The sequence below is a fragment of the Oreochromis niloticus genome, linkage group LG7 (assembly GCF_001858045.2).
Source record: "Oreochromis niloticus isolate F11D_XX linkage group LG7, O_niloticus_UMD_NMBU, whole genome shotgun sequence".
NCBI lineage: Eukaryota > Metazoa > Chordata > Actinopteri > Cichliformes > Cichlidae > Oreochromis > Oreochromis niloticus.
In genome coordinates, this window is record NC_031972.2 from 18,926,409 (window position 1) to 18,998,497 (window position 72,089).

Sequence of the window (72,089 nt, forward strand, 5' to 3'; positions counted from 1 at the left end):
TTGAGGCCTCGGTGAAGCACAAATATTCGCATACTCACAGTCACAGTGTGACATTCTGAAATGAAGGACATTTTAGTTCTGCTCTGCTGCAGTGGGCTAATGGTCAATAACACATTTATTTTCATCACAGTACGTGTGTGTGCGTGTGTGCGTGTGTCTGTGTGTCTGCGTCCCTCACTTCCTTCTCCGGCAGTTATTATGGACATTTGAAATTCTGTGCCAGCTTCTAGATTGAGCGGGGGGATTACTCATCTGCCTCAGATATTGTGCTCCTTGGTGGTGCTTGGCTTTGCCGCTGACTTAATGAGAGTGGAAGGCTTTGTTGTTGTGAATTTCTCTTTTCATCCAAAAAGAGGAGGAAAAGGTGCTCCGCCGAGGAGAAAAGGGGGGGAGAAAAATAAGGTAGCTACTCTCAGCTCCTTTTCCTGGTGAAAAGGAATGACAACTAATACCTGAGGGCACTTCCTTATCTGCACCCTGTCAACACAGACAGGCCGTATCATTCACCGGGAGCTTTACTCGGTGGGAGAAAGCCATCCACCAATGGGAATAAGCCCTTTCTTGAAAAACAGTGATGCTCTATCTCTTACTGTGACTCTGTAACCTTTATCATACAGTGTTTATGGAAGAATGGTTCCTCACTCTGCCAAATACTGAGACTTTCTTTCATTTCCTGATTTCAAAGCAAGCCTGAGATGTTCTCGGCTTAAAGGAAACAGGATGAGGTGAAGAGGCAGGAAGAGTATTGTGGGACAAAGATGAGATTATGGGGTGAGACGAGAAAATCGGGCTCAAAATCAAAAGATGTGCTGACCGCAGGTGGTGTTATTAAGGAGCGCGCGTGTGCATCTCTATTTGTGAGAAGGTTGCTCTGGCAGACATTTTTTTCTGAAGCCATCGCCGAAGAATCCTAGTTTGAATTGTGATGCAAAGGAAAGCACTGCTCTTCTTTGCTGGGACGCAGACAAAACAGGGCGTGAAAAATGCAAACTAGACTTCCCTAAGTAAAAGTTTTCATTTATCTATTAAAGTAGAAGTCAGAGTATTTGCATACCCAAGCCGTATCTGCAAACATGCCCACTGGCCTGAAATGCGCTCTGCCTTTTCCAAGCACTTGTACACCTGTCTGCCACCTGCACTATCACCTTTGAAAATTAAACAAATGTCTGCTAGAGCTACGTACAGCCATGTTTACACAGCCTGGGAAGGGGTGTAAAATGCAAACAAAAAACAAAAAGAGACCAGTGATTTGCAAATAATTTCAACGTCAAATATTAATATTTGACATTCTAATGCCAATTAAATTTAATTGGCATTAGAACACAATAAATCAAATACTGAAACCGATAAAGACAAAGAAAAGGGCATTTTAATATCTACACCCAGCAGCCACTTCATTAGTTACACCTTTCAGGGCTGGCACCCTTTTTGCCTTCAGACCTGCTTCAATTCTTTGTGATATAGATTCAAAAAGGTGCTGAAGACATTCCTCAGAGATTTTGATCCATATTGACATGACAGCATCGCACAGTTGCTGCAGATTCGTCAGCTGCACACCTATGATGTGAATCTCCCGTTCTACCACATCCCAAGGGTGCTCTATTGGATTGAGATCTGCTGACTATGGAAGCTATCTGAGTACAATGGGCTCACTGTCATGTTCAAAAAAACAGTGAGATGAACAGTGCATTATCCTGCTGGATCATAAAGGGTCAGCAACAACAGTCAGGTAGGCCTAATAAAGTGACCCATGAGTGTACTGTATACATGCAGCACCTGTCAGCATTTCTGAACACATCATACTTATTTGTATAGTGCTTCATATGTATCAAAATAATTTACTGAAGACATAATCTGACAACTGCATCAACAACAAGTACAGTAAACACATTAAACTGAAAAGGCTGTATAATATAGATGTTTCAGAGTAGCTTTGCTCACTCTTCATTCTGTCAAGCAGCTTGAGGTCATTCCCTGGAATGCTCTCCTTGAGGCAGTTCCCGGCACTTGTTGGCTGCTTTTCCTTCACTCTGCAGTATAAGTCATTCCAAACCATCTCAACTGGATATAGGTCTTTAGTGACTGCGGAGGCCAGGTTATCTGATGCAGCACTTCATTACTCTGCTTCTTGGTCATACAGCCCTTCCACAGCCCGGAGGTGTGTTTTAAATGGTGCTTCAAACCTCTTGAATTGCTAACAAAACTAGCTGGTTTACAGCCAAAATGCCAAAATCATAGCTCCATAATGTACCTCACAGCATATATATGAGTTCAGTCATGACCTTATTAATCCTCTCTCCACCAAGCAGTTGCAGAGAAGGTGAACAATACCAGATAAAACTTAAATTGCCTCATCATTAGCTAATTTAGAAAAGAAAATAACAACCAAATCATGATTTTCACTGGGGAAGGCATGCAAAGCTTTGCGTTTAGAGAAAGAAATCTGAAAGTCAAAAAGAAATTCTTTGCATTCTGTCCCTAAACACAGCCACCAAACCACATCCTGTAGGCACCCACAGAAACCATATCCGTTTAAGCAAAGTGTAGTAGTTCTTTACGTCTTGGGTATCCTCATACATAGAAAACACGCGCAAAATAGCAGCGTTATGTTGTCCACCTGTAAGAGAAAAAAACAAAAAACAGCACTGCACACTGCTGCACCCTGGCAATTTCCTGATGAAACTGTGTGCCCCCACCCCCACATAGATACACACATACACACTCACTCAAGAACTATTTCCCAAGAAGAAATCAATGACCTTCTGTGGGAGGTGGAGATATGCCACAATCCACTTCACAGCCCACTAAATAAGGAGCCACTGGCAGATGATGTTAAACGAGGTAGGGAGGAGATATAACATTTGCTCTGGTCCCACGATAATGCAGGAAATGTTTCAAAGACATGAGGTCAAGAGCCAAAGAAGTGTTTTTTCACTAGTAGACAGAACTATGTTCAAAATAAAAGGTGGATTAGTACAGCTGAACTGTCCTGTGGCAATGTGCAAAGTTATAAATCACAAGAAGACATGTCAAAATGCTGAAACAGACATGCAAATAGAATAAATAAATAGATCCATCACATTAAAAACAAATTCAATGGGATACATTGAATCTCCTAAATCTCAATAGGAAAAAAAGTCATGCAGCATATCTACTCTGATATGAACTGGGTAAATTCATATGCAATGAAAGGATGCCACGTCGTTTGATGGAAATGAAGATTATCAACCTAAGGAAGGCTGAATTCAAAGAGACCCTGAAAATCAAAGTGAAAAAATGATCTGGATGGTCCCAGCGGACCTCCTCCCAGATCTGGACCAAGGCATTACTGAGCACCTGGACAGTCTCAGGTGCAAGCTCTCAGATGGACTGAATCATCCCAGAGGATTCAGGTCAGGTGAGCGTGGAGGCCAGTCAATGCAGGAATTCCCTCCATACTCTCGCCACATGAGGCTGTACATAGTTGGATTATTGTGCACCAGGAACAACCCTGGACCCCCAACAGAGGGTCTGACAGTGGGTCCAAGGATTTAATCCCCAAACTTAATGTTGCCACAGCCTAGCGTGTAGAGGTCTGTACATCCCTCCATGGATATGCCTCCCCGTATCACCATATCATCCCTGACCTACCACCAAACCAGTCATGCTGAATGATGTTACAGACAGTATAACCTTTTCCACAACTTTTCCAGACCTTTTCACATCTGTCACATGTGCTCAGGGTGAACCTGCTTTCATCTGTGAAAAGCACAGGGTGCCAGTGGTGGACCTGACAAATCTGGTATGCCATGGGCTTCGTGGTGTCAGGCAATGAGCACAGACCCACTAGAGGATGTCAGGCCCTCAGGTCAGAGGCATTCACACCAGTGGTCTGCAGGAGGTCTTACTGTAGGACTCTGTCAGCGTTCATCCTGTTCCTCCTTACACAAAGGACAAGCAATCTGGCAGTGACACATATTGATGTGCCAACCTAGAGCAGTCGGACTACCGCTGCAACCTCTTTAGAGTCCAGGTATCGCCTCAGTATCCACCTCCTTCAGACCACTGACCCAGTTACACTGACCGTAGCCAAACACAAAACCAGTAAAAATAGTCAAAAAAGTTGAGCAGGGAAAATAATGCACATGTAAAACCATTCCTAATTTGGGGGGAGGTTGTCATATTGTTGCTCTTGTATTGCACCTGTTAACAAAGCACCTAAAACTGATTAACAACGCCTTCTGCTACTTAACTGACCAGACACTATACTCTGATTAAAAAGTGTTTCTTAATTTAATTTAACTTATTTTAATTTAATCAAATATTTTATTGTATTTCATTTTATTGTACTTTATTTTATTTTAGTCTTATTTTATTTTATTTTTTGAGCAGTGTAGTTGGCTGAAATTGCAGGATTAACCGGTCCTGAACAAACTGTCAACAGGATGCAGCATCCGCTGTGCTGTCAGTGTTCAAGGGGGCCACAGAGGATAGCAAAATAAGAAGAGTTTTGAAACCTTCGAGCAGGATGTCAGTCAGCCTCTTTGTTTGTCAGCTTCTTTTTTCTAATTTCCCTAAGCTATGTGACCCCAGCCAAGCAGCCAGAGCCTGATCTTCAACAGGTAGCAAAAATAGTCTCCATTTCTACCCTTCCTTTTTTCTGAAGTAGGATTCTTTTGGCAGTTGTTGTGAAGTGCTCCTTGGGCTGCGGGCTTTCTGTTAAACACTCAGAAGGAAGGCGTTGCGTGTGTCCTCATAAGGCTCTGTCTCAGTGTGTGGAATTGTAGCATAAATCATGGGACAGTCCACCTCAGCTTATGTGTAATACTTTCCTCTTTCTGAATAAAAACACCAGCAGTGATTTAGATATTATCTAATATTTGTCACAGATATTTCATTAAAAATAGTGTCACGAGTAACATAAATCAAGAGATGATCAAAACCAGTATGAGGCTTATAAGAGTAGATAAAAAATATCAATCCTTCCACACCAACACAGCTTCACTGCTATCATGATATAAAGGGAAAATGAAGAAATATTTGACTTTTCTTTCAGGTCTCATGGTGGATAATTAATGCAGCACTACAATGCAGGATCCACGTGACTGCTGATGATAGCATCAATATAATAATAATAATAATTCAAATGAAGACATGATGTGAAGAAACCCCTTTTTTTCTCCTCTAATACTTTAAGCGTCAGTTCTACCCAGTAACACCGAGTGTTGAAGTCTATGTCTGATAATGACAGTGATGATAAAGTATTAAAGGCCCACAGTCTCAAGAGTTCTGAATGGCTCACATCCACTTCCATCACTCTCTAATATGATTGGTCGCTGAGTTAATTGTGGAGGTCACAGATGGATGGGGAATTGAACTTCTTCCTTGGAGACCTCAAAAACTAGATCACTGAAAAGGAGACTGTATTGTCTGAAATAAAATATTGCTGTAATAATAAGGATTGATGGTGACCATGTCTTCGTCCTTTGTAGAAGATCATGTGGTGATTTGCAAATTGGGATTAAATGAATGAGTTCCATTATTGCAAATGTAAGAAGAGCAAGCAACTAACAGAGATGAGCAGTTATTCCTAGTATACATAATATACGGTTGTTACCTTACAATTGTAATTAACATGACAGCTGTAAAAAGGTCCAATATAATTACATCAGTTTGAATTAATTTAACCAAACAAAACTGAATTTTCTTTAAATGAGGCTTTTCAATTAAACTTATTTTTATCCTTTTCTAATTTGGAAATGTACAACTGTAATATTTACTTATATCTTATATCTGATTGTTTGAAATATGTATTTAATTATTGCGTATTGTGGGCTTGTCACCTGATCAGCAGTTTTTTCAACATTTTTGCAATATGGACCAGAAAATTAACGCACCCACATAGAAATGGAAGGAATTCTGTGTTCCCTCTCAAACGAATCTAGCGGGTGGGAAAGGGATCGCTTAAAAATTCCACAGTAACAAAATTATCAGATTCTATCAAGGCTTTATTTTTATAAAACCTCTACCCCAGTTGACAACAACATTTATTAAAAATAAAATTCCTGTCGTTTATATCTTTACAGTGATATTTTTTTTTATTTCATGTGACCTTTGAAGCACACCTTTCAATTAACATTTTATGCATCAGAATATAATTTAAAAAATTGTTAAATATTGTTATTTATTTAAGACCTCGCCAGGTCTTAAATAAATAACACATAACATATTGTGTTGCACTGTGTCGTTATTTATTTAGCAAAAACTGAGCCAAAATGCAGAAGAAGTGAAAATTTAGTGCACTCTTACTGTTTCCACAGGAATTATGAGTGTATGTAACAGCTAAGTGCTGGCAAGTCAATACAATTGATTATTCCTAATTGAACAATTGTGACCGTCTCTGTTAAAGTAGACGTTTTGGCAGTTTGCTGTCCAAGGGTGTTCAGCTGTGTGTTAACACAATGCCAAAGATGAAAGACATGAGCAGTGATCTTAAAAAAGCAAAACAAAAAAACGAAACGTTGCTGCCCATCAATCTGGGAAGCTTTAAATGGCCATTTCCAAACAATTTGTAGTCCATCTTTGTACAGTATTGCCAATCTTCCAAGGAGCGGATGTCCTAGCAAATTCACACCAAGGCCAGACCGTGCATTGCTCACAGAATCAGCAAAAACCCTCAGTTAACATGTATAACATATGAAAACACGTGACAGTCCAATTGCACAAAACCAGCCCAATCAGCACAAACACATCATACCAACTGTCAAACACAGTGGTGGAGGGATAATGATTTTGGACTTGTTTTGGAGCCAGGAGACCTGGCAACCTTGCAGTGATTAGGCTGACCATCAACTCCTCTGTAAACCAAAGCATACTGGATTCAAATGTGAGGCCATCTGTCTGGCAGCCAAACGTGGGCTTAACCAGCAGAATGGTGATAACAAAGAGTCAACGTGTTGCAATGACCCAGTCAAAGTCCGGACCAACAACCTTTAGAAAAATCCTTTTGTTTTTCTCTGCTTGTTTTCCCCATGATGGATTTCCAACATATGTGGATTAGAATTAACATTTAGGTTGAAATAAAGTTTCTATTCTCTTGTGTTTTATTATTATGTTCATCAGAGGTTGTATTTAAATCATTTTAAATAAAACCATAGAGTAAAAAAGGGTGTACTTCTTTTTCATTTTTCACAGCCAGTGGCATTTTGACTTTTAGTTGAACAGATCAGAATTTTATTTCTATAGCACCATTTCTTTTCAAGAACTCTTGTTTATTTTTCCCTACATAGGAAACTGAACTGAAGACGGATATATGCCTGCTACAACACTACATTAGACAACATATTTTATTTAATAAAATTCAGAATTATAAAAAGAAATAAACACAATTCTGACAGATAATTCTGATTGATAAAGCTGATTTAAAATTATATTTCACTAAAATGAAAGATGTCCATGTAAACTCATTCTGTCTTGTGAGATACTACTGGGTATGCTTTTTTCTTAAAGCGTGTAATCATCATCATTTTTACTTGATCTTATTCAGATCAAGTTGGTATTTACATGCATAAGCTGTCTGGCTCTATATTGATACTGGGGAGAGCAACAAAATGAAGTGACTCATGAGCAAAAATCTGTTCCCAAGATAGTCAGGATTAATGATTGAAAACAAGTGGGAGAAAGTGAGAAATATACCACTGGGAAATACACGACTATAAATACAGGAGCTTGGAAGAACTGAAATCACGCTGGAGTTTCTGCGCTCTAACATTACCACTCATCTTCTTTGAAGTTAAAAGAAAAGTGAAGGTTTTTTGTGCCGCTTTAAGAATATTAATGTAAGTCATCCTTGAGGTGAAATTAAAGGGTTACAGCACTTGACATTTGTCTAGGTAGTAACTTTTAATTCAAGGCACATCAGATATTTATTGAGTGCTTAATGACTTAAAAAGAAGCGCTGACCTCTATTCCTTTATGGGCATGGCAAGGAGACACTGCAGATCCATTTGGCAGTCACAACACTAGTTATAACTAGCAGTTCATCTTTTTTTGAAAAGGAAGCTCTTCTTCTTTAGACTTACAAAGACGTAGAATGGAGCAGTCACATTAAATTTAGTCTTTTCAGTATTTTCTGTTTATTTGGATGTAAAACTTTGTCCTGTTTCCACATCCAAGCACCTACTGCACTGACTGGGGCAATTGTCTTTTTAACCTGTTCTAATACTTCTCTCTTGTTTTATTTAATAAAAACAAGTGTTTCCTACAAGTTTCCCTCTAAAAATAAATAGTTTGATTACATTCTCACATTGTGTGAGTTTATTTGCTAAGGGGTGGGATCTTTTTGGACTTTCTCTTGAAGTTTGATCTGTTTTGAGATGGCGTTTGTCTTTTCCCATCATAGAGTCTCAACATGAACTTTTTAGGAACAATTTTGTTTTTATTCGATACCTTCCCTATGCTAATGTGTTTATATTAGACTAACCATAGCTCGATAGCTAGCCACCAGAGAGCAAACCATTATATGTCATCAATCCCAAATTTAGTAATGCTCCAAACATCATTGCTGTTCAGTTTTCTGTGGCAGCAGAGCTGTATATTTTAGTATTTTTGAAATAGTTAAGACAGAACTTGGTACATCAGCTTTAGTTGGAAGCTAGCACGATAAAGTTCCTTATAATACTGCTAAACATTGTAAATTCTCTTTTTTATGGATGCCTGGATGTTAAACTTCATTTTAATACCTGGGACACCTGGAAAGTATTAATAGTATCAGACTTAAGAAGCAGATTAAGATTCACAAAAGACAAGTACACTAAGTGTATGAGGATTTTATTTGGTAAAAAATAGGGGCCCAATCATTATTAGCATCTAGATGTTATCACCATTTTTTCCAAGCAATAAGAGTATAGGCCTTTGGTAGATTTCTCAAGAAGAAGAAGAAGAAGAAGCTGTCATACTATCTTTATTCTCGACAATCTTTATTAGTAAGCACAAGCCGCTCAAGAGAGTCTGTGGTGTTGATGCCACATAGGGGTCATATCTAGTACTAATGCAGCAGCTGCATGCTTGAGCAGCAAAGACATGTTGCTTATTAGCACCTTCTTATGCACTTTTCAATGAGACATAGCATGTGGGTGTAGTACTTTATCACAAGTTCATGAAACTAAGAGGTGTCAAAATAATTTTCTTATTAGCATCAGATGTGTGCACGTTGGTTGATGCTGCTGTTCTCAAAACTTCTTCCAGCCATAGAGGAACTCTCTTTAACATTATAAAACTAGGGCCACAAAATGTAACAAAAACTTCTCTTTCAGTGTCACCAGCCTGTTTTCATTCCAAAATACTAAAACAAATGACCCGAGAGAGGCATCTGGCCCTGAGCTGATTCATCTGTTTGCCAAAGTGTCGACAGAAATGGTCTCAGTGGAAGGGCGGCTGTCAAGAAGATATTCCTGAGGAAAAACAAACTGCGGGAAAAGGCCGAGATATACCAAACCACAGAAGATCTGAACTGAACATGAGTGGCAACAGGTCCTATGGAGTGATGAATCTTTATCAGTAAAAACAAGCCGTTCAGAGAGTGTGATGTCTTGATGCCACATTGGGCCCATATCTACTAGCTCTGGAGCTTAAGCATCCAGCAGCTGCAGACCAAAAGCCCTTTATGCAGGAAACACATGTGGCTTATTAGCACCTTATTATGCACTTTTCATCGTAACATAGCATGTTTTTGTGATGCCAAATACTACAAATTCCTTTTGTCAATGCTGTTGCTCAATGATTGAAAAAAACAGCAAAATTGCAAAAAAGGAAAAAGCCTCCATCTTCAGTAAAATGATAAAACTTTCAGAGGGAAAATATTTTAGTACAGATACAGACTGTTCTTCCTCTGAAGCACTTATGTTCTAACATGTTCTGTGAAAATGCTTGAAGAACAAAAAAAATTTAAAAAAGAAAGTTATCTTTGTTAATTCATACATAAAAGAATACTCCCACATCGTGCTGGGCTTTTTTTGTTGCTCCAGCCGTTCTCATGGTTGGACTTCTACATTCCTTTCCAGAGGCAGGTTGGTCTCGGTGCCAGCGTAAGCTGGAGTAACAGATGGTTGCTGGAGCAAGTCTGGCCTTTCCCCGTCTCTCTTGCTCTCTCTCTCTCTCTTTCACTTCCTCCTTCTCTCTCTCTCTTCACAATAACCCCACTGCTGTTCTCATGGTAACACTATCTGCCAAGTCTGAAGGATTGGATTTTTACAGGACACATGAGCTCAGCACTGTACCAATGGTGGACACTCTGCTCCCACTATTTCTCTCCTTTCCTCCTGCACCTTCATCTTTCTTTCTGCCTCTATTGAATGTTTCATTGCTTTCTCCTCGCTGGCCCAGGATCCCTTTGTCTCCTTTATCTGGCTCCTCCTCTCCTCAGCTCATCTGTCAGCACTGCTTGTTGAGTCAACAGTCCCTTCTCTTCCTCCGCCTAGTTTTGTTCTATCATCCGGAAATCCCAACCATGACTGGGTTTTATCAGTTAGCATGTATAAATCTAACTTCAATCTAATCTCCTGCATCTGCTGTTGTATTGTTCCTCTCTGCTCTGTTTCACTGTATCTTCACTGGCTGGCCTTTCTTCTATCATATTCTCAAGGCTGTGCTGATAGTCTTATCACATGACTTGCAGCTTCAACTGTGAATATGAACTTTCACCTTAAAAAAAAAGGTGACAGCCTGTTTGGGTGTAAGGCCACTCAGTGTGGCTGAGTTGGCCACTGGTGCTTTTTTCTGAGCACACACACACACGCACACAGGGACTCATACAAACACACTTATTAAGGATATTAGATTTAAAGAGGCACAGCATGGTGTAGGATAGAAAGCCAGCTGTTCTTTGGACCAACTTAGATTTCTGAAACTGTGACCATCTGCGGCACACCGATCGAGGGGGTGACCCATTCTGAATTCAAAACATTCATGAATCAAATGCAAGACCACACACACACACACTGCCACATTTGTCCAGCCCCTTCCCCATCAAAGAGGAAATTCAAATCGCGAGAGTTGAGTAGGGACACTGGCTGACTGTGTGTCTTGCCATCTTTCCATCCACAAGGTGAGCATGCCTATAGCCTTTCTACCTCCTCCTTCCCTCTTTCTTCCACTGACGGCATTGTAAATGGAATGAGTCTGGTTGCATTGCTGTATTACGGTGGGATAAAGTATCAGTCCTGGTAATCTTCCGTGGATTAATGGCTTCTTCTTTATCTGCTGCGGCTGCTCTGCTCAGATGTCTGGCCGGGCCAGGAGCCTCCTGCTGGAATACTAATGACAGACAGACAGACAGCTCCAGCTCTCCCTGTCCCCAGCCCCAACACAGCCCAGCCCACAGGAGATGTGTGCGTCCATGTGCGTGTGCTGGTGTGTGTGAAAGTGTAAGTGAAAGAAAAGGAGCTCATATGTGTGAAGTGCATATGCATGTAGACCTAGAGCGAGCAAAGTAGAGACAGAGAAGGAGAATGCACACGTTAGGAGTGTGCATGGGTGTGTATTTTTGCCCCCAAGACCCTGTCGCCTTCTTTGTGAGGTAGTCGCTGTCCTCCTTGTCCTGGTTGACACCTGCTTTGCATACAGGAGGGACCAAATGGTGAGCAGGGGAGGGGCAATGATGTTGAAATGAGGATCCCCCAGGATGTGAGAGAGGGGTTGAGGGAGAGAGAAGATGGGAAGGAGGGAGGAGGACTAACAGCAGATTAGAAGAAGAAAATAATACACAATGTTGAAGCAAAAGGAGAAACCAGAGAAATGTTTGGGGTTTGTTTTTTTTTAATATAAAGGAACAATGGGAGACATGAACATATCCCGTTATCCTTTTCTTGTGAGGTGACACTCTTATGGAGATCTGTGCTGCAGTAACAAAAACAAAAAACAAAAAACACTGCTCCAGGTTGTACTTGTCCAATGGTAACTCTAATTTCATTTTCTTAGCAAGGTCACGTTTACCCCACACAGACCCTGAGCTAAGAATATCTAGTAGGTCCTTTATGAAAGGGAAAATAACCAACAGTAAACGCCATCTGCTTCCTCGGTGAAAGAAGAAAAGAAGAGGAGGAGGTAAGACAGAGGAGGGGGAGTGACTGAAGCACACCATGTACCAACTACTGGCCGTGCTTATGTGAACAGAAATACAGAGGAGAACAAAAGAAGACTGTATACCCCGAGCTCACCTCGTTGCCAAACAGGAACAGGAACCAATATGGGAGCAAAGGCTCCAACAGAACAACCAAGTTGGAAATGAAATACCAGTCAGAGCAGGTACTTTAACTTCACATCAAACTGTCCTCCAGAACGTGGCCATACTACTTTATCACAAGTTCATTAAACAAAGTTGGCACAAGCCAAAATAATTTTCTCAGAAGCATCATATGTGTGCACATTGGTTGGGGCGGCTGTAAAAGTCCTACTTTTCTCAATACTTCTTCCAGCCATAGAGGAACTCTCTTTAACATTATAAAACTAGGGCCACAAAATGTAACAAAAACTTCTCTTTCAGTGTCACCAGCCTGTTTCCATTCCAAAATACTAAAACAAATGACCCAAGAGAAGCATCTGGCCCTGAGTTGATCCATCTGTTTGCCAAAGTGTCGACAGAAATGGTCTCAGTGGAAGGGCGGCTGTCAAGAAGATATTCCTGAGGAAAAAACAAGCAGGGAGAAAAGGCAGAGATATGACAACAGGTATGGAGCGATGAATGCTAATGATAATTTAAATCTTTTTGTTCAAAGTGCCATCAACATGTATGGAGGAAGTCAGGAGAGAGGCACAACAGTGAGTGTCTAGAGTCATGTGTAAAACACAGTGGAGACTGTCATGGTTTGGGTCTGCATGTCGGCCACTGGAGTTAAATGTCTTGTCAGACTTGAGTTAACTGTGAATGAAGAAAAGTAGAGTCAGATTTTGATCCATGATGCAATAGCATTTGGAAAGCATCTAACCGGCAATAGTTTCATTTTTCAGCGTGACAGTGATCCCAAACACACTGCCAATCCAGCACACCTGGACATAAAAACACACATTTAAACACTATCAGTCATGTACTTGCCTATCCAGAGCCCAGACCTTAATGTTATTTTAGCAGTGTTGGATTATCTTGACAAAGCAGCCAACATCCAAAGAAAAGCTTCTGAATATTTAAAGAAATTACAAGAAAGCTTGCCTCAGAGTTCAAACTGTGATGAAAAATAAAGGTGGTCACACCAAATATTACCAACTATACCAATTATATAAAGCACAAAATCTGGAGTCTTGAGAATATGCTTTGGACTATGCATCAATATTCTATAGAAAAAATGTTAATACTGTTCGTTGATGTTCGTTGGAATAAATTGAAATGCTAAAACAGAAGGGGGCAAATGAGGTTAGTGCAGCACAAATAGGATGTAAACTTTAAACTAAAATGCTAATCTCATCATTGCTTTCATCTTACTTATATACCAAAGATAAACGATCAGCTTAATAAAGTAACCCTGTCTCAGATATTTCTCTTTTTCACTGTGTTACACACAAACACACGCACAGAAAGAGAGAGAGGGAGACAGCATGCTAGTCACATTACAGTAGCTTCATTTTTTGGCATTCTCCTTGCAGCTGTTCTTTACAAGTCAGATCTTGAATAGCTGTAGACATAGGCCGTTTGGCGTTCATTGAGAGCGCCATGAAGAGACTTCTCTGTTTGCTTGTGAGTGTGTCCGTGTGAGAGAGGGAGACCAGAAAAAAAAAAGAGATCTCATGATGTGACGCCTCATTTCTATACAGTCCACACATCTTCCTCCTTCTTTACTTCAGCTATGTCCCTCTCTGTTCATTTTATTTATTTATTTCTTGCCTTCTGCCTTTCTCTTTCCTTCCCTAACTGAGTCTTTTCCTGTGTGGTCCCAAGCACTTCTCTCACTACTTTCATCTCATCTCATCTGAAGAGATAATGAGTTTGATTGCATCACCCGCCGAGTAATTTGTCTTTAAAACTTTGGTTTTAAGAACTCTGACTTTGATTGCTTAAGAAGGAAAATCCCAAGAGAAAGAAGATGTCAGTGAAAACTAATTAATGTCTTTGCTGCTATGAAGCACCTATATAAATGCACGAACACAATCATATCAGTACGAGACTGAGAGGCCAAACAATCTGCAGCGTGTAACAACAGATTAAGGCACCACTGAGTCGGAGCAGGTGCACAGCCATAAGCCAAAAGGCTGGCACAAGTTTAGCACTTTCACACCTATTTTCATGGAGTATAGAATGTGGTAGGGCACAATACCCATTAACTGCTATGTCAGCAAATCTAGAACACCTCTTAACCTATTAAATTGTTTAACTGTCAAATCACCCAATGACTTAAACCAAACAAACAAAAGAAAACCTCCAGTTCTGCAGAAGGAAATACTTGTTTGATGAGAGGAGTCACAGGAGAATGGCCGGCGCTAACAGCTAACAGAAAGCCTCTAGATAACTACTTTTTTGAACTCTGGTGAACAGGACAGCGGCGCAGCTGCAACAGCAAAAGACAAGACTGGGTTCCTCTGCGGTCAGCCAAAAACAGAAATCTGAGGCTGCAGTGGGAATAAGCTCAACCTTACTGGACAGTTAAAGATGAAAAAAATAAAAAAAGGTAGCTTGGGCTGAGGAATCTTTCTACTCAGGCATGTAGATGGTAGCCTAAGAATTTGACATGAACAACATAAATCCATGGACCCAGCTAACCTTGCGTCAATAGTCCAGGCTGGTATGTTTTCTCTGCATACTTTGGACCACCCAGTGATCAAATGCTACAGGCTAACATTGTTGCTGACTGTGGTATGGCCTGCAGTTCTGGTTACTTCCACTGTGAAAATACACCGAGTGCAAAGCAAGTCTCAGTTTAATGAGCACAACAACGCATTCAGTGTGCTTCAGGAACTTCTCCACTCACCAGATCTGAATCCAATAGCACACCTGTGGAATGTGCAGGAACAGGAGATTCATTGCATGAACATGCAGCCAGCCAATCTGCAGGAACTCTGTCATGCTTTCGTTTTAGTGTGGGTGACTGTCTCTTTGGAATACATGCCATGAAGAGATGTTTGAGAACTAAAGAAGGCCCTGCCCAGTATTTAGGGCCTATAACAAAGTGACTAAAATTTGGACTATGCACTTGCACTGACAGCAGAGTTGTGAATGTCTATGTGTGTCTATGGGTTATGTTGTTTTCTGTGGAGAAAGAAAGAAAAACAAAGCATCCTGGACATTGGAGGGGTTTGGTAAGTGTGTGTTTCTGTGTGGGTGGGTGCTTGTGTGTGTGTGTTTTTAGGTATGCACGTGTGTGTGTGTGTGTGTGTGTGTTTGTGCCCTAAAGCTCTTTGTGCCTGTTTTTTGATGGACTCAGCCTTTGTTGCCACTCCACATGTCACACTCACCAGCACACACACACACACACGCTGTGAATGCAAGTCAGCTGGTTTGTTACACATGAGAGGACATTTCTCTGAAAATCTCATTTGACCTTAAAAACACCGAGAAAATAAATCTGAAGACTTGGGTCATCCAACAGACGATGTCTTTGGATTCAGTGTTTCTGTCAATCCACAATGTCCCCAGCATACAAAATGTCCCCAAAAGATTAGTGAACCATCTACTCACGTTCCTCACAAGCACGGCTAAACCAGACCACACACCCTCACATGCAAGCAGCCACCATTGGCTCTGCAAAGAGGGTTCCCTCCTGTCCCTATCCTTTCTTGCCTGCAGCTGCTGGCCAACCTGTCAGTTCCCAGGCATCAAGCCATCAGAGATGACGCCTCCTCACGCCACCAAGTGTTCACTACCTCGTCCTGCACCTTTCATCCACAAGGCTGTAATGTAATGTTGAGTGCTTATAAAGCCACCATGGGGGTTGGAGACACGTGCTACAAATAAAAAGGTCATTATAATGTTAATTACAGTTGTACCATTACACTTTTTATAAATCCACTATTGTGTGAGTAACTATAAGTTAGGATGGAGGTTAGATCCATAAAAAAAGAAAAAAGCAAAGAATAAATTCTAAAGAGGGGAGTCCAGCAAATACAAGAGTGAAGAGTTATTTAAAGGTGCCAAGTAACCTAAAAACTAAAAATCTCAGCATACTATATGTTTTATATCAAAATGAAATAACAGAAAGACATTTAGGTGTTTATGTGTGCCCCGTGGCCTTGGACTGTCCCTCAAAATCAAATGTGTATAGGAATGTTTGGGCTCACCGTATCCTCGCATTGTGTCTTGTTACATAATTGTGTTTCTGTAGCAAATTTAGAGAGAATATTCCGAGGTATAGTGCGCTGAATCCTTATCGCATTCAGGTTCAAAGTCATGAAGGTGAATGTGTGCACAATGGCAGTGTGTGTGTATTTGGAAGACAGCCTTTGGGAAACCATTTAAGGATTAATTTCCTGCACCTGACACATTAAATACAGGCAGAATGGAGGCAGGTGGAGAGCACGGTGCGAAGGGTCGTGGAGAAATAAGTCGGGGCTCGGGAGTAGAGGAGGGCCTGCTCAGTTCAGTGAGTAAATGTGGTGGGTGGGGGGAGGGTCATACAGGTTTGGACCTCATTAAGAGAATTGTCTGGGACCATTCAGGCTCTGAGCTGTTGCCGTGTCACCTGCCTTCTTACCATAACAGCCATCACAGGGAATAACAGCGGCTTATTAACATGTCTTTCCATTTTCCAGGTCACGCAGTTCACCATTAGAGTCAGAAAGCAACACAAAGCAGTTTTTTTTGCAGCAAACACCGCAAGCTACGAGCCCGTAATTGACACGCACACGTCTGACATCTGTGGACTTGAGGCGTTTTTTTAAAGGCAGGTACATCATCTCAACCAGTATCGCTTTTGATCGCCTTTGAACAGCTTCTCTTTTCTCTTTGACACCCACCCTCTGTTTTTAATTTGTATTCACAGGGGGGTTCTTCGCTGTCTGAGGTTACATAGATGAGAACTTTGGGAGGCGGGGGAGGAGGGGATTTCGGGGGTGGGGATCTCTCTCCAGCAGCTTTTTAAAGAGGCTGAGGTATCAATCAGGTGCTGATGATAAACTGATGCAATCTTTCAGCCTATAGTGGAGGTTACTTCTAGATGTTGCGCTGCTTTGTATCAACTTACAAGAAGCTAAAAGTAGTCATTAATTTTTTTTCCTTTGACACATGAAGCTGAACAAATGTAGCTAAGAGAGCTGCATTAATAAGGAGAAGATTCTTTCAAGGATAGACGCATTTTAAAATTTAACTACTGATGTTTGGCAATTTAAACCCAAGTGCACTCGTGTTCACTGAGCAGTACAATAACACCATAGGCAGGAAATCACATGCATTCAAACCTGTTTATTCTCATGCTTTCAATCATCATTCAAAGCATTCGCCAGAGTGACTGAATAAGACTGTGCTCCATTTCAAAATGTTACACATTCAAGAGTGAAATCATTATGTATAAATAAAATAAAATCTCTGGATGTCATAGAATAGAATTTCTTTTTTTTTTCTTAAAAAATGTAACCACTTCAGAGTAAGAAATTTAGCATTTACACGAAGCAGAATATATACAGAGAGGAATGAAGTACATTCGTAGATCAGCAGGTGCACAGCACTGGTCCCCAAAACCCCTGAAATTGATTGTTCCCATTATAAATATATATTTCAAAAATTAAGCTACAGCCCAGAGATAGTTTGATGTTCATATCCAACAGCAGGAAAAGCATTAAAGTACTTTAAGGATGTGGTGATTATCCCAGAATATAAGGTGCAGGGCTTTGCTGGAGTTGGCTTTTATTGAAATTCCTTTTCAGCAGCCAGCTTGAAATCGCTTTCTAAGAAATGCAAAAGAAATCTTTTGGAGAAAAAGAAACATGGCCTTTTAGCCTGTAGAACAATAAGCGTGTCCCTGCACAAAAGACAAAATGGAAAAATAAAGTTAAAGTGAACTCCTGACTTGAAATGTGTGAATCATAAATGACTCCAGCCCTGCTTAGAGGTGAAAAGGCGCTACAGGGTGAAGGCTGACTAGTTGGTCTTTTTGCAGTTTGTTGCCGCTGCGTTCGGTGACTCCTCTTTGGCTTCGAGCGAGCTGCTCTGTCCCGTGGCTGGAGAAGTTGGGGTTTGCTGCCCCGGTGATCCATTCTCACTGGACTCTTTGGTGGTGGTTGTCTTGTTCATGCTGCTATTATCGATACAAGCGCTCTTCACCTCACTGGTGAGGGCGGCATAAGGCGAGTAGCCGGCGAAGAGGGTCTTATAGAGGGCTGACTCAATGGTGGCGAAGGGTGAGGTGGAAGAGCCCGTCAGCATCATCCTTGACTACAGAGCAAAACATACATGCGTCAATATTTTTCTGAAAAATTTAGGATGAGACATTTAATGACATTTGGGAGAGAATAAATTGTCCTTCAACAGAGCAGACGTCCTGAAAGCAGCTATAATGAACATTTTTAAAAATAACGAATGGATCACATGGCTACTTCTATCACTTTCCTTGAAACCTTGCTCGTATTGTTACCTCAGCCACAGCAGGCACCTCTATGCTCCCCGGCTAGCTTGGTACTTTCAGTTGCCTCCTGTATTTTCAGAGGTTGCCATAACGGATGGTTTGGCATATTCAGTGTTGCACAGGTTTTTCCCATCATTACGCAAACCTCCTATTTACAAATGCTTCCCCGTTACTGTCATGTGTCTCCACCTTGGTCTCAAATCAGGAAAGTGTTCATTTCTGCACCACCCAACAGGCACATGGTGTTACTAGTTGGCAAATATGGAGGTTAAAGGCCCACATGTATACACATTTGTAAACATATGAATGAATATTGATTTCTTTTGCTGTCAGAGACTGACTGCAAGTGGTAGCGGTGAGCAAAGCCTCTTTTCCACTAGTACCTACTTGGCTTAACTCAGTTTTTAGGGTTTTCCATTAGGTAGTAGTGCCTGGTACCAGGTACTTTTTTAATATCTACTCGGCCTGGTGTCCAAGTGACCTGACAACGAGGGAAATGCCCACACACAAACCAACATCGTGGTCCAATTAGACCGTACGTTTACCATCGGTTTCGCAGTAGGTATACCATTGCCTTGATGCTCATTGTTGTCTTGTGTTTGTATCATACAAATAACGTCACAGGAAATTTGGGCTACCTTGTTCTAACAACTCCACCCACAATGAGGTGGCACTCAATTATAATTGAAAACCATGTTGAGCCAAGCCGAGTGGGTGTTAGTGGGAAAGGGGCATATGTGGCCACCCAGAAGTTCACTCTCAACTTCTGAGTGATCAATTTTCAATGGCAAGCTGATTGCACATGTCTTCAAACTGTAGTCTGACTCATAGTGACTGCAATCACTCTCAGACAAGGTTTGCAAACAGCTGCCGTCTAATTTAGAAACGCAGAAATATTGCCACCATGTTGCAGTCAAGCTGAGTTAGTCCAGTTACGCTCAGCAGCACCGATGAGCATAACCTGTCTATGACCTGTCAACTCATTGCCAGCTGGTTATATTCATATATAAAACCAATGTTGCAGAGCACGTATATCACCATTTATGAAGGTGTTTTAACTTCTGTTTCGAAATTATGAGGTCTAGTAGTTAAGTATTTCAGATTTGCAGTTTTCACACGTAATAGAGCGACTCCGCCATCTTGCCGCACCAAAGCCACTTTGAAGATGGCAACTGACTGCAAGTGGTCGCAGCAGAAGTGATCCCCATCTTCAAAGTAACCATTTCAAAAGATAACAAGCTAGCAAGTTCATCACACAGTCACAACAATGCTGGTGTGGCCTCTTACCACTGTTTGTGACTGTAGCGTTACACCAATGAGGTCAAATCAAACAGCAAATAAGATGACACAGAAAACATTTCAGCTTATTACAGACAACAAATTGTCACTTTTCATAGAAAGCTGAACAACTGTAGTCCACCTCAAACAAATTTAATTTAAATTTATGAGCATTTACTTTTCATTTGGGAAAAAGAGCGAACATCTGCAACACCGAGAACCCAAAATAACAAACAGCAGGCCTGGACACAGCTCTTAAATGTGATGAAACTGTTTGCTGTTAATTTGACAGATCAGAGTCAGAGGGAGCTAACAGAATGAGAGTTGAAAGAAGACGTCTTAGATTTATCTGTGTCTCAGTCAAGAGCACAAGTTTCCCAGAGTAGAGAAAAGTGGATGATGCAAGCTGATGAAAATGATGCAAAAGCCCCAGCCCTACGGGTAATACCGTACTAATGTGAGTCACCACGGCGAAAACTTCAAAAAAGCAGAGCGAGAAAGGTCATTTAGAAGACACGATAGCACCGATTTGGGAGGAAGCTGTGGCACTAAAACCTTTGCTATACCAAAGTTTTAACTTAATAACAAGAGTGGCATTTATTCATTTCTTTTGCTGCAAGTAGTTAAGCTAAACTGATCAAAAATAGACCTCCTTTTTGGAATTTTCCAAGTTACTACAATTTTGAGTTATAGCCTGCTCATAGGTTCAGGTTTGGAGTCCAGATTTGGCATCAGACTGACCTTGTTGACAACAATAAAGACGGTGTAAATGAACATCAGGTGGTGCTTCTGGAGAGGCAGGTAGTGTGTCTGCTGCAGAGCGAACAGCACCGCCCCGATCAGGGTAATCTTTGTGGGACTGAAGAGAAAAGCAAAGAAAAAAGATAAATCCTAACAAAAACTGAAAAATAGAAGATAAGCATATACATACAACTGAAATAAATCACATCTTGTATGCACAAATAAACCAGGGCATGTTGTTAACTCTAGATGTGTCAGGCTTCCAGTTGCATAAACTGCATCCTCAGCGTGGTTGAATAGTGTGGAAAGTTTGGAAAATACCCTCATCTTTATGTTATCACTGCGGGTAAAGTGAAAGGATTGATGCCACTTTAATTTCTGTATGACTTGTTGAAAAGCTACAACCAGGGACCATGAAAAAAATAGCTTGCCTGGTATATAGTATATCATTAATATAACAAATTACAGTCAAGATAGGACAATATACTTAATATGCATTAAAAATTACATTTTATGACCACAAAAATATCATAAAATCAATATTAGAGAGTCCTGTGTGAGGCTTACTAAGACATTTTGAGGAGCTCATTTGTCTCTGGTTTCCACACTCCTCGAACAAGCTGCTCAAAATTACTTATCAGACCACCTCCAGCACCTGGTAGGGAGAGTAGGGAGATATATGGTTGCTACGCATTAATATGTAAAATATGTGTGTTAAATATTCAAATATTTTATGGTTACTTGAAAGCCCTAACATGCAAAAAAAAAACAAAACAACAAAACCCTGTCACACTCATACCTACTGACCTCTAGCCCATCCGATGGCAATCATAACAAGAAGGCCGTCCTTGTATTTGCTGTGAGCCTGAGTCACCCCTCCAAGGACCTTCCACGTCCTCGTCACTTCCTTCATCCCTGACAGCACCAGTCTGAGGGGCAGCGGCGACGCACATGCGTACACCAGGTCCATGGGGCAGTAAAACACCAGGTACCTAATAGAGACACACAAGGCTCATTTAACACGTGGACACATGCACGTTTCAATGACATGGCCACTAAACAAGGCTCAAGGTGATTTTGACAGCATTACCCTCAGGTCTTTGTCAAGTACCTACATTCACCAGCAGGGGGTGTTGTAAATTATTTGTGAGACAGGTGTAATAATATAAGCCACCAGCAGAGGGGGCCAAGGACTTATTTAGATACAGACACTCTTTGAAAACATCTCTATTTCTTCCACGTTTGGAAAACTTGGATAATTACTTTATTTATCTATTATTCACTAATTGAATCTACACACCTTATTTTTCAGCCTCAGATATTTCAACCATCAGATATTTACCATATGACTGAAGCAAGGAGAACACCGGTGCTGTTGGACAAAGGAGCGACTGGTGGCTCTGCCAGCATGATCCCCGACAGCACTGCTCCCCCAAAACAGAAGAGCATGGAGCTGAACCAGCAGGCTAAGGGGCTGACTCTGGACACCTCGAGAGCTCCTGCACAACAGCAAAAATGGATAATGAAGAACAATAAACATAAATGATCACTATTATTGGGCAGGTCCCTAGAATAAAGAGACTAGAGAGACTAGTGCTGTGAATGAGTAAGATGTCGTTTACACTGGGCTTAACTTGATACATAAACCAGTTCAATTTGAAGATAACAGATAACTGGAACATAATGGAGTTTGATACTTTGGCCTCTTTTCTATCTGAGGCACCTCCCTACTCTTTCATAGACATTGTTTGAGGTTCACAGATAGACTGAACAAAGAAAAGGAGCTATTTGTCAATCACAGCTGCAGTATGAGTGACTGGACTTGTGGTAAAAAAAAAAAAAAACCCTGTTTATAGGAAAACTGCATTTCTTTTCCACTGAAACCATTTACACAATATCTACATGACAGGACCGGCCAAGACTCAAAGACAAAATGGGCTGTTGAGCATGAATTAGCAAGGAAGCTGCTTTCTATTAAGACCTTCAGGTTTAGATGTTGTTAGGCCTCTGTATACCAGTGGATTTTAAAATCAAACAATCAATATGATTCAAGTGCAGGATTTCAGCTTTATTTCAAGGGGTAGTGGCCTTGAGATGTGCCCGGCCTTTACTGCAGAGGCCTGTAGTTGCTGCTTGTTTGTGGTTCTTTCTGCATGCAGTTTTGTATTTAATAATTGAAAAGCTGCTCTATTAGGCTGAGGTCAGGAGACTGGCTTGGCCTTGAAGAATCACATGTCTTTGCCTTGAAAAACTCTTGGGCTTCTTTTGCGGTATGCTTTGCCTCATTATCCATTTGCACTGTGAAGAGCTGATATTTGCAGCATTTGGCTAAATGTGAGCGGCGAGTATAGCCCTGTAGACTTCAGAATTTATCCTGCTATTTCTATCAGCAGTCATATCATCAACCACTGGTTGAAATACATGCCATAACTTTGACAGATGACGTGTATGCTTCGGATCAAGGGCTGTTTCTCCCCTTCTCCATCTTTTTCCTCCTCCTATCATTCTGGTACAAGTTCATCTTGGTTTCTGTCAAAACAATTCTTTGAGACATGTACAGTCTCTTTTAGATGTTTTCTAGCTAAGTCTAGAAAGCATCTAAAAGAACTTCCTGTTTCACGTTCTGTGCCAACCACAGTAACCAGTGTTTGGCATCTTGTTGTAAACCTTCTCCATTTACATTCATGAGGGCGTCTCTATACTGTAGAGTTAAATAACACTGATACGCCTGCTTCCTCGAGACTGCTATGGACTTGTCTAGATGCTGTGTGGGGAATTTTTTTAACTGAGGAAAGGAGGAGTCACAGATTACTGATTTGGCCACTCCTAATGTTATCTCTCTAATAGGTTTATTTTGGTCTTTCAGTCTAATAATGGGCTCCTTCACTTGTGTCACCATTTCTTGGGACCTATTATTGAGAGTTTCAGTGAAGCAATACCAAATGCAAGTTGAATACTTGGAATCCATTCGACTTCATTTATTACCTTAATTTGACATGAAATAATAAAGTGAACAGGCCTCACCTGGCCATGAAACGACTTTTCAGTCAACTGTCAAATTACTTTTGAGTTTCTGAAAATGGGAGGCTGTATAAAAAGGCTGTAATTCCTAAACAGTTAATACACTACTTTTGTTAAAACCCTTTGAATTAAAGCTGCAAGTCTGTACTTCAATCATATCTTGACTGTTTGTTTGTTTGTTTTTTAAATCCACTGTTGTGGCATGGAGAGCTTAGTGTAGTAATCAGTGTAGCTACTGATGTCATTAGATCTCTCTTTAAAAAGGTGGACTTCATCATGGGTGGCCTGAGATACACATGCATTTCATGCAGTACTTTTTCTGACATACTCGAATATAATCTTGCATGCCTTGTCTGCCTCAACCAAAATGAATGCTTCCAACGTACACAAGGATATACATTTGTCTTGAACCTAAGACAGTTAGCTCTTAGTCAATCCCTGTGTTACCTGCCCTGAGTCAGTGACCACACACAGGACCAAAATGGTAATCTGAGGATTACGGAAAGATTAAAGACTCCTGGAGTGAGATTGGTAAACCAGGAGGATTTAAAACTGCTTCCTATGTAGCCTCCCTCGGCCTCACGTCTGAGTTGTTCACTGTTTAACTTTCTATAGAGTGGCAGTTCCTTAGAAAACATCTTTAAAATGAGTTCAAAGTTTCTACATGAGACCATTTCCAGTGGAGGAAAATGTGAAAGCTGATATGTCTGGTAGCAGACACTTGAACCTGTGAGTAAATGCAGGATAGCATCTCACTAATTGCTTGCAAGAGTCACGGGTGAAACTCAACACTGAATACAGTAAGTTTTACATTTCACCTGGACTTCCTCCTGCACTGAGATATCACATATACAAATGGAAATGCACCTGGCATAAAGATACAACAGGTAAGCAGCCAGTACTAAAGGAGCTTATTCATTGATATGCCTTTGTATAAAGCTGAAATTATACTCTGTTGCGGACACAGACAGCTGGAGACCAGACAGCCGAGTGATCAATCCTATTATACTTATTTGAGGTCCGCTGCCTGGGCGCATGCATAGTTGGTGGATTGTCTCCTGTCACAAAAAACAAGCAGGTACACAGATGTATGACTTTAATGAATGACTTCATTTAAAATGGTTGTTTTCCTTGGCACAGACCCAGCTTTTTAGTATGGAAGGCCATTCAAGAATCTTTATGGACCATTTCTAAAAACCTACAGATTGCAGGATGGTCATCAGGTCGCTCAGATGCGTCACCAGTTTGCCAAGGTCTGAAAGAAGACCCAAACTGTCAGCCTCAGATGGGAGGAAATTAGTTAGGACGCTCGGGAACGATACATGAACACAGAGGCTCAAGCCTGCCATGAACTGGAAACTGCTGGAACACCAGCATCACTGCGAAGTGAGTTTTACATCACCATAAACTGAGAGGATGCTGACCAAGAAAGAAGCCCTGGCAACAAAACTGAAATCTTTAAGCTTGACTGAAATTTGCAGCTGCCCACATTGACAAGCCAAATGTGTTCTGGAGAAAGATTGAGCTTTTTGGCCACAATGACAAGATGTATGATTGGAGAAAGAATTGTGAGTGAAAAGAACAATGTACCAGCTGTCAAGCATGGTGATAGTAGCATCATACTCTGGGCTGTGGTACTGGTAGTCAAGTGGTAATGGTACATTTCATAAAGTGGTTGGAATAATGAAACAGAAGGATAACCTTCACATTCTTGAACTTGTAACTTTGACACAATTGGATGTTCCAACACAACAACAATTCGTGCCCACAATGAGTGGATGTAAACTTTTGACCACAGTTGTAATCTTATGCTTAAAGATGTTAAAGTCACATGCATTAGAAAACAAATGGAAAAAGGTATAACTTCGCTTTTCCTCACAACTAAGTGTGGGTTCCAGCATGCCACAGACAAATAAACAAACAGAGTGAGGAATACACTATAAAGTGGCTCCAGCTCAGTGTCAGCAGATTTCAGCCATCACTGTGTAATACTATGATTTTTTTCCATGATTGCGCTCAAGAAGTCTGATGTAACACACCTCATGTGGTTAAAACGATGGTGGGGAGGGTAAAAAGAAATTTCAGTGGGGAACAGCAATTTAAAAAAAGTCTGACATCGTGACAGTTATTTACATCCTGTTCTCTGTGATAGCCCCCAGCCTAAACCCTCGACACTGCTTTTTGTTGTTGTGGTCGTTGTAGCGCAGAGTTTACCAATGCACCACACTGCTTACACAGTAAACACTGTTGCACTGTCATCACCTTTAGCTCCACAGCAAAGCAAACTGCTGTAGTCAGTGCGGGTTCCCGATGGGTCGCACAGAGATTAAAGATGGAGGGAGATCAATTCATAAAACATGATTACATCTACAAGTCGGTGAAGAAGCAAACAACAGAAAAAAAAAATATTACACTGTTTACCATTTCCGCTGAAATATAAAAGCACTGCTTAGAGTGCTCTGACATGCAAAATCCCTTCTTCTGGTTTTGCATGGGAAGGAAGTGGATTTACAAGTCAAATTTGAGAAATGCAGGTCAACTACACTGCAGATGTCTTCCTTCCTTCTTTTCTCTCTTGCAGTTCACCTGTTCCACAGCAGCAGTCTAACTAAAGTCTTTCCGTTTTAACCAGGATAACATCTAACAAATATACAGACCAAACACAGCATTATCTAACACGGAAACTGCTGTTTTTTTCATTCCTCCTAGTGTGCACATCTACAAGTCTTCTCTTCCTCCCACTAGCGCTTTCTTCTTCTTCCTCCCTCTGTGGACAGCATAATTATAGCCAGCATTAAATACCCCCCCCCAAAAAAAGACACCTCTGGTTATCTCTGGCTTAAAGAGAGGCCCACTGATTGACATATAACCACTGCTCTCCTTCCTTGTCCCCGTCCTTCCGTTTTCCACACACTCCACTCTCAGCAGTGTTTATAAATGTGCTTAAAATAACTCCGTAATGGCATAAACACAGGGGGTAGAACAGACAAGCGCCTTTAAAATACTCGTTTGTACAGTATGTGTGTCTAAGGTGCAATTAAGCCTAACTGAAACTTGTTTTTCTTCTCGCTAACATTTGAGAACGTCTGGAGCCGCCCCACCGCTGCACAGCACGGAGGTGGATTTGACACAGAGGAAAGAGAAAAGAGGAAAGAGACTAGCGAAGGAGGGTTGAATGGTTTATGGCATTCCTTTCCTTTTTTGGGGGCTTCCTGAGTGTTTTGTGCCTTGACAGAGTTTGCAGTTTCTTTTTAAATGACCCAGAGATTTAAATCTGCCCTCGGCCATTCTCTCAGTGGCCTTTTGTTTGTTTGTTAAGCAAGTCACTGATCTTCACCAAACTTGCTTAACATGAAGTGAGCGAACAAGCAACGACCAACATGAGAATTTTGCAAACGGTGTTGTCAACACTGTCGCTCCCTGTGATTCTTTCGTCCAGCCAGAGACAAACAGACCGGAGTAGAGGACACAGGGTTAAAAAGGTCACAGCAGCTCAGATGCTTTGCAAGGCAAGTTCAAAAATAGCCCATAGACTTACAGCAGGGGGACTACAATGGACTGTCCACGTGCTTGAGTCAACTCCCTGTGCAGTTAAAGTCCACCTGTCTCCATAGCCACTATCTTGGTGACATAACATGGCTCAGTGCACAACTTTGGTCTGAGCTCATGCAATAGGCTGTAACACAGCTAAAGCATTTGGCTTTTAAACTTTTGTGACGATGATCTCTAACTACTGCTACAACGAAAGACTGCAGACAACAGAACTAAAAGGTTTATACTGAGGCTGTGGGGAGAGCTTAATTGCTTTTGCTTTCCTGAGATAAACAAGTAATGACTCATGAGGCTCCACCAAAATTGAGTTGCTACTTTTGCAAGTTCCTCAAAAAAAAATACCACACAGTATCAAAACAAGCCATTCACACCATCAAACAGAGTTGTTCTCACGGTGCAGAAGGTAATAAATAATTATGAATATAAAGGTGTCAAGGGTTAAATAAAAAGTACCATGGTGCACCGCAATAAATGTTTGATTTACAGCCGTGACTGTACTAGGATAAAAACTGTTCTGCCATTTGTTTACCCTTGTTTTGATGGCTCTGTAGTGTCTACCAGAGGGCAACGGGTCAAACAGCAAGGGTCCAGGGTGAAAAAGTGTCCTTATTCATTTTTAAGGCATCTTGAAAGGTATCTCGCTTTTGCAATCTCTTCCAGGGAGGGAAAAGGAAAGCCAGTAATGTTTTGTGCTGTGTTTAAAATTCTCTGGATATGTACTGCAAAGCATCCAGTGTGCCACACTGACACAGAGCACACCAGTATGCTCTCTATGGTGAAGTGAGAGGTAACCACCAGGTAAAGGGGTGGACGTACTTTGAAATTCTGAGTTGATACCAATATTTTTTATTGTTGATTTTTGACAGAGAAACTAAGAAATCTTCATTACCCAGAAAAACAAGTGTACTCATTAAAGCAAGTAGCTGAAAATCAATGAAAAGCTGATGTGACGCAGCATATAAACAGGCCTCTATTAGTGAACATTAGCTTTGTGCTGATAGGCTGATATTTGCCAGAAAGACTGATAATGGCTGTTGCTGATGTTCAGTCAGCATATGGGTCCATCGATTAAAAGACCACACAATATGAAGTAGCTCCACCCTTACTAACAGCAACAGCCACTGACAGTAAAGCTAGCTGATTGGACAGTCCCTTTGAATGCAGGACCTTGTTTATTTGAGTGGAATTTATCCATTAGTATTACTACTTAAACTTAACAGATCTGAATACTTAAACTGAACAAAGCTCTTCACATGCCTAACTAAGACTGTTCTGAGTTTGATGATGCTTCTAGCTATAGTTTGCTTGAATTCATTAATCTGTGCATTTTCTGAACAAAATATCAGAATATGCTTCAAACTCATCACCTGGTCTGGCCCAAAACATTCACTCTATGTAAATAAGATGATAGTAAGGTCCAGTAATTCAGTCATGGCAACTTTTTAATGTATTTACTGCATAATTTATCAATTTAATGGGTTGCAGTGCACTTCTATATGTGGCAGCACTATTTATATGCAAACTTATCCAATTAAGGTTCAGACTATGCTGCGTGCCAATTAACCCACAAATTAACAGCTGTTATGTTTTACAATACTTATTAATAATTTATAATCTGTAAAAACGCTTGCAACTTTGCAGAAGCAAAGTGGATGCCTACAGCGTGTCTGATTTTGCATAACAAAATAATATGTAGTTTAAAGTGAAATATTACCAATAAAAACAGCAAATGAGCACTTTTTTAAAAAAAATAATTAATTATTTTTTGACTAAGTGGCTCAGATCTCAAACCAGTGGCATATTAAGAACCACTTCAGCTAGGAAATATGCAAATAAGCACATGAAATCATAAATATTTTATGAGTCTTATGAAACGAGGCTATATAAACACATTTAAGCAGCACGTGCGGGCTATTTATGCGTTGTTTTCAATGTGAAGCAGCTGGAAAACTTTTCCTTTTTCTAAACAGCCCCATTCCCCACCGACGTGCCACGCAGTCAGGTAAACTTTCAACAAAATGGCTGGAGGTCTGATATTACAAACTTCAGCCAAACAAAGTTAACAGAAAGAAAAAAGCTGCTTCACAGTGTAAACTTAGCACGAACTATAATCCTCAACGTCTCGTAAAACACTCACCTGGCTGCTCCCTCAGAGCCATGACAGACACGATATAATGCGCCATGTCAAAGTAAGGAAACATGGACAAGTTTGCCAGTCCATGAGACAGTTCGTCGAAATGCAGCACACTGAGAAGATCCATCTTTCTAAAACAATTCGGCAGGAATGAGCTTCCAGACGAGGACTTGAAGCGGAGTAAAGGCACCGGTCCAGCTCAGAGCATCAGGGCACAAACTTGGCTTCATCCGCAGTCTTGTCAAGTCTGACAGAGAGGCTGCCGAGCCGATCGCACCAGGTTAGCTGACCCTTAGGGTAACTGGGGTTTTATGTTGCTGGGCAACAGACCTGCACTATCGTACAACAGTCATTACCGCTGTTATCTCTTCAGCGACGCTGTCATCGTTGCATAGGCGGAATTCCTGCTCTACGTGCCGCCATGCTAGTGATGTGGCGGGCGGAGCCAGAGAGGCTCGGTGATTGGCGGAAAGAGTGCACCGCGAGCCAATCGCTTGTCAGAGTGTGGCTTTCTGAGGTGATCGACCAGGGATGGGTAAAAGTAAACAAACCGCTTTACGTACCTTTTGTTTGCCTGTGCCTTTAATAGGTGGAGCTTACAGGTAGTCAGGACACATGCTGTAGTCAGTTTCAAATATATTCAACCACTGATATTGTTTTAATCAGTATATATTAACTTTAACTCTTTGTTGTCATTGCACAGTCATACTTACACAATAGTACAACGAAAGTGGAGTAGCTACTGTACCACATCTATACTACAAGAAACGCAAACAGTAATAGAATAGAATAGAATAGAATAGAATAATCCTTTAATTGTCCCACAAGGGGAAATTTGGTTGTAACAGCAGCCAGAAAGACACATATACAAACAAACAGTACACAGGACACAGAACAGAAACATACACAATTTTTCTTACATATTTACATTAAGGACAATGGTTACTATAAACAGAGTACTGTACAGTTACTAGATTTACTATCCTGCGCAAATTTGCGTAACTTCCCTAAACCCAACACCCCCTAGAATTACTGGCTTTTTTATTTTCTGGTGCAAGTCCCGAGGTGTTAAGCACCCCTGCTGAGATTTTCACAGGTCGTCAGCTTGTTTCTCCTACAGCTTTTGTTGTGCAAACCACCCATTGTCCTTGAGGCCTGGCACATTTGCATTTGCTCACTCAGAGTTGCTCAGATCCAAGGCAGGCCAAACCTCTGTGTTACAACTTTCAGAAATGCCTGGTAGAAATGCTTCAACTTACTCATGAGATTTTGACCACATTTTTTGCGGAAGTCACAACTATACTGAATGCATGACCGTTGTTGCCAGCTGCAAGAAATGCTTGGTAGGGAACAGCTGTTCCCTACCAAGGTTCGTTTCAAAATTTGAAACACTTTGAAATAAAACAGACTTGTGTACCCATATATTGTGAATGTCTGTCTTTTGTATGTAGGTTGTAAGACAGAGGTTTGGCCTGCCTTGGATCTAAGTAAACAAATGCCAATGTTGCACAAACACACACACACACACACACACACACACACACACACAGCAAATCTGCATTTATTTGTCCCACAAGTGGAAAATCTGCATTGTCATTGCAAAAAAGTGGACAGAGCACGGTATAGAAAGTGCACTATACAAACAATCTGGAAACATAAATATGGACACGTGTATTAAAAAATATTGGTGTATGAGTACACACACACACACACACACACACACACATATATATATATATATATATATATGATATAGATGTGTCTGTGTGTATAACTAGACTTTATGCATATTATATAACGTGTGGCTATATAAATATATGTACAACTTTATGTATATATGTTTATGGCCAGGCATCCAATGTAGTGACAAGGATTGACAAGATCTAATATTGCATATGAGAAATATTGCACATAGAAACTACCATGGTGTATAGTACGCTGCAGGTAAGGAAGGAAAGTAGCTTTGCAGGGAAGGAAAGAATGGTCCAAGTCAGGCCAAACCTCTGTGTTACAACTTTCAGAAATGCCTGCCGTATCTATACAAAATATCCCACACATTGACTGACCTGCAAATATAAAAGACACACATTCACACCTTCCTTGACTCTCAGCACAGATCTTCCATTGTTCCATCGTCACTGTGTATGTGTATGTGCCACTCCCTCACATACACAGTGACGATGGAACATTGGAAGATCTGTGCTGAGAGTCAAGGAAGGTGTGAATGTGTGTCTTTTATATTTGAGAGAGAGTGGCATTGCTTGCCTACAGCACAGTGCTGTGCATAAAAGCAGACCGACCCAGGCCGGAGAATCATTTCTTGTTAGCATTTCTGAGAACGCACATCAGGATGGCCTCCGTATCACTGCCATGCAGGAAGAACCTCTCCACGCAACAGGCTCTATATAAATAAATATATGTGTGTGTGTATATGATATAGATGTGTCTGTGTGTATAACTAGACTTTATGCATATTATATAAGGTGTGGCTATATAAATATATAAATATATGTACAACTCTGTGTATATATGTTTATGGACAGGCATGCAGGCAGGTAAGGAAGGAAAGTAGCCTTGCAGGGAAGGAAAAACTTGAATCTCTCATGGTTAGGGGTCGGGGGAGGGTGTGTTTGCACAACAAAAGCAGGAGAACAATGGAGCTGAAGACCTGTGAAAATCTCAGCGGGGTGCCAAGAGGTGTTAAGGTCGGGGGGAATTTACGCAAATTTGCGCAGGCCAGTAAATCTAGTAGTAGGGACTTGCACCAGGGAAAAAAGGCTCAGTAATTCTAGTGTTAAATTAAATATAAATAACTACAGATAAGAGGCAAACCAGGTTGTAGTGCGAATCGGTTGATTAACTTATTGCAGTTACAGCGCAGATGTAAACATCTATGATTGTTGGGAGCAGTTCTGATTGTACAGTCTGACAGCTGCAGGGAGGAAGGACCTGCGGAAGCGCTCCTTCATGCATCTAGGATGCAGCAGTCTGTCACTGAAGGAGCTCTGCAGTTCAGCAACATTTACATGCATGGGGTGGGAGACTCTGTCCATCAGAGATGTTATTTTGGCCAGAGTCCTTCTGTCTCCCACCACCTGCACTGGGTCCAGGGTGCATCCCAGAGCAGAGCTGGCCTTCCTGATGAGTTTATCCAACCTCTTCCTCTCAGCTGCCGATAAACTGCTGCTCCATCATACAACACTGTAAAAAATGACAGATGCCACCACAGAGTCATAGAAGGTCTTTAAAAGCGCTCCCTGGACTCAGCAGGTAGAGTCTGCTCTGACCCTTCCTGTAAAGAGCATCAGTGTTGTGGCTCCAGTCCAGTTTATTATTCAGGTGAACACCCAGGTACCTATAAGAGTCCACTATCTCAATGTCCACTCCCTGGATGTTCACCGGTGTCAGTGTGGTGGGTCTGCGTCTCCGGAAGTCCACCACCAACTCCTTGGTTTTCCCGGCGTTGATCAGCAGGTGGTTCTGCTGACACCAGTCTACAAAGTCCAGAGTCCACTGTCTGTACTCTGAGTCATCCTCACCTGTGATGAGGCTGACTGTGGCAGAGTCGTCAGAGAACTTCTGTAGGTGGCAGCGTGGGGAGTTGATGGAGAAGTCTGCAGTGTAGAGGGTGAAGAGGAACAGTGCCAGCACAGTTCCCTGTGGGCCCCCATACTGCAGACCAGCGTGTCAGAGACACAGCCCTGTGTCCTCACATACTGTGGGCGTTCTGTGAGAACGCTACGTCCAGATGAACAGATTCAACTTTTGGAGAGATAGTCCAGTATCCACTGGGACATGTGGTGGTCCACTCCCGATAGCTCCAGCTTGTCTCTCAGAAGTCGTGGCTGGATGGTGTTAAAAGCACTGGAGAAATCAAAGAACATGATCCTCACAGTGCTTCCAGGCTTCTCCAGGTGAGTCAGAGCTCGGTGCAGGAGGTAGATGATGGCGTCCTCCACCCCAATGCCAGGCCGGTAAGCAAACTGTAGTGGATCCAATGAAGACCTTACCAGGGGGCGCAGATGGTTTAGAACCAACCTCTCGAGGGTCTTCATCAGATGCGATGTCAGGGCTATCGGCCTGTAGCTGCTGAGGTCCTTGGGATGGGAGGTCTTTGGTACCGGTACCACACAGGAGGTCTTCCACATAGAGCTGGGCGATAGAACGATAACGATATGTATTGCGAAACAACTTTTTCTTGATAGAAAAATGAAACTATTGCGATAGACCTCATCTCTCTCTCTTCCTCTCTTATATAAAAAAAAGAAGAAGATCAGCCAATCCAAATTAAGTAGCGCAGAGCCGAACCAATCACAGCCGCAGCGTCACGTCACGTAACTTGTTACGTACAGCACAAGTGCCAAACCGCACATGTGTATTTGTTTGGGAAGCAGCCAGCCGCCGGGTAATGGAGGAAATGAGTGTGCCGACTAGAGAAAAATCAACCGAGAACTTGGGTGACCAGGTTACCAAAGAGAACAGATGACCGTTCCAGTGCCGGAGAGATTGTCGAAAGGAAAGGCCAGAGAAGTTCTGTAGTGTGGAGGTATTTCGGCTATTTGAAGTATGACAAAAAACACTGAAAAAAGCGCGCACTGTAAATTGTGCCGAAAGCATGTTCCCACAAAGTCTGGAAATACAACAAACTTTTTTTTTTATCACCTGAAGCAGTGCCACCCACTGGAGCATGCTCAATCTCTGACTGAAAGCGCTAATTCGTCATCGAAAACAACCAGGGGAATCCCTGTGAAGCAGCAACAGTCAATTGAGTCGGCTTTCTCCAGTGTCTTACCATATGACAAAAAAGCTAAGAGACATAGCGACATAACGAATGCCATAGCCTACCGTCTTGCTAAAGACATGCTACCAATAAACACGGTCGAAAATGAAGGATTCAAGCAGCTAATTAGGGTAATGGATCCTCGTTACCAACTCCCTGGACATAAACATTTCTCTCAGACAGCGCTTCCAAAGCAATATTATACAAGTTAGTCAATTTTGTCTGTTCTTCTGTAAAACAAACTAAGATTTATTTTTAGAATTAATATTTTGTTTCTAAGTGGAACTGACAATTTAGAAGTCTGTTTTGTTTGTTCTATTTTAAAACTTAAACGCATTAGCGGCTGCCTTTTGTGTAGTTTGCAATATTTGCCTTTATTTATCTGAAACTGAAGTCTCATGTTCCTTAAGTACATCTGCCCTGTTGAACTTATTATTGGAAATAAATATTTAAATCAAAACAAGCTGCTGATTATTTCACATTTTACTTGGGAGCAACGGCACATTTGAATCTTACAAATATAGTTATTTGGCTTATATCGTGATATATATCGTTATCGCCTGAAATGAAAAAAATATATCGTGATATGAAAAAATCTTATATCGCCCAGCTCTACTTCCACAGCTGTGGTACTTTCCCCAGTGACAGGCTCAGGTTGAACAGATAACCTAGGATGCCACACAGTTCATCTGCGCAGCACCTCAGGAGCCTGGAGCTGATGCCATCTGGACCTGCAGCCTTCCGCACCTTGATCTTGCGAAGCTCGTTCCTCACTTGAAGTGCTGAGATAGAAAGAGTGGATTTTGGGGGAAGGGGGTGTATGTTGGAGTCCACAGAAGCTGGGGGTGGGTGTAATGACTGGGAGCTGGGAGGTGTGAAGCTGAGAGGTGTGAAGTCCTGAGATGAAGGACAGGCAGTCCCTGAAGATGAAGGAGATTGCAGCAGGGGGGACGATGCTGTGGGAGGGGTGGGTGGTTGATCAAACCTATTAAAATATTTATTTAGGTCATTCACCCACCCCAAGTCTCCTGCAGCCTGGGGGGTTGGTTTTTGTCCTGAGATTGCCTTCAGGCTGTTCCAAACCCCTCTGATGTTGTCCTGTTGCAGCTGTTCTTCCATCTTCCTCCTGTAGTTTTCCTTTCCTTGCCTTATCTTCCATTTCAGCTTCTTCTGAACAACTCTCAGCTCCTGTTTGTCTCCAGATCTAAAGACTCTCTTCTTCTCCTTGAGGAGAGCCTTAATTTCAGGATTTATCCATGGCTTGTTGTTAGAAAAACACCGTACCTTTTTGATGGGTACGGTGTTGTCCACACAGATGTTCATGTAATCCGTAATGCAGTCTGTGATGCTGTTGAGGTCATCCTCCAGGGGGCTGCAGAGGTTATCACACACAGTAGAATGGAAACAGTCCCTCAGGGCCTCTTCAGTCTCTGCCGACCATTTCCTTACTGTGCGTTTCACAACTGGTGCTCTGTGTACTAGAGGTTTATACACAGGCTGGAGATGAACCAGATTGTGATCTGAGCCCTCCAGGGGAGGGAGAGGTGATGAGCTGTATGCCTCCTTGGTGTTGGCATACAATAAGTCCAATGTTTTATTGTCTCTGGTGTGGCAGGTATAATCAGAATAAATAGCAAAGCTAGCTGGATGGATAGAAAATTAACATATAATGAAAGGTCAGGCCAGGTGTAAATTACCGCTGTTGACTATTCCCCTCTTGTAAAAGCTGCCCCTGTGTCTCTTTGTGACCTCATTACTCAGTTGTTATTAATTATAATTAATATAATATCATACTTTTATTGTTGAAAGTTGGACATAATAGCCTACAAAACGTGATTTATTATCTGCTAGAGAAATTTGCAGGCTGCACTTCAAAAAAAAAAAAAGAGCCATATATAAATGTATCCAAATGTTTAGTATAGGTCTACTTTACCTCCTGGCACTCTAAAATCAATGATCAGAGAAACTATCGAAGTGAGAGGATGCAGGCATGATACTAGAAATCCCTATATGCTGGGTTTTTTTTGCATGGGTTAACTTGGTTGGGCAATACACAGAAGCTTTAAAAATGTGTCGACATAACAGTTGTGAACCCTGTTGTCATGCAGCATGAGCCTCCACCCACCAGTTCTAAGAACTGTAGTATTCAGGTTTTACAATGAGCTGTAAAAACGCTTCAGTTAAACAGCGTTAGAATGTGTAGAGATTCACACTCTTTAAATGCGCACAATCTTCTGACACACATCTGTGGCAGTAACAAGAACAACAACGAAAAGGGGGGAAAGTAAATAAAGAAAACACATTTAAATCATGTGCTTAATAAAACATTAACCAGCTTACAGTGGGTAATATAAAACGGAGAAATTTTAGGTTGGTGGGTAATTTGTGAACTTTTGCAAAGCTGCACCCCTCCCCTTTTGCCATAAGTTACTAATTGCTATTACAGTGTTCAGGCATGAGCATGACACCTGGTGGTGACTGCATGTTAATGTTTCCCAGTCTTATGTTTGTTTTTTTGCTTTCTTTCTTGCTTTTTTGTTTGACTGCTGAATCACATGTATTAATTTGGGGCTCACTGAGACACTGACAAGTGTCAGCTTGTCATTGTGCTACAGTCAAATCATATAAAACAGAAACAGTAACAGTTTTAGTCAAACAAGTTAAGGCGTGTTTATTAGAACCATGGTTAATCAATGGTAAATGTTTGCACTTTATTAGCTTCACTGTTAGCAAACAAAGAATGGCAATTAATACAGCTTAATAAACTCATTAGTAATCGATATGTAAACCACCTGCGAACACCTGAAACTGATTTTTATCAGTTTTTAAAGAGAGAACTAGTTTGTGTTCATTGATGTTTGGTTATGTTTAATTATCAAGACAATTTGGTTTGTTTTGAGAAATTATTATAGTTTGGGTAAAAGACACCTGTTTTCAACATAAATCCTGCATTTTGCATGATGATGATCAACGCAACTCAGTGTGACTTACTTATTAGTATTAAAATCTTTAACACAGGCCTCACTCGCCTCAGTTAAGACCATAAGAAAGAGAGTGGGCAAAAATGGTCTGCATGGCATAGTTCCAAAATGAAAACCACTGCTGAGCAAAAGGAACATAAAGGCATGTCTAAGTTTTGCCAGAAAACATCTTGATGATCCCCAATTCTATAGGATGTTTTGGTAGACAGACTTCTGCTGTCTACCAAAACATCCTGAAGGAGAACGTCCAGCCATCTGTTTGTGACCTTGAGCTGAAGCGCACTTGGGTTCTGCAGCAGAACAATGATCTAAAACACCAGCAAGTCCGCCTCTAAATGGCTTAAAACAAAATTAAGACTTTGGAGTGGCTTAGTCAAAGTCACTCCAATTGAGATGCTGTGGCATGACCTTAAAAAGGTGGTTCGTGCTCGAAAACCCTCCAATATGCCTAAATTACAACAATTCTGCAAAGATGAGTGGGCCAAAATTCCTCCACAGCGGTGTAAAAGACTCATTGCTGGTTATTCCAAATGCTTGGTTGCAGGTGTTGCTGCTAAGGGTGGCCCAACCAGTTATTAGTTTTAGGGGGCAATCACTTTTTCACACAGGGCCATGTAGGTTTGGATTTTTCCTCTTAATAATGAAGGCCTTCATTTAGAAACTGCATTTTGTGTTTACTTGTGTTATCTTTGTATAATATTTAAATTTGTTCTATGAACTGAAATGTTTAAGTGTGAAAAAAATACTAAAAAATAGAAAATCAAGAAGGGGGCAAACACTTTTTCACACCACTGTATTTTGTGCCTTAATATGTTTTTGTGCATGTGAAGCCCTTTGAACCTCAGTATGTGATACTGAGCTATACAAATACAATTTATTTGAACTGAACTGAATTCATTCATTCAGTCTTTACATAAATAAAAATAAAATGAGTACATATAACAGTTAAAAAAGTTAATATAGTTTATAATCGCTGGTATTACAGTGTTTCTCTCTAGCTCAAAAGTCTGTTCTTTGTTGCAAGAAATTATAATATTTACCTATTTTTTAATTTATTGGTCATTAATGTTATTGTGATACTAAATGATTGGTGACAAAGGTGAATAAAGGTAAAAAGGGTTTTTTTTGCAAGAAGTTGTAATGTGAGCTCTTGGCCAATAGGTGGCAGCAGTTAGACACCTAGTACCGTATCTCACTGCTGACATCTGCCCCCCTGACCGACTGAAATACTCCCAGTCACCACCAGCAGCAGTGTAATGAGGTGTGGTTTCATGTTCTGTTATTAATATAAATAAAGAAGTGAATGATCACACTTCATGCAGAAAGGTGTTGGACTTCTAACACAGATGTGAGGCCCGTAAAAATATAGATATATTGGTTCGTGCATCACAAAAGCTTTTATGTCACTTTTTAAAGCCATGATGGGAGCTCCCACTGGAGCTGATGTGATCACAAAGCCCCAGTGAAGATGTTAAAGACAGTACTTGCCGTAACATGGCAAGGTGATTATGTAATCATACACTTGAAACCATCATTCACAGGCAAACTGCCTGAGACCACTCCTGTGTTTGTGATGGTATCAACAAACACAGATCTGTGCCATCTTGTAAGACCTCTGACTTTTACATTATGTCATCACTGGAAGCTGTGGGTGATTTCCACAGACAGCATTTAAGCCCGGACACTTCCCATTAATATGTTACAGGAGACTTTCAGGTTCAAGGCTCAGTGCTTGTCAATGCTTTTTACACACATACACACACACACACACACACACACACACACACACACACACACACACACACGCCCTTCAACCCCCCTGCTGTCTGAGCTCTTCTGATCAGTATTCTCCCAGTGGTGTGGGATTAAGCTATGTCCTCAGCTCTTAGAGCCCTGGGACAGCCTCTCATTCCTCAGATTTCTGGGGCCCACCTCAAAGACCCAGAGGCTACATCCAGAGGTTTTTAGAACAACTGGAATTTTTATTCAATTATGTCTGTGGCCGACAAGCATGTCAGCAGCGGGTTACTCCTCAGTTCAAAGCCCCCCCTAATGAAGCCTTCGTTGAGCAAGTCAGGCGGGGGTGAAGGCAGATGGGTTTCTAATAGTTATACTGTATACATGCATGAGTCTTGCATTCATGTCAAACAACTGTTGAGGCTGAAGTGTGTAATATTTGTTTTTGATAGAAATAGTTGACTTAGTAGCTGGGTAAAGCTCTACTGGCAGCTGTGTGTGCAAAAGTTGTACTCTTGTAAACCATCGTTTCACTTTACAACAGTAACATTATTGTTCACTCATAATGAAATGTGTCCAATGTTTCACTTTGAAGCCATCTGCCTAACTCATTCTAGGAAAGGCTTTAGCTAAATTAAGTCACCTGTAATTCCCCATCCTACCAGAAGAACAAAAGAAAAAAATCAGCTTGTTTCACTTTACAAGGAGAAACATGTTCTTGTGTGGTCCACATTTTTTCCCTGTTTGCTATTATAGGTAAAAAAAAATTTCCTTTTATCAGTCTATGCTGTTTATAAAGAAAATGTACCCCGCTGTCTTCTATCTTTACCAGCCATTACCTTCTTTCTGTCATTTCTTTGATCGCTTCTGCTTTTGCTTATTTATTTGTGCATCTGGAACTGATTGTGTCTGTAGCCAAACAGGAGCTAAAGATGTGAATCAAAGCAAAGAGAGGTAAACACACATCTGCGTTAAATATTTTAACTTCGGTGAAACATGATGCAGTGTCTCCAAGCCTATCAAGTGAGATTCTGCCATAGATTGTGGATTTTTGTGAAATCCTGGGAAGTGAAAACAACCTTAGTGTCACTCTGTGTGCAGCTCAACTTAGCTTTTATATAGTGAGGGTGAAAAAGGGATGGGGCTTGGATAAATGTATAAGGACCCTGGTAAGTTCATTCAGCTATTTGTTGTACATTGGAAGGGAGGATGTAGTTCTCCGACTGGTTTTGAGGGCTGAATATTTTTGAGTTGCGAAATGCTCCAACAACACTACAGTGACTGTAGTTACATCGGAACGCATGTGGAAACCTATTACGCATTTCATCTGTGATGGTCATCCTAGTGAAACCACTGAAGCCTGAGGGTAAACTAAAAGAGAAACTTTCTGAGCCTTAAAACCAAAACAATGAGCTGAAAGAAGCTAAAACGATGGCGAGAGCTGAGGCAAAATTCAATGGAAAGCAGACGTAAAAATGTTGATTGCAGCCACTTAAAAGTCATTCTGGGATATTTTAGTAGCTGCTGTGTAGTTAAGGGTTTGCAGCTCTGTAAACTATAGCCTTAGTTTAATCCTTATTGAACAGATGAGCAGTGAAAGGTGTCTGACTTTTCTAAGATGTGTTGATTTGAAAGGGAGACAAACGATGGCTCATAATTAATGAAACAAGAAGCACGGATGTTTGGCTTATAGTTTTATCTGAAGAGGAAATTTCAGGAAGAAGAAGGTGAAAGCAGGTAAAAAGCCACACCTTAGGAAAGATGACATAAAGGAAGACTGAGTAATCCTGAAACATGCCTCGCAGCTGTTCTTAGACCGTGGGTCTTTTAAAATCCAAAGCACCTGAAAAATATAGCCATAAATACACAACTGGGAAACTGGCGCACAACATGTTTTTCAACAACACAGATCAAACTGCCACATGAACTCATGACGTGCTTTGCTGTAAACAACAAAACCAGTGGGCATGTTGTTGTCTATGAATGTAGCAACAGAGCAAATTCTTTGGTATGATGAGAAAGAGGCAGTGTATAAGTCCATTAATCACACTGAACTGCTGAGGATCTCTTGAGTGTGTGTGTGTGTGTGTGTGTGTGTGTGTGTGTGTGTGTGTGTGTGTGTGTGTGTGTGTGTGTGTGTGTGTGTGCGTAAATGATGCAAATTATTACGTAGAGACTTGTTTTAAGGTTAGGCCCAGGCAAGTTGTGGCTCGGGGGTAGGGAAAGTATATCTCTGCAGGAAATGACTTTAAGTCAGTCTGTCTTCCTGTAAAAACAAAATTTAAAAGAAAGAAACTGTGTGGTTTTTTTTGGTATACATAATGTATACATAATATACATTTTGTATATTACGTATAGCATGTAGGGGATGGGGTGGGCTGAAGTCATCACAGTCATGGTACACCCGGAAAGGTCACAACTCCGTCACATGGTTAGTGTCGTTGGCCCTGTGTTAAATGTGCGTTAGAAATAAACTCTGGCTTGAATTGGAGTAATGCAGTGAGGAATCATCACTGTGTGTTTTCCAATTTCACAGACAGAAGGCAGGTCACGGTTAAGGTCATAATGAAAGTACATTTAAGATAATGCTTAATTCATCTTGGGGAAGTTCTCTTTAGAAAGAAAAGCCGTGTTAAAAGTCCAAATATCCAATCTTCTGCCAGAGGACGACCAAAAATTGTTTTAACCCCCCCACCCACCCCACCCACCCACACACACACACACACACACACACACACACACACACACACATACAAAGCAAAACAAAAAACAAAAACAAGCCAAGCCATCTGATGCGTTATTCCAAGATTCCTTCCCAGCTGTGACAGATTTCTCCCCCCTTGCATTCTTGAACTCTCTGAATCATTCATTCACTTGGCTTTTAATTATGTCTTCAGACCCTAATCTTCCTAAAGTCTGGGCTTATATTTCTGAAAACAATTATTCTTCAAAGGCTTGCCCTATTGTCAGAGATTGATGGTGTTCTGTCTTGGATTTAAGTCAGGATCACTATAGTCACAAGGAATGTGTTATTTCTTATGTGTAGTACCATATATTTGGCAGTATAGCTCTGTTCTTGAAGAGCAGCAATAACATCTCCATGCAGAACAGACATGACACTAATTAAGTCAGACGCGACATAAAACACAAACAAACTGGGGTGAAGGTGGGTTGTAAAGTGGCTTGCAGAAACTGTCCGCAGGCCAAGGCAAAACTATGTTTTACTGGGGATTAGCCAGTTGGATACGCAGCAGGTTGTCAGCTGATGTGGGCTGGAAATAAGATCATGTGATCTGCTAGGAATGCTGGCTAAGCTTGACTTCTTAACCTGCACCAAACAGACTAAAGCTACTTTCAGCTCATCCCTTTCCAAAAGGGGTTGCCACAGCAGGTAGCTCCACATGTTTGATGAGGTAGAATTTTATGCATGAATCGAGCCAGCAACCTTTCACTTCCTAAGCAAACATGTTTATCACCGCACCAATGGAGGTACAAACTAGAGTAGATGGGCAAAAGCACTGCAAGAGCTGCTTGGCCATGGACGCGAGGGCAGTGAAGCTCCTGGTGTAGAGTTTTTGAACTGAAGTTAATGCCAGAGGAGTTTTCGAGCTCAGCAGTTACTGAGTCAGCATCGGCCCCTTTTTACGCACAGTGTGCATCAGAACTCTGCAACCTGCTCTGCATCCTATCACAGTACCATAATTTGGTGGTCTCTTTAGAGTGAGCAATGCTTTCACAAATGTGTATAAAGGTAAATTGCATAGGTGCTTGATTTCATACGCCTGTAGCAATCGGATTGAAAAGACCTGAAGTCAAAGATTAACACGTTTTGTTTTAAAAGTTGGATGTTGTTTCTTTTTGTTTAATATTTGTTTGGGGTTTTTTTTGTCATTCATTTTTTCTGATAATACAATTTTGTCTTTTTCTCATTAGTCAACATGAGCACCCCATTTAATGTTACAGGAATCTATGGATGCACCTTGCTGGCTCCCCAGCTCTATCCTTACTGCAGCCTTCACAGTTGCTATGTCCATGTTCCATATTAAGCCCATGAATTTTGCTTGTCCTGTGATCCCTTCAAACAAGGTCTACTTTGGTCTTTTGTTAAATTCAAGGTGTTCATAAGCTGTAGACTTGGGAAGAAGTTATTGTAACTACTTAACTGTATTTAAAGTACAAAAAACATCTCGGCTTCACTTAACAACCTGTAAGATGGTGCCACCATGCTTGAAAATTTGATAACGTCATAAATCAGTCATGGGGGTAAAACAGGTGCTGTTTGTTTTTGCAAGTTCACATAAGCATAAAACTGCTCTGAACACCAGCGCAAGGTAAACAATGTCAACGAGATTTGTTTACAGGAACTTCTATCTCAGGCCTGATGACTCAGGCGCTGTGAAGCGATGTCTTGACACATTAATCCCCAGCAACACAGCTTAAAACGGAAACTAACCCCAAAATGCCTCAGAATAACCAGTGGCATTTTGTGGTTAGCTAAATATGTCAAGTGACAGCAACATAAAACCAGTCGTGCAAGGTTACAGCTGTTTGAAGTTATGCACGTTTACCTGGCTGTGTTTGTTTCCAATGAATCTACTTCTCTAGAACACACAAACACAGTTCCTGCTTGAACTGGATCGTCTTCCCTGAAGAAGAAGAATGAACAAAATGTAACACAACTCCAATGAGAAACACAAAGCAGCAGCCCCAGCGCCACATGAGGATGCTTTATTTATTTCAGCCATGTCACAAACTGTGGAGCTCGCGTTCACTCCCATGAGTCTCATGATCAAGATTCCTCGGCGGACACAAAGAAGCTGATTACACAAAGACTGGCTTGTCTTCCTCCTTAACACCCTGCTTGTATAAAAACAGAAGGACTGAAAAGGTCAGGAGGTGTTCAGGATCTGTTCCAGCAAGTAATACCAAACCGTTCCTTCTCCTTCTCCTCCACTCTCCTCATCAGCTGAATAGAAACACTTTTTTTGCAATTATATCCAATAATTGATCTAAATGACTTAGTTTACTATAAGCAAACACTGCTCCCGAACCATGAGGCACTAACAGTGATTTAATCCTTTTGCTTGAACTGGTAAAACATATGTTTTGGACTTCTTTTGAAAGTTAAATGGCTTCAGATATTAGACATGTACTTTATCACTGAATGAGACATGATACAGTATGTTTAAAGACAGGATTTAAAACTAGCTTTTGTGCTTTACAGCTTACAGTAACAGATCTAAGGAAACATGATAAATATGTTTTTCTAAAATATGGTTGTGTTTTTAAATGTAGACTACTTTTTACTTCTAGCTTTGATTCACTGGAAACCCCATGAGCTACAGCAATGCAGCATCCATTTTCCCCTGTATCGAATAAATTTCTCTTTTGGTCTTTTGTCGGAACAATCCAGAGGTGCACTGATTTACATATTCTTTGTTTTTATGTTAGGTATAGTTTGGGTCTTATGGAAACTTTTAGATTGCACTTTGTACATTTCATGGCAAATATTAACATTTTTTAACCCACAGGTCTTATTCTGTTATTCCTCTAAAAATAGTTCAGTACCTAATTTGTATTTTACACCGGCTTCTTCTGCAACTACACCTTGGTCTCTTTTTGTTTCCCTTCCTGTTAAGCTGCATGTCAAGTTATAATGTAAAGTGTGAGAGTGATTCGTGACAAACCCACAGACAATCACCATTTAACTCATCACTCTCAGCAGCACTGGTTTCAGGTGTTTTGGGAAAACCCAGTGTACTTTGTCTCTCAAACACCAAACAGCAAATAGACAAGTTAGTAAGCCGCAGCTTAAGAACACAACATAAAGTGAAGACATAATATGTGCAGCCTAAGCATCTCACTCCAATTTAGGTCCTTTACGATAAATCAGAGTTCTTCCAAAATACTGAAATGGTTTAAAGAAAGCAGGAATTTCTCCCACAAAACTACCCGTTTGTACACGTAGACACAACGGACATTTCAACAAGGTGCTGGAAACATTTCTCTGAGATTTTGGTGCATAAATGATAGCATCAGGCGGTTGCAGCAGATTTCGACTGCACATCAGTGAAGTGAATCCTGCATTTCACATCCCAAAGGTGCTTGATTTGATTGAGATCTCTTGACTGTGGAGGCCATCTGAGAACAGCGAACTCATTGTCATGTTCAAGAAACCAGTTTGAGAGTTTTGTTTTTAACTGAAAAGTGCTTAAAATTATTCAGATAACCATGACTAAAGGAGTGTGTGGTCTCCAGCACACTGAATGCACATATAGGATCAGTGAGTCAGCTCGTTGCTTTCTGCCTTGGGGAACTAGATGTATGTGGGACATTGGCTGCCTCTGGGACTGGTTGGAAAAACCTCTCACCCTCAAGACCTTTCCACAGTGCTCTCCACTGCCAAATACACACACATGCACACACACACACACACGATTGCACTGAATTCTATCTAAAGCATCCCCAAGTACGTGGGTGTGCTTGTGTGTGTGTGCATCTGTGTCAGCCTGACCACACAAGGATGCAGAGAGTCGTGTGGCTGGCGTCATTCTGTGGTAAATTAGTAGTCATGTTATAAACAGATGATTTTAGTCTCTGATTACGAGCGCACCAAATGATGGCTTAGCCTAAACACCAGAGACTCTGCCTAAAACGTTCCCTCTTTGATTACACAGAAGAGTTTTTGACAATAATTATTGTACTAAAGATAGTTGGAGAAAATTATTACTAAAGGGGAAAACTTACACCACTGGATCGCCTCAGAATACAATGGAAAGACTTGTCATGAGGCTGGAGGAGGGTGTTACATCTGCGATTGATGGACAGACATTGAAATAAAAGCCATGTCAGTCAACTGGATTTAGTCCATTAACACAATGTAATATCTGAATCATATCATGCTTAAGATATGATAGTTTCATAATAATTTCATTACAGAAACCCTTTTATCTTCTGTTTGACTGTCAAAAACACACTTGATCTGGACCAGTTCTTAAACACGCAATAATACAGTACATATAATATATTCTAGTATACACACTATATCTGTGAAATGGGGCATTTGCTTGCCGAGTTACAATTTTAAGCACAATTTATGGACTGTTGGTTGTAGATGTATTAGTACTTTTACTTTTTAGTAAAGGATCTGACTGCTTAAACAGTGTAGCTAAGTCTTTCTCAATTTTCCTTCTCTTTCTCCCTCCAGATGTAGCCGTTCCATCTGCATACAGCCAGGAAGTGAAGTGAAGAGAAGATAATGCTCCTAACTTCCATACCATGCAGCACTTAGGATAACAGACCGTCCACTTTAGTTTTTTTTTCTTTTCTAGCTTGTCCACCAGTACAATTTGCCACTGCATACGTCACAGGGAAAAGAGTGGAGGGTGAACTACAACCTCCTCTCTATCATAAACGTGCACATGCACAATTTTCTCTCTGCGGCCAGATTAAACCGTGTCATTTCAGGAAAACCAACCAAGCTGGGTGTTGTCTCTTCTAGTTAAAAAAAAACATGCCACACAGCTGGTTAGAGAGGTGGCTGGAGAAATAGGTTAACAGAAACTATGACTATTTGTGTTAGTCAGAGACAATTAAGTAGGACAAGGCTTCTCCTAAATCTGCATGTGTGTGTCTGTGTGTTCAGTTATCCACACCCACTCTTGCAGGTTTGGCAAAAAAACAAAACAAAAAAACCCATAAAATTTTGATAATAAATAAAATAGTGAAAGCAAAAGCAGACATGAAAGAGGCTGTGACATTAGGCAGGCCAGGACTCTCATGCTGACCTCTCACATTGACCTTTAACTTGTTCAGGAGATGATCCACAACACTGCACCAGAGGAATGTAAGCCATGTTGTTCCCGTGACAGACAGATCCTTAAAGTAATCCCAGTGAATTTAGGATAACCTTAAGGATAACTATTTAAGGATAAAGTTGTCCTAAATGGTCTAGAAAGTCTCAATTTTCATGCCAGCTAATGTAGTGTCCACAAAGGATGCAGTTAATTGTAAAAACACGTCTTTTTGTCCAAGCTTCATTCTTGTTTGCTGACAGAATAAAGGAAAACAGGATTAGCAGACTGCATACTGAAGTTTCCTTAAATACCTTTTTAACCGCAACTTTCATTTTCAGTCCCTTTAACGTATTTTTAAACATCGATAAGAGCCAGTTACTGGATACAGTTGTCATAATTAACTTTGACTTATCTTTAGTTACTGCTGGTTAACAGGTAGTGTTAATGATATGTAATGAAATTAACTATTTTATAAGTAGAAAATTATCTCAACAAATAAGAAACAAAAAAATCTGCATTTAGCTGCAAAGCCCACTTTATTAGTAACCAAAGAGAAAAAGAAAGGACACATTATGAGGACGGGATTAACTGTGTAACTGGGTTATCTTTGTGCCACTACTTACCAGATTTTGCACAGTGTTCTTGTGCTCCAACTGGAACATGTCCGGAGAGTAAGAAACTGATCTTAGTGTGGACAGATGTTGTTTTCACACAAAATTGGAGTCAAATTTAGAAAACCTCACATGTACCTTTGGTGGCTTAAGCCCTAGTGAACGCCAACCCACTGGTCTCTAGGGGAAAACAAGTATTCTCTGACTGTGTTGATGCATGCTCAGTTATTCAGTCATTGTGCAAATGTACTGTTTATAAGGCTGGGGAAACCTGCAGTCAGCTGAGACTGAAGAAGTCACTTGGATAAGAGAAGAAACATTTCTCCTACTGAATATGCTACATCCAGATGAACAGAATCAACCTTTTGGGGTATTCTCTGACTGGTTGCTTGTGATTGGTGGTTGCTGGCAAATCAATTGCTAAGCCCCAGTCAAGCAGGCTTAGAGACTGGTCAGTGAGATGGCCCTAGTAACCACCAATTGCTGGGAAAAATGTGTTTCCCCCAACTAGTTGGCAGGTGGATGAAGGAAGTTCTGGGAAGTGTCACTGGGTGAAACTAGTTGCAAAGAGTTATACAGTTCTCCTCTAAGAAGCAGTGATTGTGATTGCCCACAGATTTCATGGAACACACTAAGGTCTCTGCAAACACTCTCCAACTACTTGCTAAGTGGTTACATCTAAATAGTTTCAAAGACATTTCCTATTATTGCTATGCAGACGTATCATCTGCATAGCAATGAGGTACACAGATGTGTTTTTCTGTTAAGACAAATAATCTCAACACTCTCTCCTACCTCGATGAATGCTTCAGTGCCATTAAAAAGTGGATTTCTTCAAATTTCATGCTTCTTAATTCTGGTGAAACTGAGGTTCTTGTCTTTGGCCATGAGAGTTTACTAATGAGGCCAGTCGGCTCCCTAGTTATCGGCTCCCTCCAATAAAATCAAAAAATCTGCAAACAACTTTGGAGTTATTTTTCACCAACATATTTATTTTAGAATTTCACATTTTGAAGCTGATCTAGTCTTGTTTCATTCATTTAAGAAACATTACAGACAACAAACTTTTATTGACAGCTAATAACAGAAGTACACAACTTTCATGTTTCACTGTTTTCTCTTGCCTTGATTGTTGAAACTCACTTCTCGTATGCATCTCTCAGTCCTTCTTACTCTGTCTTCAAACTGGTCCAGAACGCAGATTAAGTAGCTAGCATGTGCACATCACACCCGTTCTTGTCTTCCTTTACTGGTTTCCAGTGAAATTCAGATCCATTTTAAAAATGTATTAATAACATATAAAGCCCAAGATGGACATGTAGCAGAGCTACTGAGACCTTATAACTGCAGCCGGCTTCTCCAATCTTTTGATTAGTGTCTCTTAATTATTCCACAATCAGACCTCTGAGGCTGTAGCTTCTAAACTTTGAAACAGCCTTCCCCAGCCTATCGAGTCAGCTGAATCTGTGGTTTGTTTTAAACAACTACTGGAAATTTATTTCTATAGGTTAGCTTTTCCTTGACCTTTTTCCCATTATCTGCTTCCTCATAATTTTACAGTTACAAAAAAAGAAGTCAAAACACTAATAACCGCAATTAATGGCGTTTAACAGTGAGATGCACTGTTTGGTTGCCTTGAGGCCATCTCTCTGGCAGGATGATATGTTTATACTAGTCTCAGTGTCTGTCTTCCATTGCCCTGTCTGCCAAGCTCAACAGTTGATCAGCTCTCAGTGCAACACAAACACAACATGACTTAGCTACTAAGGTCAGTGCGGCCAAATGGGAATGTAAATGATATTTTGGGGAAAATTAGGAATAAGATGTTCAAGCACTCTGATTTAAGGAAAGGCCTTTAAAAAATTAAGTCAAACAATCTTGAAGTCAGTGTTATCTCTACACTTTTTTTTAGAGCTAGAACTTTTTTAGAGCAGTCAAATATAACTACATTAATTCTTGTGTTTGTCAAGTCACTGTCCTATCTGAAGCAAATCTAGTGGCCAAATTTATCATTAATAACAAAGATTTCCTGGAACTCTAGTAACAGCAATTCATTGTCACAACCATCACACTTTGAGGAATGCATGTCATAATCCAGTAATCAGTGTTCCCTTTCACTTCAGCAACCATGTTTTATCAGACCAAAGATTACCTCAAACAGCTTTAACTGCGCTGCTTTTGTGTCAGCGTGTGCGAGGATGCGCTGTGGGAAAATCACCAATCTTTTACACTTAGTGAAAAGATATGGCCCTCGGTGTTAAAATCACAGCCAAGTCCCGACAGAAGTACTCAAAAGCTGGCAGTCAAGGGCACTCTGAATTCATTTCTGCACTTCCTCAGCTCAGTCTTGATTGACACAAACATGTTTATGATAAGCCCTTGATTGCAATCCTGCTTTAAAAAAAGAAAAAAAAACATGCTCCAATATTTCTCAACAGTAATTAAAACATCGCTGTGTAATCAGCTTCATTTCAAGTTACATCTTTTAAGAGTAACTTAATTTCCTTTTTTCCATACGCTCTAATTCCCCGTGCTGCTTCAGACAGACACTTAGATTAATCAAGCCTGACTTGAGCGGTCGTCGTGCTGAGGGGGAAAGCTCCTCTTGACTCTGTTCGTGTTTGAGGATAATTGGTACTGATTACCACCTCTTACTGTGTGTGCTCACTGCTCACCGAAAAGGAATGGCTTAAACACAAATATGTGCATATTACACAAAGCGTGTTTGCGAGCCAAGAGGCGTGCATGCAGATACGCCGAGTTTCACCCATTATCTCCCACAGTACATACCTGCAAGCAGAGGAAGTTTGTTTATTTGAGCCATTTTTGCCTCTTAAAGACATTCCAGAGGGGTTTTCCCACGCTGTGGGTAGTGCTGGTAGCTGTTAAGGCTGGAGGTTGATGGGCTTAGGGCCTTAGACCTTTTGGACTATGTGTTGTCGAACTGCTGAAAATATCTTTTCTATCTGCTGAGAGACATAACGCACATTCCTCTGAGATATGTCCAGACATGTTATTAAAGACCATGCCGGGACGGACACACATACTCACACACTCTCTCACAGATTGGGTTGTTTAGAAAGGAAATGGGTTTTGTGTGAGTGAGTGTGTGAGAGAAAGGATATTTGGATGGGATTTAATGGTGCACTGTTACCACTGTATTTTTATTGTTGTGTCTAAACTCAACACGATACAAAGGCTAAAAGAGTGGCGCCAGATTTACAAAGAGGGCAGCAACATGCGTTAAAAAAGGGGGCTGGATAATCTGGCTATCATTAGAGACGCCATTTAAACCAAAATCACAAGCGTGGAGCGCTGCCCTGAACTGTGTGGCTGCAAAATAGATGTTATCAATGTGGCTCCTGTTGCCAGACGAGTAGTGACAGAAGACAACGGTTTGCTCTGTGTGTTGATGCGTAACACACACACACATGCACAGGCACCGTTCGGCCCTCTGCAGCATCTCCAATGCTCCCACTGTCAGCTTATATCAGAAGTGTTTTTTTCTGAGGGGTGGGGGGGCTGAAACCAGACACCCCAGACATTGGAGTGCCAAAGAAGCAGAGCAGGAGAAGAAGGACCCATCCCCTCCCTTTCTTTCTCAGCACCAGCTGCCAGAGAGGGGCAGCTCTGTGCCCTGGGAAACTGATTTATACCCTGCAGGTGTCTGGCATATTCACGTGCATGCATGCATGCAAGTCCATGCACGTGTAATGTTAGCGCAAACTTCTTCAGTGTGTTTAGCATTGAGTTTAGGCTGTGGAGTGAAAAACACTGAGATGAATGCCTCACACTTTGAGCCCAGCCAATTAATTCTGCACTGTTAATGAGCCTCTTTCTGTGCCGTAACGGCATTTAGATTTAGAATGTGCCCGGTGACTCTTCACAGAGCACGTGATAAATTTTGTTAGAGGCCACACAGCAGTAGACATGTATGGCCGTATATCAAAATAAAGGGCTTTATTATATTTTCTCATAAAAAGATATAAATATACAGTCCACAGCCACAAAGTTTATGCTTGTAGTAACAGTAACAATTGACTTTGAAGTCTATAAATGACAACTGCAGACACTTATTTTTAGAGTGCAGAGGCATCTGCCTATTCAAGCACAGTACCATAATTTCAAGGTAAAACCTGAAATTGTTTTTTTTTTTAAAATTAAAAATAGGCTTCTTAACACAATATGTTAAGACGTGTGGCCACAACGACTCCTCTGTAGGGATGAGACAACCAAGAAAACAGAGCTTTGATAATCATCACTTTACATCACTTTACATTCACGGGAACCGTGTGGAGAGGGTACACTCCATGAGGTTTCTGGGCGTGCAGATCTCTGATGATCTCTCCTGGACTGCAAATACCACTGCGGTGGTAAAAAAGGCCCAGCAGCGTCTCCACTTTCTGAGAGTGCTCAGGAGGAGCAACCTGGAGGAGAGGCTGCTGGTGACATTCTACAGAGCCACCATAGAGAGCATCCTAACGTACGGCGTAACAACATGGTATGCAGGGTGCTCAGCTGCAGACAGGAAAGTACTGCAGAGGGTCATCAACACAGCCCAGAAGATCACTGGCTGCTCTCTGCCCAGCCTGGAGGTCATTGCAAACTCCCGGTACCTCAGCAGAGCTGGCAATATCATCAAGGACCATTCTCACCCCAGCAATCAACTGTTTGAACTATTACCGTCAGGCCGACGATACAGGTCACATAAAACCAGGACAAACAGATTCAGGGATAGCTTCTTTCCCAGAGCTATCACCGTTGTAAATAAGCACAAAAACGATTGAACCTGCTTAGCCATACCATACTGTCACTGTCATTATATTATGCTGCTATTCATACTGTCATACTGTCATTATATTAATGCTGCTATCCTGTAAATATCATGCTTACTTTTGTGAGTACTTACGTTTGGTTTATTGTACCTTTTATATTTTACATTTATATTTATTATTGCATTTTGCACCAAGGGAGTGGCACTCCAATTTCGTTGTACCCTGTACAATGACAATAAAGGCTATTCTATTCTATTCTATTCTATTCTATTCTATTCTATTCTATTCATCTAGGTCTGGGGTGTCTGAGCCATATACAACCCATTTTGATCTTAAGTGGACTGGACTGGTGAAGCTGCCCTTTCTGTCAGTGAAAGCACATTTAATTTAATTAACTACACATTTAATCCCAGAGATGTCTAAATATAAGAAAAATGTGCCAAAAATATGCCATTCTAATAAGAGATGCAGAATAGATGCATGTACAGACTATTACATCCCAAGAGTATACCCAACCATCAAGTGTTTAATGAAAAACTCAAACCCCTTGAAATACTCAATTTGAAAAAAGCACAATCTCCTGTGCATTAGTTGCTCATTTCAGTTCCAAAAATGTTGCAATCATCAGTAAAACTTTCACACATCAGCGAGTCACACTATTGCTCTGGGTGACGTGTCCCTTTTATATTTTTATGACCCACTTTCCAACATTCAGTAATGGACTAATGTGTTCACAGACAGAAAATATTGGCGCGTGAGCCTGCCGTCGGCTCTGGCCTGTTATTGATGTGAAAATGCCAGGAAGTGTTTTAAAGTGCCACAAAAGCATTTCAGTCAGGCAGCTCACATTTGAAATAATCGATTTGTTACAGCAACACCACACGGGTTTGGGTTTAGCGCTTGCAACCTCTATACGTACTGAAATTTGCAGTGATGAGTAAAAATTCCCCTGGAGCCTACAGGTGGATGTAGGAGGGGGTTGCATAAATAGTTTACACTGCATACATTCCTTTTATTGTCCAAAACTGCAGCAATAGGATGCAGCCAGAATAAACTAAAACAGAAAGCGTTTTGCCAGCATGTCTGTGAGGTTCACAGGATGCACAGATTGCATGCTGTGGGTCTGCTGATATGCATGTGTGGATAGATGCACACAAACTTTTCTTGGAAGGCAGATTATGATCAAATTCAGATAACACAGTAAGCGACATGGCATTTTTTGCACTTCTCTAAATATACAGGAAAGATTTTATTGATTTCATTATTTTCTTGTGTTTTGGGTTTTTTCTTTTTTCTTTTTGTAATTCCCTTCTGGTCTCTATCAATCTCTGTTCCTGCGTAACCCCCCCATCTCACGCCACACCACCACCGAGCCCTACTCTTGTTTCATGTTCCCAGACTGATAGGCTCGATAAAGGGAATACTATTAGAAGAGATAGCGGGGAAAAGGATGGGATGATAAGAAAGAACGGTGGTGGAGTGGGTAGCGGGGTATTGAGGGTGGTCAGGTCATTTGCAGTGTGCTGAATCAGCTCTTACCAGAAAGATCTATTCCAGAGTTTCCCCAGGGAGCAGTTATGTTCTCATGGCTGCACTCTTTATATAACGGCAATATTCATAGGACTGTGCAGCACTTAGTGACAGGGATCGCATTACTAGGATGGTACAGAGGCTCCACATAACTGCACACAAGTCCAACAATGAATCTGAAATTTAAAAACAAAGCTAATTTAATTAGAAATGTAAAGGTAGGGGCTCGGGTGTTGTTTTTAGCTGTGTCACCATGTGGCGTTTGTTTCTATCTGCCCAAAGAGGATATACATGAAGTCAAATAGACTTAAATAAAAGTCTTTCCACATCTGTCAAAACAATACTATTTGTCTTCGATTCTCTCTTCCTCACACTACTTCCCACATTCAGCCGACTCAGTGCATCTAAACAATAGAGAGAAGCATAGAGTAGGTCAAGGCTGTCAACCGTGTCACTTAAAAAGCAGCTGAGCTGACCAGACCGGCCAGAAACTTAGACGTACGCTTCTAATTGGCCGTCAGGAAGGAAGTGGATGAATACAAGGAAGCGAGGTTCATTGAAAAGACCCAATATGACCTTGCTTGCTAGCTGTGCGAACCATGAAAAATTTCCTGAGTTTGCCCAAGTCTGGGTGCTGTTGCTTAGTAACACTGATTAAGTGTAATCACAGCGGGACTTCTATCTGTTTATCTGTTTTATCTGTTTGTGACAGTAAAGTGTGTCCTGCCCTTCGGAGAGGTCACCCCAGATAATCCGAGTGTATCTGAGCATCGCCGAACCAATTAACTATTCGGCTCTGGCATTTCTAATCTGAGTCAGTTTATTGGAGAAAATCTTTCAAGTTGGAGTGCTGGAAGGAGTCCAGAGGTGCTCAAGGTAACAGCCTTCAAGGTGGTAGTGAGCAAATTTAAAATAGGTTCCCGCGTGGCTCCTCAGCATGTTCTTCATTCGGTTGTACATACAGTTTCGGTTTTTGGTTTTTCACAGTTGATTTGAACTTCATAACTGTATTTTTTTAAAAGGCTTTTAGGGTAAGCATAGCCTCTGCTTGGCAAGTGTTAGTGTTTATATAATCCATTCATTGCACATTTACCACTGTATTTTTGACTTTGGAAAAATTAAAAAAGGACAACAACATTAAAATTCTTTAATCCTACTGCAGCTCCATAAACAACTCTTTATTGTGATTAAAATCCAAAATGTAACTAGCTGGAGGGGTTATGCTTGCTAGCCAGTGGCTAACTTATACTAGTAGAGTAAAAATAGAAAGGCAACCTTCTTGTGGCTAGAAAATTTGGTGATCGCAGTGAATTTTTATTTATTTATTTTGCAGTCACAAAAAATAGAAAAGTCGATTGCAGAGCGCCTATGTCATTCTAGAATCAGATCACCATCCTGCAGCAACTATGTCACTCTTTATAGAGGAATTTGTGAACTGTTTCAAATCTCTGAGGTTCTGGATTATCCTCAAAGCAACCAAAGCCAATGAGATTGCAAGTTCATTGCCCACATCGGCAATCTCCAAGTGGCAGTCTCCAAGTGTTGTTTTCCTTAATAGGACTCTGGTATAATCTTTGTTAACTATTTCTCCATTCACAGGTATTATAGAAATAGAGAGGTCAGGTTATGTGCACAGTTGCAGTTCCCAAAACATATCAATAGACCCATCCACTGTTAAAGTTGGTGCACAGAGCATATGAAGTCAGTGCAGAAAAGTACACTGACTGCTTCTGCCCCTGTTGGCGATGTTTTCATTATCCATTTATCAAAAACACAATTATTTAGACTGTCTGTTTCTCCACAGCACATTCCACACAATCAGCACTCTGCCTTTTTTTATTCCCCACTCTGCCTTTATCTGCATACTTTCCTCTCGATCTCCTATTCTGTCTGCTCTTTCTCTGCATCTCCTTGAACGTGCCTCTCTCACTTCTCTGCCTCTGTCTGTGCTTGAATGGAAACAACAGGTAAACCGCTCTCCTTCAAAATTTGCTGGCTTTGCAAGGTGAAAGACATGAGAGAGGGGCGGGCTGTATTGTTATTTCAGATGTAATAAATAATTTAGTCTAGGCGTGAAATGTGTTCATTTTGTATTTCAGGATCAATTTCTCTTGGGTGTCTGATGCAAAAGTGAAGCAACAAAAAACGTAGGGAATAAAAAGCAATCGACAAATGTAAAAAAAAAAAAATAGCTAAATCATTTTTACTTGATGAAATTGGTAACATGAGTATGTTATTCCATATTCTGATGTTGAATTTCAGTAGTATCAAAGCACTCTGTAACACCAGGCACATCTTCATCTGCTTTCAGCTCTATGCTATCTAAAAGATGTTTTCTTATCTAGCAGCACCTTAAAGCAACACAACAACATGCAGTGGGACTTCCTGTTTCTTTGTTGACAACACAGACAGCATGCACAGACGTATGTAAACACTTTGTGCCACAGGACAGAAAGAGGCAGCTAACAAAACCACAGAGGTTATTAATCAAACCACTGATATGAGGAGACAGATGGCAGGATGTGTGTGTGTCTAAGACAGCTGTGGCTGTCATACTGGTTTGACGTAAACTTTTACCAGGTGTTGCCTCCTGGGCTTTGCTGAGGACGGCTCAGTGGGCGCTGCATTTTTCTGCGCATGTTTATGTAGATGTGCGCGTGTCTTAGGAGAAACCATTGCTTTCATGAGTGCGCGTATAGGTTTTTTTTCACTCGGGTTTCAGTGGTGGTTTACTGCACAAGTATACGTGTCAAGTCATGCCTTCATCCAGGAGAGTGTTAGCAGTAAATCTCATGCTGTGCCTTAAAGTCGCTGGTATGAAGAAAGACAAAAGTGATTTTCCTCACGTGTGCATTCTTCTCCTGTCAAAGACTAGCCAACACCTAGATTAAATAAAGTAAAAATATCTTTTAGTTATTGTATAGTGGTTCACAAAGTTACAATGAGAAGAGCGGTAGATAAGCTCACTGCTATATATTCAACATTCAAAGAATACCAGCCAAACAAAGTGCTGAAAGCCACCTCATTAAGCTATCAAGTGCAATCCACGTTATTCTTTTACCATTTACCATGCAAATTTACCGCAATTTGAAATCATTCATACATATTGAAACCAATCATATGGCCACTATGAATGCTGGTGGGAACACGGGGAAGAACTACAACCATGAGCATGCTTGTAGTTCTTCTTATCTTGCTTGGTCTTCTTCTTCTTTTTCTTATGTGCGCAACATAACTTCAAGAGAGTGTATCCACTCAATCAAAATAAATAAAAGGTCACCATTTTTATACATTGGAGAAAATCCAGTGCTAATTACAGCTACTAATGTGAACTTAGATGTGCGTCTGTTACAACTGATGGGTAGAATGAAGCACTATTAAGTGGTAGACCCCAACATATTTTTATACCAACCACTTGGTGGTCTCAGAATGTCATCTCTGCTATTCGCGGATGATGTGGCTCTGTTGGCTTCATCAAGTCATGGCCTCCAGCTCGCTTTGGAACGGTTTGCAGCTGAATGTGAAGCGGTGGGAATGAGAATCAGCACCTCCAAATCTGAGGCCATGGTCCTCAGCCGGAAAAGGGTGGAGTGCCCACTCTGGGTCAGGGATGAGTTCTTGCCCCAAGTGGAGGAGTTTAAGTATCTCGGGGTCTTGTTCACGAGTGATAGGAGAAGGGAGCGGGAGATCGACAGATGGACTGGTGCTGTGGCTGCAGGATGCTGTACCGGTCTGTTGTGGTGGAGAGAGCTGACTGTGAAAGCGAAGCTCTCACTTTACTGGTCGATCTATGTCCCTACCCTCACCTATGGTCACGAGCTGTGGGTAAACAACGAGATCGCAGATACAAGCTGCAGAAATGGGCTTCCTCCGAACGGTAGCTGGCCTCTCCCTTAGAGATAGGGTGAGAAGTTTGGCCATCCAGGAGGGGCTCAGGGTAGAGCCGCTGCTCCTCCACATCGAAAGGAGCCAGTTGAGCTGGTTTGGGCATCTGACGAGGATGCATCCTGAGCGCCTCCTGAGTGAGGTGTTCTGGGCATGTCCCACCGAGAGGAGGCTCCAGGGAAGATCCAGGACACGCTGGAGAGATTATATCTCTTGGCTGGCCTGGGAACACCAGCCCCGAATAAGCTGGAGGAGGTGGCTGGGGAGTGGGAGGTCTGGGCTTCTCTGCTTGGGCTGCTGGCCATGCAACCCAGCCCTGGATAAGCGGAAAAAGATGGATGGATGGATGGATGGATGGATGGATGGATGGATGGATGGATGGATGGATGGATGGATGGATGGATGGATGGATGGATGGATATATTTTTGTATAACCAATAAAACAAAAAAATAACCAAAGTAATCAGGAATAAATTGACTAAATCATGAACATTGTAGTGACAGAATAAGGAGATATACTGTAGATGGTCACCTCTGAGATCTGTGAGGCAAACATGCTGTATTGCAAAAATGAATATTTGTTCATTTGACTTTAGCTGATCTGACTTCAATTATACCATCAGGCCGGGTTCTTTCTGTCTGGAGTTTGCGTGTTCTTCCCGTGTTTGCATGGGTTCTCTCCCGGTACTCTGGCGTCCTCCCATAGTCCAAAGACATGCAGTTAGTGAGGTTCGGTTAACTGATGATTCCAAATTGCCCATAGCTGTGATGTCAGTGCAAATGGTTGTCTGTCTCCATGTGTTAGCCCTGCAACAGACTGGCGACCTGTTCAGGGTGTACTGCGCCTCTCGCCCAAAGACAGCTGGGATAGGCTCCAGCTCCCATGTGACCCTGAACTGAATAAGCGGAAGAGGATGGATGGACTTTTGCTGACATTGCATTAGCCAAAATGCATCATTTTTTTCATCTGACCTCTTAATCATTGTCTGTGCATCTTTCTGCTGACTCTGAGTCTTGCAACAATCTCCTTTTAATCAGTAGCTTTACAGATTCTTTTCTATCTGCATTCATTTGATTGCATAAATTGACAATTAACATACTGAAGTGACTTTTGTTGATTTTAGGGTGTTCTGAGATTAATGTACCTGGGAATATTTTTCAGAGTAATTTGCTGTAAATGTGATTACTCATATACAGTATAAGTCACGAGTAACTGAAGAAAATAGTCGGTTTTCATGTGAATCAGCTCATACACAATAGACTTTTATGGCTTTATGTCTTGCCGGTGAGTCTGCTGTGTCAGTCATTTGCCTTCTTATCACTTCCGCATTCCTGTAAAGCATCGATCACTGGCACCACATAACTGGCAAACTCTTAAACAGTGAAGGAAGTGTGTGACTTCAGATCGTGATGTGGCTCGACCTGAGAGAGAAGTAGCTGCCACCTGCCGGAGTCACATGGACAGGAAGTTGGTCACTGACTGATTTTGCTTCACTTCCCATTGCCAACTCAAAAGCAGGAAGTCAGACCGATAAGCAAGAGTGACCACAGACAAGGTCCAACTGTAAAATACAATACCACAAAATTAGTGCATGGTCACAGGCCTATACACATCAGTGGACTGGCCCGAGAGTGAGTGGATGATTGCGAAACATGATTCATGACCAAAGAAGTGCTTGCGTTGTTTCCCTTCTTGTGCGCCATTCTAAATGAGCTTATTGTTTCACTATCTGCAGAAAAAGACTTGTCAGTTTCGCCCTGCTATGACCAAAATTCATCACATTTCCCACAAAAAGTTTTCTCATCAAAAAAAAAAGAAAAAGGCCTGATGGAAACAAAGGACTGCGCTCTGAGCTCGCAAATGGAATCAGCAAGTGCAGCGTTGCAGTTTGGAAATAATAATGCACACAGGCACGCATTCAGATAATTCAAAGATTAATCAGCACCAGGAAAAGTGCTACACTGTGTGTCTGTGTGAATTAGAGAAAGAATTAATCACATGCGGCAGGCTGGCTGCTGTCCAAGCAATGAGAAACTCTGCGTGTTTGGGTTCTGTGAGTTCATCAGTGAAGGGACCTGCAGAATCTCAGTTAAGGATGTCCTGCTGGTAGTGATGCTTCCTTAAGGAAAAGAGATGTCACACAGTGGTATTTTTGTCATCCGGAGATGAGGATTTGTGTGTGTGGGGGTGTGTGTGGGTGTGAGAGAGAGTGTGAGAGATGTTCTAGATGCCACTCTGAATGAGGTTAAAAGTAACTGATGATTAGCATAACCCTTTTTTTTCTACACAGTAATTATACACTCACTACAGCAGCAAACTTGAAGTAACAGATCTGTCATGCTCAAGTTTGCGTGTAGAGATAAACAAATTCACATTTCAACATTTACTGTGTTGGGACTTAGACACACGAAGATGTTAGGGGTATAGTAGCAGTTGGTTTTTAAATGGTAAGAAATACATTAAACTATCTATTTTTACATCCTCAATGCCCTAAGAGCATATGATTATATATCCTGGGTTACATGTTGTTGTTTTTTGTGTGCTGTTTAACACACAAAAAAGTCAGTTTTCATGACTAGCACATCCACTGTGTAGTCTTACAATTAGAGATAGAATAGTGTGTAACGTCACCAGTTCTGTATTTGTTTGAAGCATTAAGACGGAGAAACCTCAGCCAGCCTAGTTTGCAAAACTCTTCTTCATCACTTTTCCTAATCATGATTATGCATAGAGCTAACTTCAGCTGCTTTTCTATTTGCATGTTGTTTACACAGAGTGTAGAATGAGGATGTTGACTCTTTCACTGCAACATCGTTCAGCACATTAGGCCTCAATCACACAGGCCTAGAGATTGGTCAGTGACCCGCTGGTAACATCCACTCACAAGGGAGAAATGCTTTAGTGAATAGTTGCTGGAGGTTCCTGGGTCTCACCAAATGGTGCTCCTAAAAACCTTGTTGTGAGTTGTTAGGTTGCTAGCAGATGCTAGCCAGAGTACCCATGCGAACACATGGAGAACATGCAAACAAAGAAAGATAGGACTGGATACGAATCCAGGACCTTCTTGCTGCGAGGCAGTGGTGCCAGCCACCACACCACTGTGTCGTCCATTACCCCAAATTTTGATGGTAAAATCCACATTAATGTTTAACTAATGAAGAAATTTGTGTGCAAAAAGTTGTCTGCTCCTGAATAAAGAGCATCTTGGTAGTTAAAATATTCCTGACCAGCATACTGCATTGTTTACATGTCTAATCTCTAATCCAATGCACATCCTTTACCCCCATTCAAACACACAGACACACACAGACACATTTCCCTCAATACCACAAACAGAGCATAGCCAATTAAGTAAGATGACCAGCAAAGCTTGGGGTTACTGGAAGCACACAAAAGGCTTTTGTATAGCTGCCTCAAAGTGACACACACTGGTTGAATGTATGGGAAAAGATTAACCATGCATGCTTTACGATGCGGCCAGCAAGCATCATCAACAAGTGTGATTCACACACATTGCACTTTTCTATATCTTCACAATACATCACATTAAAATCTGTTTGGAGAACTGGAGCTTGTAAAAAGACTTGCATCATACATCCTGAAGGTTTTCATGTGTATTCGAGCAATGCTTTAGACAAATCTGACATTTTTATAATATGAAACAAATGGAAAAACGGAAACATTGAAAACCGTGGACAGAAATGCAGGAAAATACACTGTAGTGGGGAGAGTGCCGACCGTGAAAGAGAAAAAGAGAGAAAAAATGCAGGAGATTGAGTGGCGTGGGGGGAAAGTGGTGGGACAAAGACTGACCCTTCAGCAAAAAAGAAGAGAAAAAAAATCATTGTTCAGGCAAAAAAAGAATCATTACGAAATGAGACAAAGAAAAGGAAAACAGTAAGAAAAGAGAGCCGGGACAGAGAAGTGGGCACGTCTTGGCTCATTTAGACAGACAATAGTTGAATGATACAGTGTTTACACTGATAATAATTTGCCATATTTTGCACTGTTGTTAAGGAAACACAAAAAAGACAAGCGTGAAGTACGTGGCTTTATAAATTCATATCTTGTGGGAGTTCTTGTATGTAAAGTATGGCACAGGAATTATCTTCTGAGTATAGCAGCTGCCAAAATTGTAGCAAATGTACATTTATTGCATTATAGGACATTTCACATTTATTATATATTTTATTCACCCTTTTCCTTTTTCCTTTCCCTTTTTTATGTTTGATTTCTAAGTTATGTTGGCCCTGAGATGTCAGTGTGCCTCAGCAAAAACAAAGCACCACCGAATAAAGAGCACACCTTCACCAATCTGACAACGCCGATGGCACTTAGACAAAATGCTGCAAATGCAGAGTCAAGCTGAAAACAGATGCAGTGTGCGGAGCCCTAAGAGCCACTCGGTGAACACCTGCCAGCTCACAAAATCCATACATAGAAGACAGCATGCATGCAAACAGAGACACTGACAAGCATACAAATGAAGACACTTGTTTTGATTCCATTACACCCACTGCTCCAAAATGATCTATACAAGGCCTTATAGAACTGAATAATTCATCTTCACACACACACACAGACACAAACACACACAACTAGTACACTCACCGGTGTTGCCCTCCAAAAGCATTCAGGGTCAAACCTGTGAGATTTAAAAGTCTGAACTGCATGACTCTATGAGAGCTGTGAGATGGTTCAGAAGGTTGTTCGTCTTTCAAGCAATAAAGATGTTAATTTTTCTGGATATCACCAAAGCTAATACAACTATCTGTCAAAAAGGGAAACAAAAATCTTGGCATAGCAAGCCAGAATTTGTGATATGCTAAGCTAACCATATTTTGCCTCTTGTGGTCATCTTCTCTCTCATGTGACTCTGCAAAGTGAATGAAAACATCTGGAAAATGCTGAAGCGTGCGATTGTTCAAGCGATCACATGATCATGTTATGTGGATCGCATGTAAAGCTCAAAAACCGGAGATGTCCTGATTCTTGTTTTTCATGTGAGATGGACAGGAGGGGGTGATCCATCTGTTTCCTCCCTGTTCAGAGCAGGATCAAGGAACAAAGGTTACAACCCTTAAGGACTGCTGGATTGATGTGTCTCTCCTCTTTGATGGTGACGACGTCCATAAGGAATGTGGGTCTCATCGTTACCACTGAAGGAAATGGTCCACGACAAAGTAGTCATTAGACTTTCCATGTAGACACACAGAAAGGGAGAGTTTGCTGCCCCACCATCTGACAGATAGCTTGCTACACAGAGCTATCTGCAAAGAAAAGAGTTGTTTTATGGTGTCTTACAAGGTGTTTTTGCATGCGTAGGATAACTCCACTTGCCAGAATTCAATACCTGATGAGCCAGTAAACAGTGACGACGATGTTTGACAGGTGCTCTCCATGTAATATAGCCTCCGGCAAATGAGCAAACACTGATCTGCGGGTGATTAAATGAATGCCAGATTTCAGCATTTGAAATAAGCTATGCAATCACTGGACCTGTCTTTATGTAATCACAATAATAGCTTGCACTGCATCATTCTGAATGGCCCTTAATTGCACAAAGGAGCCTAGTCTTTATACCAGTGAGGACTGGGTGATCAGAATGTAAATTAATACTACCAGAAAGGACTGCACAACAGGTTCTGTGCACACATCCCATTAAGTATTTATCCTGAAAATCTGTCCATAAAAGAAAAAAATGGCAGTCAACAGCTCTGAACTCCTTCTTGTCACATTACAACTTCATCTCTTCAGCATATTTTTCCAGTATGTGAGTGATTTCTAAGTAAAACTTGGGAATTTGATGGAAAAGAATAAGAGTCAGGGTGTGAAATGTGTGATGTGACTTCTTGTTAAGTTTAGAAACTACATCCTTTGAGTTACAAAGCTAACGTTTCCCATCTGCAACAAAGCTTCTCTTCCATTTCCTCGGTTACCATAGTAATGTGTCCCACAACAGTGACAACACAAAAATACCACATTTTTTTAAGGGATACACTGTGACGCTTAAGGGTCAGAACCAAGCATGTGAAAAATCGGAACTGAAAACATGTCGAGGCAGGCGATTGTGACGCTAATGATGGATTTTGTGAGTGAGACCATACAGCTTGTGTGAGTGGCAGGCTTCCTCGGAAAGCTTGCTAGAGTCCAAATTTTATTTATTTATTTATTTATTTCCATTTTTATGCTTCCTAAAACTTCAAAACTTATAGATTAATATGCAAAAACACATATTCGATGTGTCTGTTTATTTCCTACCTTAAGATATCAAACTGTGTCCATTGTAAACACCAGAACATTTGCCAATGTGAATTTCTACTCTAACTGATCACTTAAAATTCTTTTTACTACAAAGTCCCATTAACCCAATCACCCACATGTATGTGTGTGTGTGGGGGGGGGGCAGGGGGTTGATTATTTGTTTTAATATACCTAAGCACCTTGTCTCTAACTTTAACTTTGATCAGGGGAAACCAGGGATAATTCAGCATGCAAACTAAAGTAGCAGGGGCTCAAACTGCTGGCTCTCTAATTGGTAGTCGACCTGCTCTACCACCTGAGCTACAGCCACCATGTTTCTTAATTTCATTTGGTGTAGTAACCATGTAAATAGATAAAGATATAATTTTCTAATTAAAAACTGCATTAAGCTGACAAGAAACCAACAAGCAATCACAATCCACATGCCAAAGACAGAAAAGCCGCCAACATCACTAAGCCTCGAGTACACTCTGTTATGGACACGGACAGCTGGAGACACCATGGCCGAGTAGTCATTCCTGTTATACTTCTTTGTTGTGCACTACTTGGATGGGTCACAAAAAGTGAGCGGGAGTTTTTCCCTTATAAGCCCCGAGGTTTGCTGGAAGAGGATCCAGAGCAAAGTAGTGTGTTTTTATCTGCTGTTCGCAAATCAGAAAATGATCAGTAAACTACATTTTTGGCAACAGTTTTGAGTGATATTGCAGACAATAAAGCTCAGATAACAATACTGCATCCGACTGCATGATTGCTTGGGTGCTTTACTGAGCTGCCAGGATTCTTTGTCTGTTTCTGTGGATTGCTTTTTCCATGCTGCGTCACAAATATTAAAAAGCAGCTTTAAGTTATGTTTTTGCCAAACTCACGAATGCTAGCGTTAGCTTACTCTTCCATCTGAGTGTTTAATCTGAGGTGCACTGTGCATATGTCGAGCCTTTCACTGCCAAGGATTCTGAACTTGGTGTTAATCAAGTTTATTACTTTGTAATGCATCAAAATGTTTATGATACAAAGTCCACACTTCTCTGAGACTGAATATTTAAGCAATTAAAACACTCTTGGCCTCGTGTGCATTAGAGGAAACATTTGGCTGTACTGCAAGGTTCTTTTTAAACAGCCCATTAAGTTGCTGCTCTAAAGTGTGAGGATGAGATTGTCAAGTATAAAAGAGGACTGCAGACCAAACAGAACAACCCCAGAAGGGCTGGATGAAATAATAATAAACACTGACACAGATGCAGCATGCAAGAATGCAGGGTGACTGCTCAGCGCTGGCATCAAGATCACACTTTTCAGCAGAACCTCAGACTTAAGCGCTGAAATTTAAAGCATTTAATTAATATAATTAATTATAAATAAACAAAGGACAAGGATCACATCTGTTCAGCCATTTACAGACTCATGCACATGCAGCTACTAAATAAAGTATAGCCTTGTTTAGAAATAAATAAAAGGGCGATCGTGGCTCAAGAGTTGGGAGTTCGCCTTGTAATCGGAAGGTTGCCGGTTTGAGCCCCGGCTTGGACAGTCTCGGTCGTTGTGTCCAGTTGCTTACTGGTGGTGGTCAGAGGGACCGGTGGCGCCAGTGTCCGGCAGCCTCGCCTCTGTCAGTGCGTCCCGGGGTGGCTGTGGCTACAATGTAGCTTGCCATCACCTGTGTGTGAATGGGTGGATGACTGGTTGTGTAAAAGCGCTTTAGGGTCCTTAGGGACTAGTAAAGCGCTATACAAATACAGGCCGTTTACCATTTTACCATAAATAGTGAAAACATCAGCGTATTTCCTTATCCATGACGTGTAAAATCAACGAAGGAGATATTTTTTACCCCTCTCTTCCCGGTGGCAGAGTCAGTCTCTGAGTCTTCATATCATCTATTACTGCTGGAGGCCAGCGTAATTGCACAGAGCCCATTTTCTGATTCAGCGTTTCCCCGGTGTTAGAACAGCAATTGGAACTGTCCCATGGCGATCCAGTTTATTGCTGCGCTCACTTCGTCTTATTTCAGATGATGTGAAGTGAAACATGGAACGATGAGTGGTTATGCTCCAAGGCTGCATCAGGGACAAGTTTTTCTCCATCTTGCCTAATCATGCTGTCTGCAGCCCACGGGGGTCATCTTCCTCCTCCTCATCCGCTGCTGAGGTTTGCACAATAGGAAGATTTTGTCTCTTGTCTCATCACTCAGGGTCATCTCTTATTTAAAACAATAAAGATCCCATCAATCACCCTCAACCGGATCTTTTGCATTTATTAAAATGGAATTTGAAATGTATTCCATCATATTTGCATCTTATATCATGTTTGCTTTACTTTAAAAAAAATGCAGCCGAGCCTATTTACCCATTTATTTATTTTAATTCCAAAGCCAAAGCAGATTGATTGGAAGATTTGCATAAAGGCCCATTTGTAATGGCTCTGTGGGCTAGCTGATGAACCGCTGTAGCATTTCGATTAACTTCTAATACACCACATTCGCATCGTTTGATTAAAACTACTTTCTCAATTCGGGAAATGGACTTTGAGCTTGTAAGAGGGAGAATAAAAGCATTCAAACATATAAATGTAAGTTTACTCTCTGTTTTTAATTTTCTACCGTTTGAAGATGAAAATGCTAATCATCCAGTGATGAGTGAGCATAATTCCAAACCAGTAACCACCAGTGGTGGGTTCGTTGTGCAGAATATCAGCCCAATTATGACCCAGTCCTGTGTAACATAAAAGAAAACCAACAGTGCATCTGGGATGCCTCACAAAATCCCCACAGAAAGAGTGCTGTGTTTCTTCAACATGACACTGCCAAACCCAAAGTTGCCATTTGTCCATATATTAAATTCCTGAATCATCCCACAAATGAGTGTGAGGAAATGAGCTGAAGACGGAAGACAGAAAGAGATGACTAGACTGCAGCCACTGGTTAGACTCAAGGCCCAAATCCTCAACTGAGCCCCCTCTGAAAAGAGTGATAGAGCAGGAAAAACCTGCACCTGTGGCTGTTACATCAACAAATGACAAGTAATCAGTGATCCCTGTTGTGATGGGGCTTACCAGACACACAAAAACCAGACAGGAATTTCTGGTCTCTCTAAGACAGGTGCTTAGCAAGACAGCAAAGCTCTTCTTTCTTCTCCTTTTCGTGGCCTACTTAACTGAGGTCAAGAGCCTGAATGTGAGAGAAAATGCAACACAGAGAGTGAGATGAAGATTTTATCCAGACCACCCACCACCCTCAGGACAGATGCCTTGTTTTTCGTTCTTCCGAGAAACTAAAAGTGGGACAAGGTGCCAAATTCCCCTCCACAGTTTGTCAGCTGTTTGTTCTGTAAACCCTTCAGAGCTCTGTTTAGGATAAATAAGCAACGATTTTCTATTTACTAGATTAACGCAGATAAAACCTGGGCTTTGTCAGTTTCCTGGGAACCTGTTTTGGAATTCCCAGACACACAGGAAATCCATATAATTAATAAAGCTATTGAAAACAGATTAGAGATTTGTTTTGTTACTCTGTGCCCTCTCTCTCCTTATTTATAAGGCGTTATAAAATCTCTGTTTTGTCACTGTTTTGTTTTTCATGAGCGGGCGTCTCCCATTCTCAGTGATAGTAACTCTGGACGATCGTCAGTTCTGCTGAGTGCGGCACTCTGAAGCGAGCTCTGCTTTTAATATTCTCGCTCTTGTTGTGGCTTTCCTAACCCCTTCTCTTAATCTGGAAGTTGTTTGATATGTGATGCCAAAGCGCTCCAGGGTTTCTTGTGGTGAGTATTGATGGAGAATGGTATGTTCTTTATGAATCAAGGATGGGCTAGATTGTGTGGGAGCTGGGACAGCATTTCCTGTGTGGGTTGATGGGAACTTTGTGGTCAAGCTGTTTAGTTTTTTTTTTCCTTTCTTTATATGAGCAGCAGGCATTGGTGCAGTGATGGATCGGACATGACAGCTGCCCAAACTGTAGACCACTTTTTGCATTTTTCATGTGTCTGTTGCATTACTTGTGGGCGGGCACTACTTTATGACTCTCCTTCAGAAGAAAGTTTGTGTGACTTTAAAGACCTCATTAAGCTTGGTTGGATGGTTACTGTAACTCATTAATTCCTACTTTGGCATGGGTCAGTGCATGTGTATGGAATCAGACAACTAGTGTGAAAGCCATGAACCCGATTAAGGAAGTGAGTAAAGTTTACAGTGTCAAGTATTACTGTATGACAGGCGAGGCAGGACCCGAACGCAGGACTCAGACAGAAAGGGATAAACTGAAAGAAAAAGTGTTATTTCTGTGACTACTTAAACATAAGAGCACTAAAAAAACCAAAACTCAGTAACAAGAAACTAGGAGCAAAAAACTTAAAATAAACAGGAATTTACCACTAGGACTTAACGAGGGAGACGAGGGAAACATGAAAACACAGGAAACAGGGACAACACGCAGAGGGAGACTGAGGACTTACTCACACAGGATAACAAGAGGATGGGCAACAGGAGGAACAAATCAGGCATAACGAGACTAGCGAAGCAAAACTGAACACAATGCACGTGAGACAAATACCAAAATAAAACAGGAAACACAACACAGAGACACAAAACAATGAAAAACACAGACAAGCCCAAGAATACCAGGATACGAAAGGGAACAGACTAAATGAACAAGTAACTAAGAGCTAGAAATACAAATGAATGAAATAGGAAGCACAAGGAACTAGAAAGAAACTCCATAATAAACCTAGAAAAAGCTCAAGAACCCAAATCACAAAGGCCAAACAACAGATCGACCTTAAAAAGTAAAAAAAAAAATAGTTCATGAACAGGAATTGTAGCATTTCTTGTACAATTGTAATGTTAACATGCAAATGAATGGTGTGTATAATCCTTGCAGTGTTGGTATCTTAGTTTCTATCCTCACCAAGATGCCAGAAACAAAGTGCAGCAGCTACAAGTATACATTTGTTCCAAATGGTAGTTCCATAACAAAATTCAGAGACTTGTTAGTTCATATAATTCATCCTTTAAGCACTATGAACATTACCAAATGTTACAGCATGCAGTTATGTTTGTCTGCCCAGACTGGCGAATACTAAATATTCTGTAGCATCATATTTAACACACATGAGAATAATATCCCTCCTAGCTCTCAGCAGGAATGTAAAAGCACTCATACCAAACATATACTCACACCATGGAGGGTTCACTTTTAAACATCATTACAAGGGGAGAAAATTGATGCTGTTTTGGGAGCTGCAGTCATTAGAAAATCTAAGACTGTAATGATTTATATCCTCCAATCTGCTGTCAAAGCTTCATCTCACTCTCTTCCTCCATCAGCACACGTAATTATTAATCATCACATTTTAATTTAGCATCATAAACACTGACCTCCACTCAGTGTCTGATAATAGCTATGAAGGGGAGCAGGTGCTCTCATCGTCTTAATGCAGTAATGCGATCTCTTGGAGAGCCAGGTTGTAAACGAGCGGTTTCCCACTGTCATCTCTTCAAATCCCACAGGGCAAAAGTTACGCTCAGCTGAATTATTCAAATGGACATAAGTCTGAATGATTTATCATCAGGGGATTTTTTTTGTATTTGTCACCTTAGATCACCTGTCTTGCGTTTTGTTTTCCTAGGTATTGTTTGCAGAATTCGTCTTCCTGATGTTTTGCATTTCTAACGTGCTACGTAAAACCACAGTGTAAAAGACCTGCTCTGTTTCTCGAGGCTGAGACGTACGTGACAGGGAAGTGTCTTGTCAGTTAGTCCCCAAGTGTGCAAAGTCATCCGTGTGGTCAACCATCAGCCATATAGCCCTGAGTGCCAGATGTGGCCTGATACATTATAGATGACAGCAGTGTCAGAAAACATGATTGTCTGCTGCACATTGTCCCTCTACGCCCAACTCTAAAATCATTTAGCACCTAATTTTGTTTGGTTTTTTAAAGTATTACCAAGTATTTATTGATGTTTTGTACTTTCAGTGTAGTTTTTGGCAACTCTTGGGGAAACCCATATTTAATTTAATAAGAGCTTCAACAGATCTTTGCTGTGGCATGGCTCTCAGTTAGTGGTTTCTATTTTTAAATCATATTTTCCCCAACTAACAGAGCTGACATAACTTCTGGTCTCCTCTCACTTCTTGTAGAGAACATTTGTAGAGGCTTATTGAAGGGTAAGTTACAAATGGATCACTCCATATCAAATCAAATGATTTCTAGAATACTTTCTGCTGGATCATCTCCAATTTGTGTAAAAACTTTATGGTACAAAGTTTGAACATATATAAGGAGTGCTGTGATAATTTAGCTTCATATATCAAATGCTTTTCAAGATTTTTTTTTAATGGTTCAGAGGATTTTTTTTGCACATTGAAATCAGATGCATACCTGAAAAACTGGTAAAGATGAAAGTCTGACATTTTCACAGGTCTGTGGCAGGACCTGGATCTGTAATGCACTCCCATATTTTATAATAAGACTGCACACTGTGTCTGAAAACAAGTGCTGAAGGGAGTAAGGCATACATAAAACAGATCAGAACATTCTCAAAATAAATAAATAAACACAAAATGAACACACGTTGTCTATATATGTTGCAGCTTTGTCTGAGTGTGTCTTAAACTCCTAAGACTATTCGTTCTTCCTTCTTTTTCTTCTCTTTCTGCTCGTAATTGGTGGGCAGGTGTTTGGGTGCAGCAAAGCTTAATGCATCATTCTCCCATCTCCTCCGAGACCTTTGCACACAGTCATGTTTAATGCCATTAAAAAGTAATTGTGATTAATGCATACACACACTCACCGGCATCATTTTCATTTAATTAAAGCAGGACTGTATATCTTCCCTCAGAGCGCCTCATATGGCTTTCAAAGTATGATCTTATTAAATTATACATTTTAAATCACAATATAACCAAGTAATTACTCCATTCCTTTATTCTGAGATCACACTGGCTCATCAACATAATGCTAACGTCCACATTTTGCTTCGCATAACTTCCATTTTTCTTCCTGCTTAGAAGGGGGATTTAATCAAGACTGTTGTGTCATATAAAGAGACCCTATTAGTCATTAGTACAAGCAGTTTATTATAGCCGATAGTTATGTTTGATTACAGGGTGACTGGGGTTGTATGCGTTCAGAGAGCTGGGCTGTATTCAGCCCCCCAACAGAACCTAAGAAAACATTTACTTAAAAGTGCAGAAGACAAGTTGCAGTTTCAGCCAGAACCATTCAAAATGTGAAAAAATGGTGTATCTGCACTTTCATACAGGCATCCTTCTTTATCAGTAGATCTGCACATTCTTATAAGAATTTGTTAACTGTTTTATGTCAACATGATGATAAAGGAGTAGTTCTAATGTTTTTTTCTGTCGTTTATTACAATTTTATTATTGTCACAAAACAGGTCTGAAGTAAAAGGTGGTGAAGGTGATTAGCAGGTTTTAAAGGAAGTCATTGGATGCAGCAGAAGAAAAATAAGAGAATCAGAGAGGATATTAGATAAAAGGTGAGAAGGTAATGAAGGACTGGAAAGGACGTGTAAAGGTAGGGTTAGAAGTTTGGAAGGTTATATGCACTGTAAAAAAAAAAATCCTAATATAAAAGTATTTTACTGTGTATTTTACAGTTTTGTTCTGTTCTTCTAGAATATCATTAAATTTACATAAATAGACTGTGATTTCACATTTCAAATGTAAATTAATGTAAATTTAGGGCGATCGTGGCTCAAGAGTTGGCAATTCGCCTTGTAATCAGAAGGTTGCCGGTTCGAACCCCGGCTCGGACACTCTCGGTCGTTGTGTCCTTGGTCAAGACACTTCACCTATCGCCTACTGGTGATGGCCAGAGGGGCCGATGGTGCGATATGGCAGCCTCGCCTCTGTCAGTCTGTCCCAGAGCACACAATCCATTATTATTTAAACCAACTGTTAACTGTATATTTCTGTACATTTACGTATTATGATTCATATTGCCACATTCATTGACCTTGTTTATAGGTAATTTCATTGTTTAATCACATTAACATGTTCCTAATTTAATGTTTAAAAGCACTTGAAAAAGGCAAAATCCCATGTAAAATTAGGGCAACAAACTGTGTTGTCATTACTGAAAATAACCGTATTTTTTATGAGAAAGTTATTTTCTGTTATTTTATGGTATTATTTTGGTGCCCCAGCTGCCGGAATATTACTGTTTTTCTATGATTTTTTTTTTTTAACAGTGTGTACATATATATGTAGTGAAAGACGTGTGAGAGGAAAAAAGTGGTAAAGAGGATAAAATGTTGAGAGAAAAGTGTTGGAAAAAGAGTATAGAAGAGAGAATATTCCTCTTCCTCTCTTCATCCCGTCTTCTTTTCAGCTTTCCTTTTTGCCTTTTGTTCCTTGCCTTTTTCATTCTTGCCTTTTCCTTGTTGTAAAGTTGGGCAAAAACCTGATTCCCCCCCACCCCTCCACCCAAAAAGAAACAAAACCAAACAAAGAGCAAACATGCGCTGATTAATT

At 40.9% G+C, this 72,089-nt stretch overlaps 1 protein-coding gene across 1 annotated transcript; it reads right to left on the minus strand.

The window, feature by feature from the left end:
• Positions 1 to 17,344: 17,344 nt before the first annotated feature.
• tmem38b (transmembrane protein 38B) lies at positions 17,345 to 29,679 on the minus strand. The gene is made up of 6 exons (XM_003454959.5): positions 29,248 to 29,679; positions 21,880 to 22,036; positions 21,345 to 21,529; positions 21,105 to 21,192; positions 20,538 to 20,655; positions 17,345 to 18,328 (listed from the first exon to the last, which is right to left on the minus strand). Exons 1-6 carry the CDS (start codon positions 29,369 to 29,371, stop codon positions 18,035 to 18,037), a joined length of 966 nt encoding a protein of 321 aa, XP_003455007.1. The 5' UTR covers positions 29,372 to 29,679; the 3' UTR covers positions 17,345 to 18,034.
• Between the last annotated feature and the right edge of the window lie 42,410 nt (positions 29,680 to 72,089).

What these genes read in the sequence shown, in the direction of transcription:
- tmem38b (XM_003454959.5), bottom strand. Translation starts at nt 29,371, where the DNA reads ATGGATCTTCTCAGTGTGCTGCATTTCGACGAACTGTCTCATGGACTG. An exon ending in TGCCATCGGATGGGCTAGAG is followed by an intron (nt 21,193 to 21,344) that starts GTCAGTAGGTAT and finishes TCTCCCTACCAG; the next exon opens with GTGCTGGAGGTGGTCTGATA. An exon ending in GAGCTCCTCAAAATGTCTTA is followed by an intron (nt 20,656 to 21,104) that starts GTAAGCCTCACA and finishes TTTTCTCTTCAG; the next exon opens with TCCCACAAAGATTACCCTGA.